This window comes from Vombatus ursinus, unplaced genomic scaffold (assembly GCF_900497805.2).
Source record: "Vombatus ursinus unplaced genomic scaffold, bare-nosed wombat genome assembly UNPS02014818.1, whole genome shotgun sequence".
Taxonomy (NCBI): domain Eukaryota; kingdom Metazoa; phylum Chordata; class Mammalia; order Diprotodontia; family Vombatidae; genus Vombatus; species Vombatus ursinus.
In genome coordinates this window covers 17799563-17871651 of record NW_020954596.1, presented here as the reverse complement: position 1 = coordinate 17871651, position 72089 = coordinate 17799563, and the positions used below count along the sequence as shown (strand labels likewise).

At 42.4% G+C, this 72089-nt stretch overlaps 1 protein-coding gene across 1 annotated transcript; it reads left to right on the top strand.

The window, feature by feature from the left end:
* The first annotated feature begins 51423 nt into the window (after positions 1–51423).
* Positions 51424–55277, top strand: MSX1 (msh homeobox 1). Its single transcript, XM_027836541.1, has 2 exons — positions 51424–52129; positions 54254–55277. Exons 1-2 carry the CDS (start codon positions 51622–51624, stop codon positions 54688–54690), a joined length of 945 nt encoding a protein of 314 aa, XP_027692342.1. The 5' UTR covers positions 51424–51621; the 3' UTR covers positions 54691–55277.
* Positions 55278–72089: the final 16812 nt, after the last annotated feature.

The window sequence follows — 72089 nt, the reverse complement described above, 5'->3', positions numbered from 1 at the left end:
TAGCTTGGGCTTGTAACTTAAGCTTTGGGGTCTCAGTGTCCTTCTCTGAAAAATGAGTAGGTTGAATAAATGATGTCGAAGTCCTCTTCTTTCAACTGTGTCCTTTCAACTCCAGCCCATGTAAGGAGTGTGGAGGGTCCCATGTGTATGGTGAGGCTCCATGTATGGCAAAGGGCTGTCCTTGTATGTATCTCAAAGGGAGACAGAATAGACATCTCTAACCTCTTCTCCCCCAACTCTTTCCTAAGGAGACTCATTTTTGTCAGGAGGTGAATCAGAAGGTTGGGACCAGAAGCCACCACTCTGTTCTCTTCAGAGAGAGGGAATACTAGGCTAGAAGTATATCTATTTGTTCCCTTAAAGATAGTTTGTCTAGGGGATATGATCAGGTTCTATCTAACTTTTGATTACTTCGTTATTTTGGAAGGAGAGAGGGACTGCAAACTCCATATCAAAGGCTTGACCTCTTTCCCATCTAATACTGGTTCCATAATGAATACACAGTGAATAATAAAGAAACCCCATTTATCCAAATTGTAGCAAAACAAATCAGAGAAGGTATATATAGGAGAATATATACTTGACAATACAGAATGAAAGAGCTCTCCCATTGGGAGCAAGGTAACTCAGCTCAACGAAGAGAGAGGTCTTGAATCTCATCCAAGTGGAAACTCCCCAAAGTCTCTAGAGTAGAAAGCTGGGAATAGGGGAATGATAGAGACTGCCCACTCCTCTTATGTCTTCCCAGAGTCTTTTCCTTCAGCAACCTGAAGTAGTGGTGGCCTCCTCCACCATCTCTCTTGAAGCTAGAAACCACTCAAAGAAGACTTTCACTTGGATAGTCCCAAAGGAGAGCTCCTGCTTTTGCTTGAAGAGTCCCAAAAAGGGGAATGGCTGAGAACTGAAGCTCTTGCCTCCACCATTTATGCAGGGCAGGGCCTTAATCTGTACTAATTAGGAGAGTCCCATACCAATGTGCTTTGGGACAGAGGTTATACCCATTATAAAGCTACCTTGGCATAAGGCTAACTTCTGGTATGCTCCATGACACCCAGTTGGGTAGAGGACTAAGGCATTTCTCCAGGTCATTGTCATTTCCCGATGTCACAGAACTTCACAGTTCAGTGTCCTGCCTTACCCTGAGGAAGAACCAAAGAATATCAGTGGCTGAATGGAAGAAGAATAATCCTAAATCAGCTTCTTTTCAACCTTACCCTCCAAGCTGAAGGGAAGGGAAGGTGGCTCTCATTGAACAGAGGTTAAAATAGCACCATGTGATTCCCAGGGGGTCCTAATAACTCTATCTTGGCCCCTTCCTATGCTCAATTTTCCCATCCCACCAAAATGTCAAAGGATCCAAATAGGAATATTGACTCATGGATCATAGAGGGTAGCCTTCAGGTCTCGACATTGGAAGCTCTGATACACCACGTGTACAAAGCCATAGTTATTGAGTTAAATAGGTCCCTGGTGATACCCGCTGGAATTTTATGGATATCTTGTGTGAAAAGATGCCTACTTCATATATTTTGAAGGATTGTTGATAATGTTATGAACCTGGTGGAGGGAACCCATTATACCAAAAAAAAAGCCTATGTCTTTGAATAGGGAAGTACACCAATAGCGCCATCTGTCATGTTGTTATCTTATGGTGCTTCCCCCAGTCCATTTGGGGAGATGCCTCCATGGCAATAGAGAAATGTCTTTGATTTATTTTCATTTGAATGCCAGAGAGAGAATAGAAAGAGATGCTGCTACTGTTATGATCACAGAAAACAAGAGAGAAGGAGCTGACCCTCCTAATTCTATTGCAGAATGTCTTAGGGTTGGAAGGGACCTCAGTGGCCCTCTAGTGCCACCCCTCCCTGAACAAGAATCTCCTCTGCAATATCTCTGTCAAGTTGAAGACCTCCAATATGGGAACCCCACTACCACCCATGGCATCCCACTTCCCCCTTAGGAGAGGGCCAACTGTTAGGAAGCTTGCCTTGACATCATCTAACTTGCCTTCTTTGTAACTTCCATCTCTCATTCCTACTGCTTCCCTATTGGGTGAAGAAAAATAAGTTGTATACTTGTTCTGGTTCTTCACATGCCTGAAGATGGCTAGCTAGTCCATCCTCAGTTGTCTGTTGTCTAGGCTAACCATCCCCAGTTCCTTCACCTGCTCCTCCTATGACTAGCATCCTCTTGAGACTCTTCTTGATGCTCTCCTCTGGACATTTTCTAAGTTATCAATGGCCTTTTTAAGATATGGACTCAGCATGGAACTCAATATCACTGACATCATTGTGGAATGTTGTAGGATTGTCACCTCCCTGGTCCTAGACACATCAACCATTCAACTGAATTCTTGATGTGGGAGTTTTAGCAAACTGTAACTTCAATATGAGTCAATAGTGTACACAAAATGGCAACAACAAAAAAAAAACCACAATGTTTTCTTAGGCTCCATCAAGAGGGGTATAGTGTCTAGGACCAGGGAGGTGACTATCAAGAAAATATTGGAATCCAGATTCCTCACCACAAGTTTGGCTTCCTCCAGGGCAGCATACAGATTCTCAGAGTTCCTGTTCCTGGCCGTCCATCTGCATCACCTCTTAGGGCTTTCCTTACCAAACATTTTTCAACCCAACAACCCAAATGAGTCAGATGCTTTATTCTGACTTTGAATTTACAGTCTCAGGTACCGTATGTCAGAGGACTAGGCTTCATCTAAGCCAGTTCTCTCATTCTTTCTCATTTTACAGAAGATACTGAGGCCTACAGAAAGAAGTTTCTTGCCCAAGGTCATAATGGCAGTCAGAATGTGAGCTCTCCTCCTTGGACTTCAATTTCAATTTTAATTCAATAAATATTTATGAAGTGCCTTCTATGTGTTGGGCACAGTGCTAAGCATTGGGGATACAAATAAGAAAAAGAAAGACAGTCCCTGACCTCAAGGAGTTTCTACTCTAATGGGGGAAGACAACAGATAAAAGGAGGCTGGAAGGGGGTGAGGACAGCAGGGCTCACCCAGGGAGAGTGCATCTTGTTCTGTGGAGTTGAATCCGGGGAGTGCTGCAGGTACAAAGTGGGGTGAGCTGAAAGTTCCAATTTCTGCCCTCTGTGTAGGAAGGCTTTGGGAAGAGTTTGGTACTCCACCCTCCAATCCTTCAATCAGAGGAGAGAGGAAGCTGAGGGAGGTGCCATCTAGGCTTGAGTTAGCAGAATAGTGATAACATTAGAAGTGATAAACTTATCCAGTATATTTTTTTTAATCTAACACTAGCCCTGACTTACCTTATCCTGATATCAGGTTCTTTCTTCCAGACCATTTCACTTAATGTGACCATTCTTTCCCCTTAAATAAGCCATCCCAACAGATTAATGACTAATAAATACTTGTTGATTGATTATGGGTTTTTTTTTAGTTTTGCTTACTTCATTATCTTGTCAAAATTTAAAATATTGTATTTCATCTTTGACCATGGAGACCTTAACACAATCAATGTATGCAGCTGAATTTTGAATGACTTATAATATCATATATGACAATTATAGGGAGTTTTACAAAGTACCTTCCTTACAATAATCTTATGAGATAATAATGCACGTACAAGATCATTTTACAAATGAGGAAAGTAGAGTAAATTACTTGTAAGATTACAAAGTACTTTCCTCCCAACAAGCCTGTGAAGTTAGTGTTATTACTCCCATTTCACAGATTTAGAAATTGAAGGCCAGAAAACTGATGATAGGATTTGCCCAGGGTAACAGCAGTAGAACCAGGACCTCAACCCAAGTTTCTGACTCCAAGACATGTGCTCTTTCCACTTACATCACATTGAAAGACTCTGGATGAGGGCCTGAGAGGCCCCCTTATGAATAAAATACATCAACTTTGGAAATGGATCTTATTGGGTCTGTTTTAGCTACTCAGACCATTTTTTGGGGGTGGGGGCTTAATTTCTAGTTTTAGACTTGGTGATGGGTGAAGCTTCAGTGGTTCTGGTAAGATGATGACTCCAGTTATCCTGAGTAGTTGACTTCATGGGCTGATGGAGTTACCAGATGATGGCTGAACTCCACTTGCCATTAACATTTTCAGGATTCAAGAGAGACAGTTTCATTAAAAAAAAATCACAGGATTTTAGAGCTGAAAGAGATAGTAGAGAACAACTTCAGTCCAACTTTCTAATTTTCCAAATAATTAATAATAGCTTGCATTTACATAGTACTTTATGGTTTACCAGGTATTTTGCAAATATTGTCTCATTTTATTCTCCCAACAACTCTGTGAGGTAGATGTTATCATATTCCCCATTTCACAGATGAGGAAACTGAGGCAGGCAGAGGTTAAGTGGTTTGCCCAGGGTTATACAGTTAAGAAGTATCTGAGGTTACATTCGAACTCATGTCTTCCTGATTCCAGCTCCAAAGTTCTATCTACCATTCCATCTCACTGCCTCAGGTGAGGAAACTGAAAGAAGTGACTTGCCCAAGGTAGTTTGGAGACTTAGGTTCTAGTCCTGGGTCTATCAAGAGTTGCCTGTGAGAATTTTGGGCTTGGTTTTCTGATACAGTGGAAAGAACATTGAATGTGGGGTCAGAGGAGCTGGGTTCAAATGCCAGCCCTGACACAACCTATGTGACCTTGGGCAGGTCACTTAACTTTTTTTTTTTAAGGCAATTGGGGTTAAGTGACTTGCCCAGGGTCACACAGATAGTACGTGTCAAGTGTTTGGTCTGAAGCCGAATTTGAACTCAGGTCCTCCTGACTTCAGGGCCGGTGCTCTATCCACTGCCCCACTTAACTGCCCCAAGTCACTTAACTTCTTGAGACCTCAGTTTCCTCCTGCAAAATGAGGGAGTTAGATTAGATGACCTCTTAAAGTCCCTTCCAGTTCTAAACCTATGATGATATCCCTACGGTGCAGAAGAGGTTGGCTTGCAGAGTCTGAGCTCCCTCTTATAGCTAATATTCTATGTCCTAAGCTCTGGCATGCTGACATTCTGTGTTCTCTGTCCCAAGGTCCCTTGAAACATACATTTTAAAAATCCTTTTGTAAAAATCAAATGAGATCATGTTTACAAAGTAAACTCTACATCACTATATTTTTAACTTTAGTGAGCCTCAGTTGCTCCATCTGTAAACCGGATACAATATAATGGGGTAGGAATGTGCCAGGCAATGATTCCAAAGCATCCTGAGATCTGTGAATGAACAGCTCTCCCACAACTAATTATTGAGCATTCACTCACCCACAAAGCAAGAAATAACCCGGTACCTGAAATCAGAAGAAAGAAAAAGTCCCTTCTCCTCACCTGGGTCCTCCATTCAAACCATGGTGTGTGGAGGAGAGAATTGCCTACTTTGAGCTGGTTTCTGGGAGCTAAATAGAGAGCTGTCCTACTGTATTTGCAAGGGTTGGGGCTGCTTACGATCCTGAGGGGGAGCTATGAATACAAGGGAAGATATCAGTCTTGACTACAGATGTCTCTATATGTCTGTCAAAGTCAAGGATGGGGAGAGGGGAATCTTTGCCCATGCTCTAAGACTTGTGCAGTGGAAAGAGAGCTAAACAAGGCATGAGATTTCTCTGCTCTTCACTGGCTGTGTGTTCTCAGGTGGTAGCTTAACTTCTCTGGGCTTCAGCTTTTCCTCATCTGTAAAATGAAGAAGTTGAAACAGATGATGCCCAAGGTCTCTTTCAGATCTGACATTCCATGGTTGTGTTTTATCACAGGATATGCTGAAACGCTGGCTCACTTGAGTCCCACTGAAGCTTTGTGTTACATGAATAAGGAGTTTGCCCTTGAATGGAATGAGCTTTTTTAAAAGCTTAAATATGTCCTAAAATATCCTCCCCCCTCCCCCCCACTAAAAAAAAAAAGACTGGGGAAGAAGGGAAGAGAAGGAGCTGTCATTGGTTTCTTCATAGTTTTCTTTTCTTAATTCTTGCTGTAGGACAGAACTTAGTTGCAAACTTCTCAGGCAGGAAATTGCAGGCATCTGCAAAATGTCTTTGAATTGGACATTGTGCGAACAACGTGGGAAAGCACATTCTGATTCTAAAATCAAATTTCCCCCTTGCAGCCCTATTTTCCAATATGGCCTGCCTTGCATTCAGACCAATTTTCCCAGGCAATAATCACTCACATTCCTATAGCTCTTTAAGGCTGGCAAAGCATTTCCCTCCCAATAAACCTGTGAAATAGTAGTGGGATATAATTATCCCTGTTTTTCAGATGAGAAAACTGAGGCTCAGTTAAGTGACTCAGTTAAGTGACCATAGATTCTAGATCCAGAACTCAGATCTCCTGCTTCCTAGACCAAAATCTTTTCTATAATGCCACCTGTCCCACAGAAGTTTCAAATGCCTCATTATTTAATTTAATTAAATTTATTTATTTTTAGTTTTCAACACTTGCTTTTATAAGATTTTGAGTTCTAAATTCCACCCACCCCCTCTACATCCCTCTCCTCAAGATGGCATGCAATCTGATGTAGGCTTTTTAGGTACATTCATATTAAATATATTTCCATTCAAATGCCTTCTTGACCACCTTTCTGCGGACTGGACCTCTTCCATTAAAAAAGTATTCACTTCAGGCACTAGAGTATAGAAGGCATAAAAACATGGCCTCTTTCTGGTTGTTGTTCAGTCGTTTTTCGATCATGTCCAACTTTTCATGACCCCATTTGGGGCTGCCATTTTCTTCTCCAGCTCATTTTATAGATGAAGAACTGAGGCAAAGAGGCTTAAGTGACTTGTCCAGGGTCACACAGCTACTAAGTGTTTGAGGCCTGATTTGAACTCAGGTCCTCCTGACTCTAGGCCTGACACTTTATCTACTGTGCTACCCAGTTACCCCCTCCTCCTAGTACAGAGAACTTAAATAAGTATTTCTCTGTAGTAGAGATTTCCTTCCCTGTCTCTCAGCACAGCCAAAGAAACTCCATTTGTAGAGTCTCCCTGGAATACTCATTTGAGCTTGTTCCCAGGATACTTGGGAAGGGTTCCTATGAATCCATGATCCTAGAGGGGATCTTAGGAATAATCTAGTATAGGAGTTCTTAACCTCGGGTCTTTAAACATTTTTTTTTTAATTTTTAACCACTACTTCAATGTCATTCTTTTCCTTCGTAATACTATGTATGTTAGTTTTAGCCTTCAAAAACATGCTTTTGGGGGCAGCTAGGTGGCCCAGTAGATAGAGCTCTGGCCTTGGAGTCAGGAAAACCTGAGTTCAAATACTGCCTCAGACACTTGACACTAGCTGTGAGACCCTAGGCAAGTCACTTAACCCTGATTGCCTCACAAAACAAAAACAACAAGAACAAAACACACACATGCAAACCAAAAAAACATGATTTTGAGAAGAGGGTCCACAGGCTTCACCAGACTGACAAAGGGGTCCAGGACATCCTGATCTTGTGCAGCCAGATCCTTTTATAGAGGAAAAACCTGAGGCCTGGAGAAGCTAAGTAAGTAGTCCATAGTCACACAGATAATAGCTGAACTAGGATTAGAATCCAGAGCCCCGGACACCATATCTGGTGTTCATTCTATTACATGAAGAAGGTACAACTTGAGCTAGACCCTGAGGGATGTGTAGGATTTCTTTAAGCAGAAAGGAGGAAGGGGGATATAGGAAAGACTGGATAAACAGCACGTGACATGGAGGAAGGAATGAAGATGATGTCTGTGGGGGAATAGATTGGGAGGATAATAAGGTGGCTTGAATTATAATTATGTCCATTCTCCTATGTGTGTTTATATAATTAAGTTGTTGTTTGGGGCAAGGGTAAGCTTTACATACACCCATATTGACCTCTCTCGTTTGGCTACATCCTCCTGAAGGATTGCCAAGATGTTTGCTTCTTACAAGATTCCGTAGTATCCGATCCAATGTTCTGCATAGAACAAATATTATTTTGTTGCTGTTCATTCGAATGAGGATGAAGGACTCTAAATGGACCACTTAATTTTTCCCTCTCAAAATAATGTAGAGAAAGGAAGAGGTCAGTAATTACTTCTCACCGTGTCTGGTGACAGAAAAACTGGGATGGGGGCGAAGTTCTAGTGCTGCCCTGACTCAGCCTCAGTTGCTTTATCTGAATTGAGAAAATGGGACCTCATAGATTTATTCTTTTTTATCTTAATTTTTTTTAAATTAATGAGCATTTTTTTCTCTCATCTCTCACTTCAAAGTGAACTTAGAAAAATAATAAAACTCTTATAACAAACATACACAGTAGAGCAAAGCAATTGGCCGTGTCCGTAATGAATGACTCATTCTGTGCCCTGAGTCCATCACCATTCTGGTGTGGAGTTGGGTCATGTACTTCCCCCTCAGTTCTTTGGAATTATGGTTTTTCAATGCATCGTTCAGTTCTCAAGTCTTTCAAAGTTGTCATTCTTACTATTCTCTTTGTTTTGCTCATTTCACTGAGCAGTAGTTCCCCATTTTCTCTGAAACTGTCCCTTTTCTCATTTCTTATGGTACACAACAATATTCCATTATGTTCTTACACCATAATTTGTTCAGCCATTCCCCAATAGAGGGGTACCTCCTAAGTTTCCAGTTCTTTGCCACCACAAAACGACTTGGTATAAATGCTTACCTTCAAGTCATGCCCTTTGGCTTATACTCAGTGGGTAATTTTCAAAGAAAAGCTCACACTGATGGCTTATTATACTTCTTGGTGCCTAGTAAAGCCAGAAGTGGCAAATATCACAATGAAAAGTTTCCAAAATATGTAGGTGGTTGGTGCGTGGCAGGACAGGCTGGGCCTAGAGATGAGGAGCTGGGAGAGCAGGGGAAGCCATGGCAACCACATTAGTAGGACTTTCAGGTAGATGGTGTCAAGGAGGTCCAACTAGGAGCCAAGTGTTGAAGTTACAGAAGGGCAGCTAGTTCAAAACAAGGAAGAAACCTCTTAACAATTAGGGTCATTCGAAAGTCAAAGAATTGTAGAGACATAGACATAGAATTGAGAGATGGAAGGACCCATGGTAGCCATCTGGTCCAATCTATATTTGAAAGGAATCCCCACTAGAACATACCCAGTAAGTGGTCGCCCAGGATCCATCTGAAGGCTTCTCACCACCTCTCGAAGGCTCATTTAACTATTAAACAGTGAAGAATTAGGAAGCATTTTCCTGACGTTAAGTCTGAGTTGCTGACCTGGCAACTTCCATCCTTTCTTCCTATTTCTGGGCTTTGGACCAAATTGGACAAACCTAATACCTCTTGAATTTGACAGTTCTTTAAGTACTTGAGGACAGTCATCTAGGAACCTCCTACCTCGAGTCTTCACCTCTCCAGTCTGTCCATCCTCACTTCCTTCAAGCCATCCTCACGTGACATGGACTTGCAGCCCCGACTATCCTGGACGCTCACCAAAGGGATATCCTCCAGCTTATCAATCATCTTCTTGAACTGTGGTGCCCAGAACCAAACAAAGGGCACTGTGATATGAAGTTTGAATAAGGCAGAGTGCAAGGAGCCCATCACCTCTCTATTTCTGGAAGCTCTGTACCTCTTCATGAAGCCCAAGGTACCATTTGTTTTTTTGGCTGCCACATCACATGGCAATATAAAGTGCAGTGGTTTTTGAAGGCAAAGGATCTGGATTCAAATCCTAGCTTTTCTATTTCCTACCAGTGTGACCTTTGGGAAATTGTGTAACCTCTCTGTTTTCAGTTTCCTTCTCTGTAAAAACAAGCTAGAAGGTCCTTGGAGGCCATCTAGTCTGGCTCCTAATTTTACGAGAGGTTAAGTGACATGCTCTAAATCACCCAGCAGCAGGGCCAAGATGCAATGGCCCCAAACTCAGTGTTCTACCAACTTGAAAAGGAAAGAGCTCAATGACAAGAAAATAAGACCACAACAGGGATTTAATTTCTGCCAGTTGCCCTGGTATCAATATACATTTAGCCCAATCTCCAACATTTTTATCATAACTGTTCTCGTCCTTGATAATGATTGTATTGGATTGGAAGGAGTGGGTAGGGAAGTCAAGTCATAAAATGTCACACTTGAAAAAGACCTCAGAGGCCATCTAGCCCAACTGCTGCTCAAACCCAAACCCTATGTCCAGCACCTCTGTGGTTGTCCAACTTCTTCTTAAGGATTTCCCATTAACAGGGAACTTGCTACCTCACCCACTAGTATGTTTTTTGTTGGTTGGCTCTAAGGCTTAGAAATAAGCTGAGATCTGCCTTCCCACGTACTCCTCTCGCTGATCCTAATACTGCCTTTTGAAGTTACATAACCCACCAACAGTCAATACAGACCCAAATGGGGACGTAGCAATGACATCCTAAATACTGAGTGGGCCAAAGAACAATCATACAAACAATTAATATGTAAAGGAAAATGATAATGATGAAACAATATACCAAAATTTCTGGGATGCGGCTCAAGCAATCTTCAAGGGGAAAATCATATTCTTACAAACATATTTTAACAAAAATGCAATCAGCAAAATTTACAGCATTTTCAGAATTTAAAAGTAGCTTATCTATTATCTAGTGCAATGCCCTCATCTTACAAGATGTGAAAATTGAGGCTCAGGGATGTTTAAGTGACTTGTTCAGAGTCACACAGATAATAAATAGGAGAGCCAGGATTTAAATCCAAGTCTTCTCTCTGCAGATGAAGTGCTCTTTCTACTACTCCCCATGGCCTCTTATAACATGCAGGAAGACACATACTGATGCCAAGGAGTAGCATCCCAGCCAAGAAGATGTCATCCTAACTCCAACACTGTCTCTGAGGATTGCCAGTTCATCTTGAGCAACCTTTGTAATCCCAAGGCCCAAGCCCAAGGTGTAGTTACTTATTACTTGGCAACAGCATAGGATATAAAAAGGCAGTGAACTCCGGAATTCATGTGGGTGTCTGTGATGCATTGTTTCCGAATAAAGGGCAGATCCCAGTCAATTTCTAACCTACATAGACAGATTTTGCTGGCCTGCAAAATCTCAAGCATGCATCATGGAGACAGAATTTGTTAGGTAAGTGTTAAATACTGGTGCTATAGGTCATTGAAAGTACACAAGGATTGACTTTAAAAAGCAACCAGATGTCAAAAAAAATCACCTGTATCATGTCACCCCTCTGCTCAAAAAGCCTTGGTTACTCTCCATTTCCAGAAGGAGCAAGTCCAGTCTCCTCACCCTCCCATTCAAGCCCTCTTTACATTGTGACTCCAGCCTGAATTTCCAGCCTCTTCCTTGCATGTTGTCTCCTCCATCAGAACATTAGCTCTTTGAGCTAACGTTCTTTGGTAGTTTTGTCTCTCCTGCACTTAGAACACATGCCTGGTACATGGCAGTATTTAATCAATGCTTATTGACGATAGTCCTACAGCACTCTGTAATACAAAAGATTCTATTCACCATTTGTCAAATGTGCCTCATGAGTCTCTACCTTCATAACCTTTGCTAGGGCTTGCTTCGCCCAACATCCTTTGGGTGGGTAGCCAGACTTTACCCAATCTTCAAAGTCTAACAAAAGTCCCTTCTCCATGAATCTTCCCTCTAGAGTCACAGCTGGAGGTAATCTCTTCTTTCTCTGAGGTCATAACCCGTTGTCTGTACCAACCACTAAAGGCCTCCCTTATCAATAGGGGGCTGAAATGACCAGTAAGCAACTTGAAGAGAGGAAATACAAGAGATAGTAGCAGGGAAAAGCTCCAGCACCAGTCACTCAGTGGAGACACTTTTCAATTACCGCTAGACCAGCAGAGTAAAACCCAGCAGAGATGATATAGCCAACAGAGAGTTTAGAGAACAACACTGTGATATCATAAGAGGTCATCAGCAGCCTTTCAGAATCAGAGGCATGAGTTGCTCTGCATGTGTTATAGCTACAAATGTTCCCTACATATATGCATTCAACGCATGGTCTTTTGTCACATGTATTCCCTAAATGTGCATTATCTGGGCATGTATTTTGGCCACGTGTTCCTTATATATCTCCCTCCCCCCCATGAACATTCCCTAGGGATATCTACTTTAACTATTGATGGTATTCATATTTGGGGGAGAAGGTGCCCCAGATTTATAGAAGAAAGTATTCTACTGTAACTTTTATTTCTAGGTTCACTAATTAAATGTCTTTACTTTGATAATTGTGTTCTCTGGTTAACTAATAAGAGCAATCACATTGATGGGGACTCACAAGTTATGTTTTTTAAGTAGTTATGAATTCACAGAATACCTTGAATCTAAGATAGCTTTTCTGAGGACCCACGTACACATAGCACTCCAGGTGCTATGTGTAAATAACAGAAACTTACAATTTGATACACACTGTTTTTCTGTTTTCTTGTCAATGTTTGTTGATGGATTGGGAATGTAATTTTTTAAAATATTAGATAAAATATTTGCAAACAGAATACAAAAAGAAAGCTACACAAAGCGTCTCATTTTAATGCCTAAAATGCCTAAACCTGGAAAACACTATGAGTTTAAGCCCCCCTACGCCCCAAACAGAAGTTAGAGATCAGTGTGTGCAGAAGGCGATAATATAGTAGAAAGAATGCCAGAATTACCAGAAAACGTGTATTTTACTCCCAACTTTGCCACTAACTATAAGCTTGGGCAAATTGCTCACCCCCTCTGGGCTTCAACTTCCTCATCTTATAGATGAGGTTGGTCAATTTTTATGGTCCCCTTGAGGCTGACTTTATTCTACGTCAAAAAGGCCCTTCCAGTTCTAACATTCTATGATCTCAGGTTCTGTCTAGCTCTGATGCAGTGTTTAAAGAGCCCTTCCAGTTCTAGAATTCTTTGTTCTATATTCCAAGACCCCTTCCAGCTCTTACAAGCCATTGTAAAAGGTCTTTTCCAGCTAAAACATTCTATATTTTATGTTCTATCACCCCTTTCAGCTCTAATATTCTGTAGCCTATGATCTATTTTTTCTTCCAGTTCAGATATTTTATATGCAAAAAGTCCTTTCCGGCTCTAACATTCTATGAGTCCTCTGGGATAGCTTTATTTCTCTGGCATAGTAGTTTCTTAGCCATCCTGGATCTAGTCTTCATATAGGATTTCCTACTAAAATATATAGCAAATACACATATGTAATTTGGGGACTTAGGTACGTTTGGGGAATATTTTTACCATTACCTCACAAGTTACTACTTAACATTCTTGGGAAGTTAATTATGTTTTGGTTTCTATCTATGAATGGCAATTGCACTGTTTGCACAGTAATTGTTAATTTATTTGAAATAGTACCTGCGAACCAAAGAGTGACTTGGCAGTTTTAAGTTATCCTGCACCTGCTCAATGATGGAGCTTCTCTTATTACCACAATAATTGATTGCTCACTTAAAATAATTAAAAGTGATTCACTTCTTTGGTGGCTGTATTAGCCTAAGAGCATGTGGATTAAATTTATACACACACATATTCTCTCTCTCTCTCTGTCTCTGTCTGTCTGTCTGTCTGTCTCTCTCTCTCTCTCTCACACACACACACACACACACACACACACACACTCACAAGGTCTCCCAAAAGTCTTAGTGGAGTTTCAAGCTATTAAATATTAAACCTCCACTAAGACTTTTGGGACCCCCTGCATATGTGCATGAACATAGACTATGGGAACTGGAACCTTACTAGAAAGTATTTCTCACCTAAATTTTTAATTGGTTCAATTTGTCTGCACACATTAAAGAGCACAGGGGACTGAGAATAAGCAGACGGGTACCAGTTCTGCTTTATGAGCTTGGGCAAACCATTTCTCTCTAAGCCTATTTCAGCATCTTAAGAATGCAAGGTATGGATTTATTAGATGATTTTTAAGTCCCTTTATCTCTTTCTATGTTCTAAGGTTTTTTCTGGCTCTGACATTCCATATTAATAAGTCCCTGGCAGGGCTGACATTCTATGCTCTTCAGTGTTTGAAACATAGCATGTGCCAAAAGTCTTAGTGGTTTTAAACTTAAATAATTTCAGGACTATAAAAGCTATACAATTACCAAAAAATCATTTGAAAGTTTAATTATTTCAAGTTTGTTTATACTTGGTGTTATGAATTTCAAATGATAAAATCTCAATTTTAATTTTAACAAGATGGGCTACCCTGTCATTATGCACTGTGTGTAGGACAGTTTCTGAATGACACTTTTCAGGCTGGTTGATAGGTCAGTCAGTTAATAAACATTTATTAAGCATCTGCTGTGTGCTAGGCACTGTGCTAAGTAAATATTGGGGAAACAAAGATAAGCAAAAGACAGTCCCTGCTCTCAATGAGCTCACGGTCTAACGAAGGAATTCACAGTTCTCTTATTTAGTCATCTTGGTCTCCTGATTTATCCCCATTAGACTTTTTCTTGTAGGGACATGTCAAAACTGTCACAGTACACATCAAAACCTTTTTCTTTGGATGCTTTTATGGCTAGGTTTGCATATGTAATCCAATTACCAAGCAGTCTCAGATAAAAGTTTTAGCCTAGTTCAAAAACCAACCAGAGTGATGTATAGCACAAGACAGTAGTGATGTTGAAAGCATAATAAGAAATACAGAGATGAATTTAACATTTTAATAGTAAGTCTTTCAGGCATTGTTTTTTTGTAAATTTGTAACATTTATGTTTCTGAAATTATTCAAGTTTAACACTGCACTAAGCCATTTGGAACATCTGGTACATTGGTTCAAGCAGAATCTAGGGAATATTTGAAGACAGGAAGATAAAAATGATGAACTTTAGTTCAGTCTTGAAATCACACTTTTTGATGATTCAATCAGAGAAGCATAGTGGCACAGACTAGGCTAGAAACTCCAGGAAGACCTTGGTTTATGACTAACCTTTGATACAAACTGCTTCTGAGACCCTGAAAAAGTCACATAACCTCTCAATGGCCCTAGACAACTCTCCAGGACTATAAACAGCAAAACAGTCAGTCAGCCATCCACTTTGGAGGAGGGAGTTTCCTGGACAGAGAGTTTTCTATAGCAATAAAATCACAGGTCACAACAATAAAAAAAAAAACCAACTAGAATTAGAAGCATACATTAATTTCTAAAGACCAGTAATGCTTGGAGCAAGGATGGAAATGGTAAACCTCTTTCCCTACCTCTTTAATCAAACCTTTTAAAGGAAGCTTATCTTATATCTAGCAAATTCTAATCCTTACAAGCTAAACTTTAGAGCTGAAAGAGGAATGCAGGTAGAAGGTAATTTCTCTTTTTAAAGTGGGAGAGTGATAACAGTTCTCTCTAGCTCCTGGGGAAGAATGAAGACAAGTCCCACTTGATGAAAGAGGCCCAGTTAATCTGCCTCCAGATTGGTGTCTCCATGTAACACCCTAGGGAGAAGGAATCAAAAGAAGCCGTATTGATGGGTGAGCTGCTGGAGGATACGGGCCAGAGGGGACTTAAAGTGCATCAGTCTGTACTGTTTCACATAAGTGAGATTTCTGCCCACCAGCCCCCTCTTATTCCCTCATCCTTCTCTCACTAGTAATGGAGTGTAGTCACCAAAACAGCAGGCCGTGGCTTTAATGAAAGAGAAAACCAGTAGATAAAAACCTGGGCCCTGCTGTCAGAGAATACCTACCTGGTGCGGCATGTTTGTTGATCAACCTTAATCATGTCAGTCATCTGATCCTACAGGCCCAACACATGTAACTTCCACAGGAGGGCCATTCTCCAGCAGGCTTCCAGGCCAGGGGCCTGGGGAGTCAGTACACAGGCGACAGACTGTCTATGAGGAAGCTGCAGGCTGTAGGGTCCACCCAGGACGTGAGGCTGCCAGATGAGAGAGATGAGGACAGGCAGACAGGTGATGGGAACACAGCTAGGTGACACCCAGTGGTTTGCAATTCATCTCCTCCCAAATTTCTTGGCAGTGGGGGCTTCTACAAATTCCAGGCCTTTGGTTTTTCCTCATCCTCCTTGAAATTAATTTGATGTTAGAATTAAAATGAGTTTCTTTGCTGAAGAAAGATTTCTCCTTCCAGAGATAGTAGGGATGGGGGAGAGAGTGGGGTAAGAGAGAGAGAAATCACGTGTGTGTTGGGGAGAGGCAAAGATAGAGACTGAGACAGGGAGAGACAGAGTAAGTAATATGGAGAAAGTCAGATATGAGGAAAAAAAGAGTGAGAAGAGAGAAGAAAGTGAGGAAGGAGAAGGAGAAAGAAAATGACATGGAGGAGAAGGAAATGGAGAAATAAAATACAGGAGAGAGAAATAAGAAGGTTAGAATAGAAAATATAGGGGGAAAGAGAGAAAAGTAAAAGCAGGAAGGAAATAAGAGGAATATGAAAGGAGAAGAAAAAAGAGAAAGAAATAAAGAGAGGTAAATAGATGAAGGAGAAAGAAGAAGGGAGAGGCAAATCCCTATAGAAAAGAGAGGGTGGAAAAGGAGACAAGAAGATTTGAAGGAGAGAAAGAGAAAGGGAGACTAACTGTTTAATAGTTGGTCATGAGTTCTTGACTAATAAAAAGGAATGGTTATTTTTTCAGTCTAAAAAGATGCTCTTAAGGCTTTTGTTTGATCTGGGCTTTTAAAACCCACATAAGAAAATGAAAATAAATCTAATGTAGTGCCTATCAAATGAAAAATTAGTGCCCTTTCAAGCACCTCGGTCTGTTTTCCTGGGACCCACCCTTCTGCTTTCTGCCTAGTCCTTAGGATGCCCCCAAATAAAGCAGGTCCAGCCAAGCCAGCAGCTCAGAGATGAAAGACTAGAAGAAGCAATGCTGAAAGGCCAGTTGGAGGGAGGGCCTTTTGTCAGCATTCATCACTAATCTGTTTAATATCTGCTCATAATTAGTGCTATAGGATTTCACATCAGCTGTCACCAAGAGCATAAGCCAACCTCAGCTAAGACATAATACTGTATAATAAAAATGGAATCCTTTTCAAACCGCATGTAGGTGTAGAAAACACATGGCTTCAGATTAATGACCTGGAAAATGGGCCTGCCAATCAGCATACCATCCACCCAGTGTACTGGGGAGAAAAGGAACAGAAAGATGAGATCCTGAGGGGTTAGACTTGATAGGGACCTTAGGCATCATTTAGCTCAGTCCTCTCATTTGACAGATGACGAAGAGAAGAAGGAAGCCGAGCATTTATTAAGTACCTACTATATTCCAGGCAGTGTGCAAATATGATCTCATCTGATCCTCACAACAACCCTGGTCGGGGTAGAGGCTATTATTTTCCCCATTTTGAAGATGAGGAAACAGAGGCAAATCAAGGTTAAATGGCTTGCCCAGGGTCACATAAGTTAGGAAGTATCTGAGGCAGGATTTGAACTCAAGTCTTCCTGACTCCAAGCTCAGTGTATTATCTACTGTGACACCTGGTTGCCATAAAGGAAAGAGAGAGAGAGAGAGATATGGTGGGACAGAAAGAGGGGAGAGACAGACAGACTTGCCCAATGTCACAGATTATTTATGATGCTAGGACTCAAACCTAGGTTTTATGATTCTAGAATCCAGCACTTTCTCTATGATACAACACCACCTCTCAAGAAAGGTAAAGAGAAGGAGAAGTTAGAAGAGGAAAAGGAGAAAGGGGAAGGAGATAGAGAAGAAAAAGGAGAAAGGAGGGAGAGAAGGAGGAGGCTGAGAAAGAAAAGAAGAGAAAACAAGAACCTATAAAAAGAGAAAAGGAAGAGAAAGATGAAGGAAAAAGAGCATGGTGGGAGGCTGAGGAAGAAGACCAGGAAGATTGTGAGTAGGAGGGGGGAAGAAAGGAAGGAAGAAGCCTCTCCTGGCCATAGAAAGACACCAGCTTAGGAACTGGGAGACCTGGATTGTAGTAGTTTGTGACAGAGACAACTATGTCACTAATAATGTGGGATCTCAGCTGGACAAGGGGTTGGAGGTGAGGAGAGTGGGATAGGCATAGGAGGTGCTCTAGAAAGAGCACTGAGTTGGAAATCAGGAGACCCAGATTACAATCCTGGCTTCTAACCATAAATTCATTCCCTGGGAAATGCAATATGTGCACAAGTAAATAATGCAAAGCACATACAAAGTAATACAAAATTATTTTGAGGAGAGAATTCTACTAATTTGGAAAGGTCACATGGAGAAAGTAGTATCTGAATGATGATGGGTATGAGTCGGAGGTAAGGGCAAGAGCCCCTTCCAGACATGAAAAAACACTTGTCCCAAGACACACCTTCTTGGCATGAAGATGGAAAATGGAAATGTCATCAATGGGGAAACAGCTAGCAGGCCAGTTTGACTGGAATGCAAAATACACAAAAAGAAGTACTAGGAAATAAGACTAAAAGGGTGGGTGAGAGCCAGATTGGTTTAAATACCAGATTGAGGAGCTGACATTTTATCCCAAAGGAAATGGGGATCCATTGAAGATTTTCAAGGATGGATTTTCAAGGAAGACCCCTGTTTTGGGAATATTGATTTGGCATTGGTGTGGAGGATTGGTGGAAGAGAGACTGGAAACAGGGGGATCAATTAAGAGGCAAGAAATGATAATAGGTTGAGCAGAGAGATTGGAGAACAGATGTAGATAATGTGGAAATAGAATCAACAGAGTTGACAACTGAATAGGGAGATGGAAGAGGTAAAGGTGACTACAAAGGTGTGAACTCTGATGACCGGAAGAATAGTGCTATCAGCTTGAATGGGGAGTTTTGGAAGAGACTTGGGTTTGGGAGGAAATATACTAAGTTTGTAACATTTTCCTCTCTACAACTTCCACCTGAGTCTCTGCTATCCTGATTGGTGACTGCCACACCTGGTTCATGATTTCAGGCAGGCCCGAGCCACGTTTCATTTCTTTCCTTTGATTCTGGAACAATTGTCAAATCAACTTTCATTGTTCCTGATTGGGGTTTGTCAATCTACTCCCCTCTGGCTTCACTCACTTACCAGATCTTACTTTCAGGTGCAAAATGCTGCTTAGATGGCCTTCACTCCTTTTGTGTGTTGTTTCCCTCTCTTAGAACATAAATTCCTTGAGAGCAGGGATTGACAAAAGAAAAGAGGGCCCAGGATAGATGATGCCCAACACTCACTAAGGTGGAGAGATGATAGTGCTCCAATAAAGAACTCTGAGAAGTAAGAACTGGTCAGAGAGAAATGAGGAGAACAAAGAGAATAGTGTCACATATGCTAAGGGAAGAGAGTGTCAGAAGGATGATATGGTCCTCTGCAGAGAGCTTAAGAAGCTCGAAAACTGAGGAAAAGCCATTGGATTTAGCAGGTAAGAAATCAGTGGTAAACTTGCTGAAAATTGTTCATTTGAGAGGTGCAATTAGAAGTTGGATTTCAAAGACTGGGTGAGACATGAGTTTGAGGTGAAGTGAAGGGATTCTTTCTAGGAATTTGGCTGTGAATGAGAGAAAAGTTGAGGAAATGTTAGGGTCAAGTGGATGAAGGTGAGCGGAACTAGGACATATTTGTAGGTGACAAAGAAAGAGCTAAGCTAGAAAGAAAGATTGAAGATGAGAGGGACTGAATAAAGGGACGGGGAGCCAAAGGAGATGGTCTGGCAGGTGATGAAGATCACAAGCGGAGGGGTTAGCCTTGGCAAAGAGGGCTGCCTCATCACCAGAGCCCAGTGCCAAGAAGAGGGGTTCAGCATGAATTGTCTCTTATTTTTTCAGCAAGGTATATAAGGCCCTTGGCTAAGAGGCAGTGGGGAAGAGATAGTGCAGAAGGGCTAAGGAAAAGGTTTGGAACAGCCACTGTGGAGAGATGAGTCAAGTCAACAGGCATTAACTAAGCATCTACTATGTTCAGAAGTTGTGCCATGCATCTGTTGGCACCTAGTTTGGACTATAAATTTATAGTTAATCCAATTAGCATGGTTTGGTTGTTTTCTCCAAGAAGAATTCTGGGACTCAGTTATCATCTGTAAAATGAAAGAGTAAACTTGATCATACCTATAAGGTCCCTGTCAGTTTTAGAGTCCTATGAATGGCTTTTAAAAATTTTCTCCAACATAAATGAGAACATCGATTATAAATAAAGGCTTTTATGAGGGGAACTTCATGTTATTGGCCCCTTTTTTTGGACAATTAAATATATCTGGGAAACAAAAGCAGCCCCGTTCCATAAAGTACTGTGGTTTTAGCCAGGTTCTTAATGGATTGGAAATCAGTAATGAAAATGAGTTTGCAACTTCATAGTATCACTTACCTATCCATCGCTGAAGTCTTCTTCTAGTACCTCACTCTTGTGTAGAGATGACCTCAGGTTCTGGAAGCACTTTGAGGACAAGGACTGTTATGTACGCAGCTTTGTATCCCCAGTGCTTCAAGTAGCATTGAGATTTGTTTAATAAATACTTGAAATGCATTGCATTGAGTCATAGAGATAGAACTGGAAGGCACTTAGAGAGGGAAGGTAACAAACATTTAAGTGCCTACAGTGTGCCAGGCACTATGCTAAGTGCTTTAGAAATATGCCTTTTGGGGCAGTTAGGTGGTGCAGTGGATAGAGCACTGGCCCTGAAGTCAGGAATACCTGAGTTCACATCCATCCTGAGACCAAACACTTGACACTTAGTAGCTGTGTGACCCTGGGCAAGTCACTTAACCCCAATTGCCTAAAAAAAAGAAGAAGAAAAAAGAAATATGCTGTTTGATAATATTTGAATTGCATAGCATTAAATCATAGATTTAGAACTGGAAGTGACCTCAAGTGTCGTCTAATTCAACCACTGTAGCAGGTAGGTGGCACAGAGGTAGAGCATTGGGCTTGGAATCAGGAGGACTCATTTTCCTAAGTTCAAATTCAGCCTCAGACATGTACTGGCTGTGTGACCCCCTGGACAAGTCACTTGCCTCTGTTTGCCTCAGTTTCCTCATTTATAAAATGAGCTGGAGAAGGAAATGGCAAACCACTCCAGTACCTTTACCAAGAAAACCTCAAATGGGATCCGGAAGAGTTGGACACAATTGAAATGACTTAACAAAATTAAAACAGACACATGACTTAACAACAACCATTCAACTACCTCACTTTATAAATGAGGAAGCAAGACTCAAAGAGATTAAGTAGTGACTTGCCCAGTCTCAAATGTAATAAATGGAAGAGCTGGAATTTGAACCCAGATCTTCCAACTCAAAATCCTTTACCCTTTGTGCCATACTGTGATGCCTCCTGACCTGCATTGAATTGAATTAAATTGAAGGCTTTCCTAGAGTAGTACAAAGGCTCTGCTGGATAAGCTTAAGAACATGAACATATGGTGCTCCTGCCCGCAGAACATGGACTCTGCTTCCAGCCCAGCCCCAAGCCATGATCAAGGGGAACAATCTGTGTGAATAAGGAGGCCACCATCTCCACCATCAACAACCAACTGTCCATGATGGGCAGGCAAACCCAAGATCCCTGAGATTAACAATGACTACCACACCCTGAGAGCACTAACCTTGCTACCAGCCTGGCCCTTTTAGCTATCATCCAGGGAAACATGCCTTGGGCAAATCACAGTCTGCAAATGATCTCCACAGGTGCTATAGCCCACATCCTAAGAAACCATAGCTTATGGCTGAAGACTTGGAAAAGAAAGTCCTAGGCACCAGAATCCTTGGTGCTGTCAAATGGTTCAACATCACAAACATAGACAGCTTTGTCCACGTAAATGATATTAAAGAAGATACCTTACCATATGCTTCTCAATAAAGGACCATGGGGCTTTTCCATCTGATTTGCTGGTGAAGCTTCCTATGTGTGTTATCTCCCCCATTAGAAGATAAGCTTCCTTGAGAGAAGAGACCATCTTGCTTTTCTATTTGTAGAATAACACAATTTTTGTCGCAAGGAAGCTCTTAAATGCTTTTTAATTTAGTCTACTAAACTGAAAAACTTTGAGTTAGGACCTGGTTGATGGATCATGTTTCTCTAAAGGCCATGGACCAGCCCAATTATGTTTTTCTAGACTCATCACCATTTGTGTTGCAAAGAAATGAATTTTTAGGACATAGGAACTCTAAAAGACTATATACTGAGCCACAAGTAGTTTTTTTTTGGGGGGGGGGTGGTAAGTGACTTGCCCAGAGTCACACAGCTAATGAGTGTTATGTGTCTGAGGCCAGATTGGAACTCAGGTCCTCCTGACTCCAAGGCTGGTACTATTTCCACTGTGCCACCTAGCTGCCCCCACAGAGTAGTTTTTATCTTCATCAGTGCAGGGATGGGGTGTTGAGATCCCACACTAATGAAATTACAGATCTTTGAAAAAGATTTGAAAAAGTGTTTACCTCCATTTCTAGTGACCATCATTACTTTGTGTGGATATTTTCTGCAATAGCATGTTGGCAAAACGTTTTTTCCAAGCTTTTTAAACTTAAAAAGGAAAGAATTTTCAAGTATGTGAAAATCTATCAAGGAAAAGAGGGATTCAATTTATTCTGCTGGGCCTGAGAGGGCAAAATTAGGAGTAGTGGGAAGAAGTTATTAGATAGAGGCGGTTCTGGTAGATATTGCAGCTCAGTTGAAGGAAGAACTTTCTAACAAGGAGCTATCCAAAAGTTGAAGGAGCTGCTCAGGAGGTAATGAGTTGATCATCCCTGACAGTCTTCCAGTGGATGACAGGGATAATTGCTTGTTAGTGTTTCAGTGAAAGCTTGGCTTGTGTGACCTCTGGGGACCTTTTCAACTCAGGAATTCTATGATTCAATAAAAGGGTGCAAAGAGGATAGTTTAGGAAGTCAAAGATAAACTTGGTGATCTTGACCAGAGCTGGTCCTCCTTAAAGACAGATGCTTAATGTCAGAGGCAACATAGTATATTGGGAATAATTCTTTAGTTACAATTCAAGACGCTTGGAATCTAATCCTGTCTCTGTGATTAGCTATCTATGTATCCTTGGGCAAGTCACTAAACCTCTCTGCCTCAGTTTCCTTATTTGCAACATGGACATTTCAAAATCTGCTCCTACCTAATAGCATCTAGTAATAATAATATATGCTTCTCATGGCACTTCATACTTTTTTCCAATCATTTTCATATGCATTTTTCCCTCATTTAATTCTCAGAGAGGTTAGATGAGAACTTACCTGAGGTCACATTCTAAGTTCAAGGTAGAATCAACATTAAAACCCTATTCTCAGGGGCAGCTAGGTAGTGCAGTGGATAGAGCAACAGCCCTGGAGTCGGGAGGACCTGAGTTCAAATTTGACCTCAGACACATAACACTCATTATCTGTGTGACTTGGGGCAACCCCAAATGCTTCACCAATAAAAATAAAACCATGCTCTTAGGTCAGTGTTCTTTTCACTACGCTACATTTAATAAGTAGGTATGGAAAACTTTTTAGAAGTGTTTAAAAAACAAAAGAAGAGAGTTAGCCTGATTTTTTTCTTTATATAAATTAGCCTTTCAGTTCAATTCAATTACATCCCACGCAATTTAATTTGTAGGGTTGAACATAGATCTCACAGATTTAGAACCAAAAGAGACCTTTGAAGTCACCTTGCTCAACCTCTTAATTTTACAGATGAGAAAAAAGAGGCCTAAGATTTAAAACCAGAAAGTCAGGGGTGGGGGGAATCTTGGAGACCATGGAATCAAATTGCCCTATTTTTACATCTGAGGAAACTGAGACCCAGAAAAGTTATATGAGTTGTCCAAAGTCACAATAGAGCCAAAAATTTAAACCCAGAGTTTCTAAGTCCAAATCTAACGTTCTTTCAAATATACCATGAATTCAATTCAACAAAAGTTTATTGAGTATTTGCTGAAGTGCCTTAAGCTGGGCACCATTTCCAGCCCTGCCATGAGAATGATGTTGTGTCCACATGGGATCATCCTGAGAATGACTACCATTCTCCCCTTCTCTTCTCCCATGATTTCCCCAGTCCACTTAGAGGCAAAGGCAGAGACTGCCAGAACACTCTAATAAGGCTGGGTTTCATTACATGACATTCTGGTATGCCTTGTGAGGAGAACCTCAGAGATCTGTCAACTTTTATTATTGCTTACTTGTTTGGGGAATGTGACTGGCCCACGACTCTTGCCGCAGACCTGTTTCTGGCCAATATCTTCTGTGCCATAACTGTACAGAAGACATCAACAAAACTTGTTGTTAGAAAGGACATGTTAGTGTCTTGGGATGTACTCCAGGCTCCTAGGGTACCAAATGCTATGTGTAACATGTTGCAGAAGGCTACTGTTGCATCTGGGCCATGGGATGTCACTCCAAAAATTCAGTGAATGCCTCTCGCCTTTCCCACAAGTAATAACAACTCACATTCCTGGTACTTTCCTCATAACAACTCTATGAGGTAAGCAGTACTGAATTGAGTATCACAGAATTGAAGATTTGGAGCTAGAAGAGACCTTAGGCATCAGCTAGTCCAAATCCTTGCTTTACAGATGAGGAAACTGAGGCTTAGCTCTGAGGTTAAGTAACTTGACCAAAATCAAATAGCTGGAAAGTAGCAGAGCTGGGATCCACACTTAGGTTTCCTGATGCCCAGACCAAAGTTATTTTCAAGGAAGCACTTTTCAAGTTGGGTCTTAGAACTTTTTGGAGAGGATTGTCTGTGATTGCTTATATGTTTCCCCACTAAATCAGCACGGAATACAAAACAATGTGCTAGAAAACAAATCAGAGACCAATTCTGCCATAATTCCCTTCTCTGAAGCCTCAGTTTCTTCATCTGAGTTTGTTGGACTAGAGATAATTTATAGGTCCCTTTTGACTCTAACATCCCGTAAGGCCTGTGAAATGAGAGTGCAAAGTACAGATGAGCAGGCTCAGAGAACAGGGATACAGAATAGCTATAGGGTCCAGCTCTGTCCAGCTTAGGGGACAAATTTGATCAAAGCTTTTTGGTCTGTATACCTCTGTCTAGCTACCAGAGCCCAGCTCATTTCCAGTCCTTCCTTGTTAAGTACCCTTATTTTTTCGTTAATTCTAATTTGCTTCTGTTTTCATGCCAGACCAAGTTCCTCTTGCCATTAGAATATACTTTCTCTTATAGTCATTAGCAGCTACTGAATGATTTTTCTTCCTCTCTCTTTTCTCCTGACAACTTGCTTGACCTTAAATCTGAAGCTAGCATATATCTCCAAAAGAAACAGAAGCATCTTTCATTTTACATTAACCATCAACTTCTACATTCATTGGAATAACAATAATAATAATAACTAACATTTATATAACACTTTAAGGTTTGCAAAGCACTTTACAAATATCATTTTCACTTAATTCTCACAACAACCCTGGGATATAGGTGCTATTATTATCCCCACTTTAAAGATGAGGAAACTCAGGCAGATGAAGGTTAAATGACTTGCACAGGGTCACACAGCTACTAAGGGTCTGAAGTCACATTTGAACTCATGTCTTCCCGACTCCAAGTCCAGGGCTCTAGCCACTAGCTACATTCATTTGAAATGTAGAAGATAAGCCATATTCTCACGATAGAACCTTTAAAAGAGGCAGTACGGTACAGGAGAAAGAACAAAGGACCAGACAGCAGCAAGCCTAGGTTCTACTTCAAGTTAGACATTGTGGCTTGCGGCAAGTTCATTCTCCCTCTCTGAGACTCAGTTTCCTCCTCTGTAAAATAACTGGACTGGATGACCTCTCTAAGGTCCATCCTGAACCTAACATCCTGTGATTCTATCTATGGTATTTCTCTAATCCAACTTTCCACAACTTGACAATCTAATTTTTCTAGTCTTATTATAGTAATCAGCTCTGTTGATTACACAGAAATCAATTCCAATAAAAGTTAGCTATTCTCTGCTCTCCTATCTTCTTCTTCCTCTTGTTCCTATGTTGAATTCCTCTCTTCCTTCAGGGACCCGCTCAGGCGCTGCCTCTTTCATAGACTGTTCCCTGGTCTGTCTTGCTAAGAATTTGAAAACAACAACAACAAACAGCTATGACAACATAAGATCACACGCTTTAGAGATGGAAGAAACCTGAGAGATCACCTACTAACGTCCCCTCACTGTAAATAGAGGGAAACTGAGGCACAGAGAAAGTCCATGTGACCAAGGAAGGTCTCCTTCCTCAAATTTTCTAAGACCATTTCATCTTGCTCCCTTCTTTATGCTCCTATCATACCCTACCTTATAATGATATAATATTAACATTTATAGTGCTTTAAGGTTTACAAAATGCTTTTTCAAATATGACTTCATTTGAGCCTGCCAACACAGCCTTGTGAGGTAGGTGTTATTATATTCCTCATTTTATAGAAGAGGAGAGTGAAGCTAAGATTGGGTAAGTCACTCGCCTAGGATCACAGTTAGAAAGTATTTGGGGGAAGATTTGAACTCAGGTTTTCTGGACTCCATATCCAGCACTTTATCATACTTATTTATTCACTTATCATATCCACCTCTCCCCTATTCCTTGGAGGGAAGGGACTAGGTTGGTTTTCCTTCTTTGTATCATCTCCAACCCATAGCACAATTAAACATAGTAGTCACTTAATGAATGTTTATTCAATTGAATTGACACGGCATCCCATTTCCAAGAAATATAGAAGAATAATTCACCTTCATCATAGAGATAATGCATCTAGCATGAAAAATACTGTGCTGTATACTAGTATGCCACTGTGCAATGTTTTTCTGATTCTCCGTGTGATTCTACGGGGGCCCTGGGCTTGCAGACTGGTACTAATTTGCATGGCTAGTAGTGGTTAAATCATAACACCCACTGGGGAAGGAGGCCAAAGTTGGCAAACCATTCTTCAAATTCCAATAAAAGCCCTTGAAGTGGGAATTATGGTCCATAAATTTGGGCAGCTCAGACATGGTTCTATTCCACAGCAGGGTAATCTTTTCAATTATCTTTTGTGAACCTTATCCCTTAAAACGATCACAGCCCTGCTTTGGATAACGTTGGCTTTTTAGAAGGTTGATATTCAGTCTAAATCTGGGCTGGAGAATAACTAGAGACAGGATAACGAAGAGAGGGAGGTAGGGATGTGTGTGTTTGGTGAAGGGTCAGGAGAGGCTAAAATGATGTCTGGGATGCTGTGAGCCTGGTGGGAAGGTCTTATGATCTTCAGCAGGAACTATGGCCTACAAGAGGAAGTTTGTCCTGATGGCAACCAGAACTTTCTCAGTCATGGGAGTAGAAACTAGTTAGAATTAATAACTAGCATTTATCTGGTACTGTAAGGTTTTCAAAACACTTATCTCATTTGAACCTTACTACTACCCCTTGAGGTAGGTGCTATTATTATTATCCCTATTTTACAGAAGAAGAAACTGAGGATGAGAATGGTTAAGTGACTTGCCTAGGGTCATACAGTCAGTAAGCATCTGGGGCAGGATTTGAACTCGGGCCTTCCTGACTCAGGATCTGGCATTCTAGCCACTGTGCCACCTAGTCTCTAGGAAACCAACATTGACTTCTCAAGAGGCTAGATAGTGAAGGATTTGGAATGAGCTAGATTCTGGTAGTTAGACGGAGGTATCCAGATCCAAGAACTATAATACACCTTTACTCCTAAAGCCAACTTTATAGCTATTCAGCTGTATACCTGTAGTTATTGTTGTTTAGTCATTTCAATCGTGTCCGATTGTTTATGACCTGATTCAGGATTTTCTTTGCCAAGAAACTGGAGTAGTTTGCCATTTCCTTCTTTAGCTCACTTTTTTTTTTTTTTTACTGATGAAGAAACTGAGGCAAACAAGGTTAAATGACTTGCCCAGCTACTAAGTAGCTGAGGCTAGATTTGAACTCAGATCTTCCAACTCCAGGCCCAGTGCTCTATTCACTGCACCACCTAGCTGTCTTTATACCTGTAGTTGACTATTCATTAATAATTGTTATCTTCATATTATAGGCATTACAATGGAGACTTAGATGAGGAGTCACCTCACCGTATACCCAGAAAGTGGGAGCTGCTTTTCAAGATTTTCCATTCCACCTTGGACAGTTCTTTTTAAAAAAATTATCTTGCATTAAGCCAAAAAAGCAACTCCTTGTCAGCAAAGCCTAAATGCAGTATTTGAGTGCCTTGGACAAGGCACAAGTGTGTTACTATCCACTGGAGGCTTTGAACCTTCCATATTAATACGTGAGAGCTGACATTTCAAAATGAATTTCTAGGTGTCAGGGAGAGCAGGGTATAAAATAAGTGGATTCATAACACATTAATGGGTCTGAAAAGAGATGTCCCTTGTACTAGTCCAGCAGCTATACCTTACCATGCTACTTACATACTGCACCTTATAATGGCACTAGCCTCCCTTTCTTCCTTTCCCACTATATACTCTTACTCTTAGCTCTGCAGTTAAGACATCGAAGATACCAAGGTCATCCACTACATCCCAGTCATTTTTATTTCTTTTGTCTTGTCGCTGGACTTAGATGACTCTGGAAGAGAGAGTAAGGATGATGATGTCTCATAATTCTGCCTCACTTAAATCCAATTCACAAGCAAGTTAGGACATCACCCTGTGATGTCATTGGTTACCTTTGAAAACAAAGGACAGACAACAACATGATTGTCCCTAAAACATTTTAAGGACAAACAACTATGAAGGGCTTGGGAACTCTTTGATTAACACAATGGCCAACCAAAATTCCAGAATATTAATGATGATAAATTCTGCCCATCTCCTGATAACAGAGAAGTGATGGGCTCAGAGTTCAAATTGAGACTTTTTTGATACAGCCAATTTGGGGATTTATTTTGCTTGACTACACATGTTTATAACAGGTGTTTTCTTACTTTCTTAATGAAAGACAGGAAGTAGAAGAAAAAGAAGGCAAATCTTCATTTGAAAAAAAATTCATTTTTTAGAAAGATACTATAATTGTCCCTATCTTACAGAAGCAATTGAGACCTAGAAAATGTACTTTCCCAAAATTTCCATTCCCATCACAAGTGCAAATAAATAGTCACTGCAGAGTCCATATCAATGTTATAAGGGTATCTTGGGGAATTGAGCAATTATTACAGTTCAAAAGCATTCTCTACATCTATCAGTTGGTAAAGCTTGAAATTTCACCATTAGAGATTAATTCTTTTGAGTTGGGGTGCCTTCCCCAAGTTAATGTGCTACTCCTCCTCTAAGGAGGAGTGTACCTGTAGTAGTTGTTCAGTCATTTCATTTTTGCATTTCAGTCATTATCCTTGACTTGAATTCAAGCTTTCAAATCCTTTCCAGCTCAGCAACTACCTGAGGGAAGCAGGTTTAAATAATGTGAAGAGTTGAAGACCAGCAAAGGTTAACCTTTTTGTATGTGTCATGGATCCCTCTGGCAGTCAGTTTCATGAAGCCTATGGACCCGTTTTTGGAAATACATAAAATAAAATACAAGGATTGCAAGGAGAAGCCCTGAGTGACAGGCCTTGTCAAATACAGAAGCATGACTATGTATATGGGGATGGGGGGAAGGAGACCAGGTAGAGAAAGAAATGGCAGTGTGGTTCTTAGCTCTGCCTAGCTATTGGATGAGTCATTTGACCTCTCAGGGTAATCAAAACAATAAAACTTGTGCTGTTTCTCTCTCTCTCCCTCTCTCCTTCCCTCTTTCTTCAGCATATTAACAATGAGAAATTGTTCATCAGAAGTAGTATAAAGCAGTGGTTTCCAATCCAAATATTAACAGGGGCCACTAAACTGTACATAAGGATGCCTTGCTAAGCATTTCCATTAGAAAATCACACATTCACATTATCTATGTTCTACTGTATTTTTATCTATTTTGTTCAATCTTTTCCAGTTACATTTTAATGTGGTTCAAGCCTCACTCCAAATATAGTAGGTCCATGTGTTTGATACCTCTGGAATAAAGAAGATACATGAACTTCAGAAAAGGTGATGGGCTGGGCTGGTTGTATGACAAGACAGGAGAGAGGTAGACAGTACAAGTCCATCCACAAAATAAAACCTAGAGGAAAGCTTCTAATGCCCTGGGAGCCATGACACCCTGGCCAAACACATACTTCCCCTCTCCCCACTCCAATCCTGACTCCCCCAATTATATTCTTATCTTAGATTGATACAGTATATTGCACAGTTAATGGAAAGACATAGATAAAGAATCACAGAGCAAGAGGGGTCATAGGGACAACTAGGTGGCACAGTGGATAGAGTACCAGCCCTGGAGTCAGGAGGACCTGAGTTCAAATCCGGCCTCAGACACTTGACACTTAGCTGTGTAACCCTGGGCAAGTCACTTAACCCCAATTGCCTCACCAAAAAACAAAAAGGAAAAAGAAAAAAAGAGGGGACATGAATGGGATGTCATTTGCATGTAAGCAGAGGACTCACCCTGATGATCCCAGATCTCTTGAAGTGTTATTACTATTACTTTATAGTTGACCCCCGATTTCTTCAAGGTTCAGTTCATTGGCAACCACCTACAGCAGGAAGTCTTAACCTTTCTTTTCTTTCCTTTTTTTTTTATTTTTTTGGTGTTATGGGCCCATTTGGCAGTCTGATAAAACTATGAACCCTTTCTCAGAATAAAATTTCTTAAGTGCATAAAATAAAATACAAAGAATTACAAAGGAAATCAAAGGCTAGTAAAAATAAAGATGTCATTTTTGCTGTATCCACCTTTATGGATCCCCTGAAATAAGAGGTGTGTAGGCTCAAGTCAGGAGGCCTTGACCTACAGGAAGTCTTTCCTGATCTCCTCAGCTGTCAGTTCTCTTTCTCCTCAGGCTATCTCATTTATACTTATTTGTTTACACATTGAAGTCCCTTTGAAGTAGAACGTGGGCTCCTTGAGAGCAGGGACCATCTTCCATTTTGTCTTTGCATCCCCAGCACCTAGCACACTTCGTTGCCCATAGGAGGCACTTAATAAATTCTTATTAGTTTGGATTGGTGGGATTGGGCAAGGCCTGCTCTGCAGCACAATATGCTTCATTTAGAGAGCAAATTTGAGCCCTAGGATTGTGGTCCTCACCAGGGCAGTGAGGAAAAGTAGTCAGGGGGACATGATGAAATGGAGGGGCATGTGTTGTGAACCTTTCCTTCAAAAGAAGCCAGTTGAGGTTGGCAGGAGTCTGAATCCAAGCGTAATCACTTGGCAACAACTTTCTCATCAGTCTTTAAAACAGCTGCCAAAGCCCCTCTGGCTCCAGAGAAAAGCTGCAGTTACCTCCCAGAGATTCTTAGTAAAAATGATTTGCAAGTACATCAGGGCTCGGTTACTAGGCACTCCTCCACCCTCGTACTGTGGCTTCAGCACCTGACATCATAATCCTTTATGACATCTTAATCATCTCCCCAGCAACACCCCACGATAAAGCCAAAAGGATTATGACTTCAGGTGAACCAAGAACAGCAGGAAGAAAACTATGATTCAGCCAGCAACCTGGAATTTGAGGATCAGTGTTAGGTCTGTTTTCAACCTGAGCCTTGGACTTACTATAGAATTCCAACATTGGAAAGGACCTTTAGAGGTCATTCAGCTCAATCCCTACAGGAATAGGAATCCCCTTTACAACTTCTCAAGTCACATATAGTCTCTACTTGAGGACCTCCTGTGATGGGAAAGCCAGCCCACTACTTCCCAAGGCAACTCTCTCATTTTTGAACAGTTCTGATTGTTACGAAGCTTTTCCCTGAAGCAAACTTAAATCTATCTCTCTCTAACTTCTATCTATTGCCCTTAATTCTGCCCTCTAGGGCCAAATAGAATAAATCAAATCCCTCTTTCATATGACAGCCCTTCCTGTACTTAGAGATAGCTATTAACAGCCCTCTAAACTTTAGGATTTCCTCATTCATTCTACAAATATTTACAAAGTACCTATTTTGTGCAAAGTACACATTGCAGAAGATGCAAAGTTTAGATATGAAATATTCTTTTTGCTTTCATGGACCTCATCAAGAAAAAGATATGAATGTACCTTTGGTGTACAATAATATATATTAAGTGCATTCGATAAGAGCCTGCAATGAGCTTTGAGAAGGCTGTGGGGTTGGAATGGGGTGGATGAACAGTCATTTCCAAGGGGGAGATCACAGGAGGTTTCGTGGAAGAAGTAGCTTGAATTAGACTTTAAAAGATGAATAGGGATTCATCTAATGTGTTTGAAGACACATAGCAAATAGGGAGCTTGTCTTATATTTTTTGTATCTCCCAAGAGCATCACATACTTCTGGGCTTAATATTGAATGTTAATTGAATGGATGTTGAGTCTGGATATGTCAATATGGTTCAGTTAAATCTAATGCTATTTACTTCATGTGACCCCAAAATACATGCCCAGCTATTTGAAATCAGACTTTCAGTCAAGAAGTATTTATCAGTCCCTTCCTATGAGTCCAAAACTGTACTAGGCCTATGTTAAAACATGGTACCCATCCTAATGGACCTCTGAATCTAGAATCATAAAATGTCACAGTTGTCATAGGAAGGAAACACAGGTAATTTTTGTCCAATACCCATCTCAACAGGAATCCTCCCTATGGTGTCTCCAAAAAGTAAGTCATCCAGCCTCTTGATTTGAAGGCCCTCAGTCATGGAAGACTCATTTATCTCCCTAAGCAGATCATTTCTTTTTGGAAAAATCATTCTGAATGTTAAGAAGGTGTGGCTTTGCATGGAGCCAGAAATCCTCCCTCTTTCCCCTTTGTTTTCATCCATTGATCCTAGCTCTGCCCTCTGGGACCAAGCAGAACAATTGGAATCCTTCTAAATGCTGGATAGCTGCCATATTCCCACTCCCAACTCTTTTCTCTGTCAAAACATCCTCTGCTCCTTTAGTCAGTCCTCATACGTACAAGAGTTTAGATGGAAACAAGATCAATGGGGACATGGATGATGTAGGAATGAATCTTGAACTGGTCCTTGAAGGACTGGTAGAATTGGAGGCACAGATGGATAGAAGTGCATTTTAGGTAAAAGAAAGGACAAAGATGCAAAATTGGGAATGAGTTTATTGAATTTGTGATATAATAAGGAGAAAGACCAGACTAGAGGTAAGGGCATGTGTTAAGCAGTGAAGGAAAAACATGGCAGACAAGCATTATGTACTCCTGGCCCTTCCTTCATTTTGGTGAGGCCCAGAGAAGTTCACTAACTTGTCCAAGGTCACTCAGGTCATAAATAATAGAACCAAGATTTGAACACATGTCTTCTGGCTTCAAATCCAACAGTATCCCCTTTTTGACAGATACAGAAACAATCTTGAAGTATCAGGACATTGCAAATAGTGAGTAGGAGAGCTGGGACTCAAATGTAAGTTGTTTTCTTATTCCAACAAATGTCTATTACTTATTACGTGCTTGCTACATAGCCGATATTGTATGTGAGTCAAGAGGTTGTTGCAAAAGTATAAAGCACTGTGTTGTCCTCAAAAAGCTTGCAACAAGGGGCAGCTAGGTGGATAGAGCACCAGTCCTGGAGTCAAGAGTACCACAGTTCAAATCCAGCCTCAGATACTTGACATCTACTAGCTATGTGACCCTGGGCAAGTCAATTAATCCAGAGAGAGAGAGAGAGTGTTTGCAACATAGTTGAGAAGACAAAGTTAACACACATGAAATGATTAGAATTGTAAACAAAGCCTGGAGCTGCAATGAATCTTAGAAGTCATCTAGAGACCAACCATTTGATTTTACAGAAAGGAAAATTGAGGCTCCCAAAGGTAAACTGACTAGGCCAAGTTTATATAGCTGTATATTGCTACACAGTTTGTAGGAGACCTGGGACTAGAAATTGGGTGTCCTGATTCCTAGTCCAATTAAGGATGCTCTCAGTAGTATTGAATACAATGCGAGTGAGAAGGGAGGGATCACAGTGGGCTGGATATGTAACTGAAGAAAACTCTGTGAAGTACAAAAGACTTGACTGAACTAGGCTATGAATCTTCCATCTTTTCCAGACTATGATGATCATTCCTTTACTCTAACTGGCTCTAACTCATTGTACTATAAAAGACAGTGAACTACTCTTAAAGAAAATGAAATGCTATACAGTATTTTAGTAAGAAGAAGAACATAAACATTCCAATTGGTCATAGAAGGGAAATGGATACATCTAGATAGACAGACAGACAGACAGATAGATGGGTGGATGGAGAGAGAGAGAGAGAGAGAGAGAGAGAGAGAGAGACAGGGAAAAGTTTAGTAGATTGGGGTAGCAGATGGCGGGGCATAGTTAGAATAGAGGAGGCAATTGAGGGCAGTATAGGCAGCTATAGGATATCTGTACACAGAATAAAAATAGCACTGAGTAGGAGAGTCATAGGATCTGATACAATAAATAATTATTAAGCACCTACTAATTGCCAGGCAATTAGTAGCACTGTAGTAAGCACTGGGGATATAAGAAATAAAAGACAGTTCTTACCCTCAAGTAGCTTACCATCTAAAGTAACAGGAGGGGGACAGAAGGGACACCAAGGGGTACCTGACTGGGAGGCATCTTGTTTTGTGGAGTTGAAACCAGACAGGACCACAGAGGCAAAGTGGAGTGAGCTGAGTCCTGGTTCTTCTCTCTCCAAAGGAAGACATTGGGACAAGTTTGTTGCTCGGCTTTCTAGTCAGAGGGGAGAGGAGGCTGAGGGAGGTAGTGTCAATCAAGGCTTGAGTTAGCAGCCTGGTGAGTTTAGATGTGATGAGCTTATCTTGGGAGGGGCACCTTGTTCCTTAGAGTTGAAACCAGGCTGGGCAGCAGATGCAGCTTTTGAGCTGGAAGAGAGCTTAAGAGATCATCTATCTAGTTAATCTTCATTATAAAGATGAGGAAGCACATATTGTCAGATAGGTACAGGTGGTAGAAGCTGTATTGGAACTCCAAGGGTTGTCTTTCTACACTATGGTGTTATCAGCACGGTATGCTGGAAAGAACCCAGGATTTTGTCATCAGAAGACAATCAAGTCCCCACCCTGCTATAATATATCTGGGTGAACTTTGCTAAGCCCATTCCCCTCTTTGGGCCTCAGTTTTTTGCATTTGAAAAATATTGGACCAGAGAACTGCTAAATTCCCTTCCAATCTCTGCTCTAATTAAACTGTCTGGAAGTAGGGGTAGACTGGGGCAACAAAAGAAATCAGATAATTTACCCTGGAAGAAAAGAGAATGAATTACTCTAGCTAATTCACTCCCCAAATTTAGAAAGTACCACTGAGGCTCAGATTCTTATAATCTAGCCAATAGCTCACTAACATTCAGACTCCTTAAGAGTCTGCCCAATATGATGGATGTTCTAATAAACCTTGTCTTGGGCTGAAAAAAAAGTACCACTGAATATGCCTGTAGCACTTTTCCCAGATGCAATTCTGTCAAAAGTAATAATGATAAAATTTGATAAACAGAAACTCTTTCTGCTCCATCCATCCTGGGCAGTCTATGCCATGGAATTATTCTTTAAAGTATGATTCTGAGCAATCATTTTAAAAAATAAGCACCTAATCTGAAAATATAGACTTATTCACTATTCAAATGTGTTTTGCTTGTTTTGTGAAACCAAATTTAGTGAAAAAAGGGCATAAGATTTAGCTTTCAAAATCTTTGAACAAAATTATACACCCACATAGCCAGTTTCTAGAATCATGGAATCTTGACATGAAGGAAATGTGGTATAGAACAGAGGTGTCAAATGCCCACCTGGCTTTCAATACTCTGGAATTAGATCAAAATGTAATTGCGGGGGAGTGGGGTAGCTAGGTGGCACAGTGGATAGAGCACTGGCCCTAGAGTCAGGAGGACCTGAGTTCAAATCCAGCCTCAGGCACCTACCACCTGTGTGACCCTGGGCAAGTCATCCAACCCCTATTACCTCCCGAAAAGTGTAATTGGGAAGGTTTTAAGAAAATAAGTAAAACTATAATAAAACCTGGTTTCAACTCCACAGAATAAGATGCCCCTGAGCTGGATACCCTCTGTTGGCCCCTACCTCTTTCCTGAATCCTTTTCTGTGTACTCTCCTGCTCCCCCCATTATATTATAAGCTCCTTGAGGTCAAGGCCTGCAATTTTTATTAAGTGTATACCCACTACTTAGCACAGTGCCTGGCACATAGTGGCACATGTTTATTGAATTGGGTCCATTGCTGGAGAAAATGAGGACTAGAGTCAACTACATAATTATGTTACTTAATCTCATTTGAGCCCTCACTGCTGCCTGGCAATTGTTTTATTTTTCCCTGACTAACTCTCAATAGTATCCACCATAGTGACTGTCCCACAATTTCTCTCCCTAAGCATCTTATATAACACTTTCCTTTCCTATCATCAAAAGACCTTGCCTCCTACTTCAATGAGAAAATTCATCTTCTGCCCTTTCACTCCTTAAAGTCCCCTTCAGCATCTCCTATACTATCTTTCCTTTTCCCCTCTAATTACTGATGAAGTGGAACTTCTAGTTGAAGAGACCAATCCCTCTACTTGTAACTTTGATCCCTCCCCATCCTATCTCCTGGGGGAGGGTGGAGGAGTTGTATCCTTGATGATAACCACCACCCCAAACATTCTTTATTTACTAATTCTTTCTCAATTGACTCCAAACATTTTCAAGTCTCCTCTGTGTTCAAACAAATTTTCATTTACTCTATCACTCAAGCTTTTGCCCTATAGAGATAATACACTAATAAATTCCTAAAAAAATAAATAAAATCTATCTACACTTCTTGCCTCTACTTCCTCATCTACTATTAACTTCTCAGCCCCTTGAAAGCTGTCCTGACTACACCATTGACTGAAATCACCCCAAAAGGAGCAACTAGGTGGCTCAGTAGATAGAATGTTGGGCTTAGAGTCAGGAAGACCCATCTTCCTCACTTCAAATCCAGCCTCAGACACTTACCAGCTCTGTGATCCTGGGCAAGTCACTTCACTGTGTTTGCCTCAGTTTCCTCATCTGTAAAATGAGCTGGAGAAGGAAATGACAAACCACTGCGGTATCTTTGATGAGAAAACCCCAAATGGTGTAGGTAACACAGATTTGGACACAACTGAAGAACAACAACAGTAAATTAAACTCTAAGAAGATCCAAGAAAGATCTTATAATGAGTAAATCCTATCAGATTATTCACACAAATCACAGATCACAGATTTAGAGCCATAGACCATCGTGTCCAACCCCCTTAATTTATATATGAGGAAAGTGAGCTCTGGAGAGGTGGGATCTTGCCCAAATTTAGACAGGTAGCAACCTGAACCCAGGTCCTCTGATCCAAAATCCAGTGCTCATTCCACTGCATCTTCTGAAGCTTTTTATACTTTGGACACTGCTGACCACTTTCACCCCTCCTCCTAACTCCCTCCACTGAAGTGATTCTCATTCTCTTCCTACCTATTTAGACAGCCCCCTTCAATCCAAATCTGCCATCCTGTGTTACTTGCTATAGGAAGGCTGTCCTGGTCTCCCTGTCCCCCTGCCCCCCAGCCCCACCCCAGCTGTCAGTGACTCCTTTTCAATTATCTTATATTTATTTATCTGTGTAAATAATGTATTTTCCAAATAGAACGAAAGCTCCTAGGGGGCAGGAACAATTTTTCATTATGCCTTTTTATCCTCAACTTGGAGGACAAGAACTGAATTGAAGGTCCCTTCTAGCTGTGCCCTCTGATTCTAGGAGAGTAGGAAGGGACTTTAGAAACCATCTAGTCCAATTCTGACTGAATATGTCTACTAAAAAATCATTTACAATTCTCATGAGGCAATGGAGGGAAAAGCTCAGGGGTCATCTATTCTGCCTTCTCTCAGGAGTCCTGACAATCCAGGAAAACATAGACATGGATCTATTTTCATAGAGCTGCTCAAACCCTTGGGTCAAAAGAAATTTTTGGACTTTGAGTTTCTTGTGCAATGAGACCTGGTTAAAAATATCCCATCCACCCCTTTGAGTAGAGTTCTGCTGGTCTTTGTTTTTCTTCTGAGCTGTCTGTAGCTCCTCTAGGCAGTAAACACAGGGAAGGATAATGAGCCCTTGAGGCCTAAAGGCTTTAATAACTATTATTGCTGGGAAAATATGGTTTGTGGGGTAGCTCCAAGTGCCCTGGGGATGGTGCCTCCTTAGGCACCAGTCCTTAGATTGGGAGCTCCAAAATGTCTGTGTGAAAAATGTAATGCAACCAACCATCTTTATCTAATGCCAACTCTGAGCTCCAGAAGAGATGCAAATTTCTAAGAAAAAGAGAGGGCAAAGAAGCCAAGGACAAAGGAGTCTTGATAATGTGACTTCCTCATTCTCTTCCCAATGCTGCCTGAAGTTTTTCCTTTCACCTTGTGACGGTGCCTAAAATGACAGCAATAGGAGCCTTACTTGAGTTAACAGATTCCCCTGTTAAGGTACAAACAATTCTAGAGGAGTAAGGTTGGAGTTATCAGTCATTCAAGCCGTAATTGGAATTAATCTGCTCAAGGATTTAGAACCAGAAAATGACCTTAGAAGTCATCTAGTCCAATTCCCTCATTTTTTAAGATGAAGAAACTCAGGCCCACAGAGGTTAAGTGATCTGCCAAGGTCACTAAGTGACATAAGATCCATTGCCCCCTCCTATTGGTCACCATTCAGGGTGCTTATGTTCACTTGGTTTTCTTAGTAACAAAGAAAGGCTCAATTCCCAAGAGCTGGGACAGTGTAGTCAAGGGTGACTGATGCAAAAATGAAAGGCATCAATAAAACTTATTTTTTAAAAATGCTAAATATTGGGGCAGCTAGGTGGTGCAGTGGATAGAGCTCCAGCAAATCTGGTCTCAGGCCAGACACTTGACACTTACTAGCTATGTGACCCTAGGCCAGTCACTTAACCCCAATTGCCTCACCAAAAAAAAATGCTAAATATTAAAAGGAAAAGAAAAATCGAAAATGCTTCCCCCCACCCATTAACCTCAGTCTGTTTCAGCCAAGCTTGCAGTAGACCTTCAATAAATACTCGATGAATTAGCTCCTACCAGAACATTATATGGTACCACTGATGTCTAAGGGAAAAGGCTAGGCTGGGAAACAGGTGTTGAAGGAAACACTCTGAAAAAAATGGAGGAATAAAAGATATTCAAGGGGCAGCTAGGTGGTGCAGTGGAGAGAGTACCCATCCTAGAGTCAGGAAGACCTGAGTTCAAATCTGGCCTCAGACACTTGACATTTACTAGCTGTGTGACCTTGGGCAAGTCATTTTGCCCCATTGTCTAGCAAAAAAAAACAAAAACAAAAACAAACAACAAACAACAAAAAAGAAGATATTCAAGGAGAAGGAAGGGGAAGAAGAGAAAAAAGAGTAGCATCAAAGAGAATAACCAAGGAGACATCATCTTTTTTCATTTGGCATTTAGCTATGAAATTGTTGTAAGAGCACTGTCCAAGGACTTAGGAGATCTGTTTTCTACTTTTACCAAGAACTATTTATGTGATCTTAGACAAGGTATCAGCGCCAATTTGAGCTATAGTTTCATTTTAGCAAAATGAAATCAATCAAATCAATGAAATGTATTAGAGTAATTAAATATATTTAAATGATTGAATTGATTTAATCAATCAAATAATCTCTAAAATCCTTTCTTTTGTAGTGGGTGATGGTGATAACAAAAAAATAACTTTCAATTGTATAATACTTTATGGCTGTTGTTGTTTAGTTGTTTTTTCAGCCCTAGACAACCTTTTGCAAGCTCATTTGGAGTTTTCTTGGCAAAGATACTGTAGCGGTTTGCCATTTCCTTCTTCAGCTCCTTTTACAGATTAAGAAACTGAGGCAGACAGAGTTAAGTGACTTGCCCAGGGTCACACAGCTGCTAAGTATCTGAGGCTGGATTTGAAGATGAGCCTTCCTCACTTCAGGCCTGATGCTTTATCCACTTCACCACCTAGCTGCTCCTGGTTTATAGTTACAAAGGGCTAAAATTCTATACTCCCATAATTCAAAAATGGGCAGCAGGGACAGAAGAAAAAAAGGGCATGTTTTCTTTTCATAACAGTAATCTATGGGCTGGAAACTCTCAGTTTAAGCTATCTGAACAAGAGAAGATTGGTCAGGATGGTGAATTCTCTTAGCTTGACAATGCTGAGTGAACATGATTTACTCAGCTCAGGGTTCTTGTTAGCTTTCATTACCCATCCCTGCCTTAGCCCCTCTCCCCTCCCCCTTCTCTCTTCTCTGTTCCCATTCTCCCCACAGAACATCTGAATGTCAGCCTGCCCACCTGGTGAGCCCACAGCTCAGGGGTTTTCAAGGTGATTGCTTTCTGAACCTGGTGAGGGTAAGGTTACCCAAAGCCTTGTGGGGTCTGTTTAAACAAGTGTGTCTGAACAGGAAAAGCAAACCGACAGGGAGCTCCTTCCATTTCTCCTCCAGCAAAGGCAGTGGCCAATGTATCTAGGATACACTTTCACTTAATTGGGCTACTCCAAGTGGCCGGTGCTTTTGATCAGATAGGCTCAGGGTAGGTACAGAGCCATCGGAGCTGAGTTAAACTAGATTCAAAGGGCCTGATTTGGATTTGAGCAGCTGAGATAGCCAGGGACTGGTCCAGGATGGAGGGGACAGCCAGAAGTGTGGCAGCAGCAACAGCAGCAGCAGAAGGGACAGGGCCTCAGAAGCCACTGCCCAGGAATACATTCCTGTGGGGAGAGAAAGGTCAGTGAAAGGGCTGGGGTCAGAGGGATTCCTAGCTGTATGGCTCTTGACCTTGAATTTCCAACCTATGAATTTTCCCTAACTTTTTACCCCCTGGAACAGGATATCTCCTCTGTTGTGCCTCTCGGAGAAGGGAAGAGTAGAGCTAGGAGAAATCTTCAGATCATAGGAGATTCAAAAGTTCTAATCATGGAATCTTGAGGTTAGAAGACCTGAGTTGGAGACTTGGATTCCTCACTTGTTAGCTGTGTGACTTTGGGGAGGGCCCTTGACCTCTCTGAACTAATTTCCTCTTGGTGAAATTGAGTTAATGGTATTTGCACTGCCTTCCTTACAGGGCCAGCTATGTGAGGCTTTAAGGGGATATAAAGTACTCTATAACTAGGCAGCCCGTATAAATGTGAGTCCTGTTCCCTGGACCCTTTACACCTTGCTTTGAGGCCAAGCCATTAAATTCCCACCTTTTTCTTTCTGGAAGCTAAGGGTTTTCTGTCCCACGATCTTTCTACCTAACCTCCCTAGCTGCTTCCGCCAGACACACTCCATCCCATAGCTGGGATGGTGGGGTTAGTTTACAAAATCATAAAATTTTAGAGCTGGAAGGGACCAGAGAACTCACCTAGGCCAACTCCCTAAATGTTCAGAGGAGGAAATTGAAGACTGGAGGAGGGAAGACACTTGTTCAAGCTAGTAAGTTAGCTAGTAAATAGTATAGCCAAGACTCCAGCCCATAACTCTGGACTCAAAGGGAAATTTGGCTCTTTTATTAATACTGAACCTCTTTTCCTAGAGACAGAAACTATGGCTAGGGAATAGGAGGATCAAGGCTTACTCTGGAGGGATTTAAGTGAAAATTTTTTTTTTTGGCTTGCACTTAAGATATGGAGTCCTCCAATATCTGGGCCTGGTTCCCAGATGCATTCTGACTCTCTGGCAAGAAGGCCCTGACCCAGGAATCGAAATCTCTCTCTTTTCTCTCCTCTTATACTATTTTCTCTCTCTCTCACTTTCTTTCTTTCTTTCTTTCTTTCCTTCCTTCCTTTCTCTCTCTCTCTCCTTTCTCTCTCTCTCTTTCTTTCTCTCTCTCTGGCTCTCTGTCATTCTCTCTCTCTTCATCTCAGCTGATGAAGGCAACCTCAGCCAGAGACCTAGCTCTTTCCAACCCATTAATAGGAGAAAAGCAGATCAAAGATAATCCTTTACTTTAACAAAGTACTCTGTGTATGTCATTTGATCTTCAAAATAATATTGTGAGATTAGTGAAGCAGTTATTATTACCCTCCTTTTACAGAGGAAGAAACTGCTTTTCAGACAGGACGAGTGACTTGTCCAAAGTCAAGTGGGAACCAGTTCTCCAGCTGAAGTCTTCAGACTCCAAGTCTGAAGTCCAAGGTTTTAAAAAAGAGTGACCTGAAATGCCTACTTAGCTTGAACAAATAATTTCACTACTGAATCTGGCCTCTTTCTTCATCTGTCAAATGATAGAGTTGGACTGTATTATCTGAGTTCCTTATAGCTCTAGACATCTTTGATTTGCTATATCTTCTGTTTGGCTTAAGCCTTGGGGTTGGTAAGTGTCTTTGGGTTCTATCAAGATTCATGACTACCTCCCTGTGCCTCTTTACACACCAAAGATAATGTTGTATCTAGATAAGTGTGGAAGTAAGTCCCCTTGCTGTATTTATAATGTATGACCCAGGGTGAGCAACAAAGTTGTTTCTAGGCTTTTCCAGTTACTGTGTGACCTTGGACAAATCATATCCCCTCTTGGGCCTGGGTTTCCTCATCTATCAAATGCAGGGGTTGGACCAGATGATTTAAATCCTGTGCCTCTTAAACAATAACCCCTTCCCAACTCTTTCCATGAAAGCAACTAGGACATTTTTTTCATGATCTCTGGGAGGGTGTGATGGCCTCTGGGCCAGGAATCTACATTTTCCAACTGGAAGATTGTACCCAACAGTAGGGTAGGAAAGTGACATCAGGAAGGGAGGAACAGTCTTGTCACTCCTTCCCTTCCCTAGGCCCACCCTATACACACCCAAGTTGCCAATGCCAAAGACCTGGGGAAGCCAAAGAGTAGTTTGAATTATGTCTGGGCTTGTACTTCTTGGAAAGTCTGTGAGTGAACCACAGAATCAGACTGTTAGAACCTGAGATCTCATGTACTCCAATTCCCTCAAACCTATGAGAAAATGAGTGGCCAAGGTGGACGAAAGGTATTAGTCACTTGTCCAGGGTCACAGATTTCATCTGTGGCTGACCTACAACTTTAAGAGACCCCAATCTCCTAAATCTTTACCAAAATATCTCTTTTGGGGAAAAATGAAACGAGATTAAAACACATATGCAAAGAGAAAATTCCAACAATGAGCAATTCCTCGGTCCACATCCTAAGAGCCTTGCTTTGGTATATCTAAGCTCAAATCCCATCACCTCTAGGTCATTCCCTCTGTCCTTCCCTCTGGGGGAACTGGTGGACTCTAACCGAGGAAGAGCAATCAACTCAGCTTAAACCCTACCAGCAGTTTCTAAGGAAGTCGGGAAAGCCTGGTAGACACTGAATGGAGTCTGCAACTGGCCATGACTGATTTCATTTTTAGAAGAGTAAATCAAAAATTCCTTTTAGGATATGGGTCCCGACTACTCCTAGGTATTACACCATAGTAGAAAGAGAACTGCATTGATAAGATTGGGGTGTCAATCTGGTTCTCCCTATTACTACATCTATGACCTAGAGCAAGTCATTTTCAAACCTATTCCAGTCTCAACTTCATGTTCTGTGAAAGGAAGGTTTTGAACAGCTGATCTCTAGGGTCCCATCCAACTTTTGTCTCTAAAATACTAGAGTTCTCTCTAAACACAGGGAAGCAGGAGATTCCCTCATGCAGAATGATGAAGCTTTGTCTTGTTTTGGGGACAAACACAAGATCTGGCGCTGTGTCCCTTTCCTTCTTTCCCTCCCCTCTTCATCTACTTCGGGGTAACAGTCATTGAAACTGAAATGATTCCTGGCTATGTTACATGGAAATCTTCCTCTGAATTCTGACTTCGTGAAAGAGCCAACTTTTTTTCGGCCAGGAGAACGCAAAGGACTTTTGGAGGGTCAGGGCCAACAGGATCGGACCAGAAGCTCCGAAGGTGCCACTTTCAGCAGAAGTGGGTTCGAATCTTTGCTCTGCTTCTCGAGCACCCCTCCGCGACTTAGTTTCCTCGTTTATCAAACGATGATACTAATTCTTGCCCTCCTTATCCAGTAAAATCTCTATAGAAAGGTAAACTATTGGTATTCTTTCTCAAATTAGCTACCCGTAATGTGTTTCCCTTGTCCCCAAAGTTCTTTGGAGGAACCTGCCCCTCCTCCTCACCGATGCTCCCCCAGCCTCCTCCCTCCACCGTTGCCAACGAACTCTGGAGCCAGAGGATGGAGATTACAGGAGCGAGGGATTGTTTTAATATTCATCTGAGCCATTTGGGGTATTTCACCGTCTTCAAAAGGGGGGGAGAAAAAAAAAAACAAACCTCGTGTCCTTGAAAGCAAATGATTAGCAGAACACTGGGAATACAATAATTACGCCAAATGGAAATCAGCTCAGAAGCAAACAATACAGCCCTTGTGAACCGCTGTGCTTATAAAATGTAGGAAATCTTATAACTCAGGGAGGGATCTGGTGAAATATCCCGACTTGGGCAAAGACAGGCAAACTGTTTCGAAGTGAGGGTAGGAAATAGGAGAGGAATTAAAACCTTAGAGCCTAGAATGTGAGAGCGGGAGTGATTTATGGTTAACCGATAGAGCAAGAAGTTCGAATTGTGAGCCTGACGGAGACCTTAGAACATAGAAAACAGAATATAAGAGCTGGAGGTCACTTTTGAGATCATCTGATCATTTTGCAGATGAGGAAACTGAGGCACAGCTAAGTTCGACGGCTTCCCTAAGGCTACGCAGCTGGTAAAGCCTGACTAGTATCCTGACCTCCTGACTCATGGTCCCCTGCTCTTTCCACGACTGTAGGGGAGGGGGAAAAAGGGGGTTAAAAATAGTATCAGTGAGTCTGTGATATTTACTGACAATAATAACAAGAGTTCCTAAAACCACAGGCTGGAAATTGATATTTTCATGTTGCAGAGCTGGGGACAAATTGCATTTCATTACAGTCCGGAATCAACAAACACTGACGAGTCAGTCCTTGCTTCAGCTCTACCTGCACTGCTGTCTATTCCAAAACCCTTGGCAAAAGGTTTCGGGGAAAGGAGTTTGACTTAATGGGTTTTTGGGGGGGAGGTGGGGTGAGGTGGATGGTTAAAACGAAAGCCCCGGCTGTAAACTGGGATTGGGGGAATTAAGGGGGGCAATCTCTGTGAGAGCACCCAAAGGCATACAATTCATCTCTGGATTTTTATAACTTTGCCTCTAGAAAGAGACTAGTTGGGGCCCCATTTACTCATAATGATCACATTCAAGTCCGTGATTCAGAGTGAATCATGCTTTAAGGCTTCCATTTAAATTGGGCTGGAGGAGGGGACAGACGACGGGAAGAGAAGAGACGAGAACAAGAGGGAGGAGGAGGACTGTGGACTGTCTTGGAAGATGAGAATGCTGGCTGCTTTGAATTGCCTCACCTCCAAGCACCCAAGGGGCGCGGGGTGCGGGGGGGTGGGGGTTGTAAGGAGAGTAAACTTCCTCCACGCGCGTTTTTGAGCTCACTTTCCCTGGTTGTGGAAAGCCCTGCAGGTCATGGAAGGGGCGCTGACAGCTTAATAGCACAGTCATACATCCATTTTCTTTCATTAACGTTTTGTGGAACCAAGCTCTGGGGGTGCTAAATCCCATTTTAAAGTATTTCCAAGGATGGTCATAGTGTATAAAGAAACTTGAAAAAGACTGGGAGCAGAGTAGATAAGAAGTTCCATCCTTTCCATATGAATTTTTTCAATGCCCAGCCCGCTCCCCCTTCCTCTCCAAAGGATTGGTTTAATCTTAGAACTGCGTCCGACTCTGCTTGGCCATTGACAAACCCAGCCCTCTAGGTGGGAAGAACTGAAATCTGTGAATATGCATTTCAAAGGAAACAAATTTGTTCCCCTTTCTCTATCTCTTCTCCCAATGCCTGTCTCTCTACGTGTCTCTGGCTATGTCTCTCCCTGTTGATTTGCCTTTTCCCTTCCACCTCTTCCTGGATGAAGACAGTGTTCATGCTCAGATACCGGGAGGAAGGCGGTGATTTCAAAGACTTTTTTCTCTTCTAGAATCCCCTTAGAGAATGTCCTGGTGCAAAGGTTTTGAAATCTGGACAGCCAACCCTTCAGTATCTAGTTTGATGTATTACAAATACAACGTGCTGCAAAGTGTTGGAAAATTAAGGCTCCAATCCCACCAGCGCTGAGGAGCAAATAACACCTTCAGGGTTGACCCGCTGTCTTTAGTGCCCAGAAGTTCGCCTTGAAAATAATGTTTATTTAGTTTTGAATCGTTACCAGTCATTCAACGAATACCCCTAATTGAACGGCCCAGGTTTTTACCCGACCTTCTAAAGTTTCCGCTCTCTGACCCTCACTCCTCCCCTCTTCCCCGCCCCCCACCCCACTCCCGCCCCGGCCCAGGTCTTCGAACTGTTCTGGGCCTGGGGAGATTTTGGAGTTGGAAAGTCTTGTAGTGTGTATTGAAAGGAGACATAGACAAGAGATAACCCTAAACTTCATAGTCAATTTCATGTTGGTGAGACACTGGACATGGCGGAGAGCACAGGACACGGAGTTACAGAACAGTACGGTTAAAATACCCTGTCTTCTACTGAAGTAGAAGCTGTGTGACCTTGGAATAGTCACCTCTCCTCTCTGGGTCTCATTTTCCTTCTCTACAAAATGAGAGTTGGACTAGAATTTTTCTCCCTTCTAGCTTTAAGCTCTATGTTGGTTGGCAGAAAAGAGGGAATAGTTTCTTCCTATGTGTTTTTTAAGTATACCGAATAAAATCGGAAAACCACTGGATGGAATCTAAAGGTAGTTGAGGATGGGAGGGAAATGAAGAAATTTCCCGAAGAAAGCAGAGAAGCCCCTTGAATGGAAGGTGAGGATCCCCGATCGTCACCAAACTCGCGGCATCCAGCTTAGTAATAATAGTACCCTTCTATTTTTCCACACCCCTTACTCCCACAATCTCTCACAAGTTAAACCCTTTGGGTTTGGTTCCTAAAGACGGAGAGGAGAGGTGCTGATTTAGAGAGTTAGCCCTGGCCCTGATCATTTATCGGGCACTTTAGCCACAGAAGTTACTTTAGCAGGGAGCCCCGCAGCCCCAGGGTCTGCTTGACATCTTGAAGCTTAAATAACCGTAAGGCATTGTTACTGGTTGGCAGCAAAGTGGTTCGTTACGCCTGATTGGGCTAATTGCTTTGAAATAGGATATATTATCTATAATTATAGAGATCTAGGAGGAGACGGCCAGCCTCCGCTTTCATCTTTTCCAAGTGCATCGTAATGTCGCGATCAAATTAATTTGGGCTATTTGAAATAGTGCCTCCCTTCTTCCCCTCCCCTCCCCACTCTACCTCTAGATTCTACTCCTTTCCCGCAATCCTCTACCCTCCCGGCTCCCCTAACTTTAAAGAGACGAGGCGCCTAGGCCACAGAAGGGAAGGGAATGGGGCGGGAGGGGTGGGAGTGGGGATGGTGGCGATGGAGGTGACGTGAGAAGGAAAGGAGGTAAGGGAGGGTGGAGGGTGGAGGGTGGAGGTCAATTTCTGCGACCCGGCCTTTTAAAATCCTGGAGTCCCAAGTGACTTGGTGGATTTCACTGTGGAGTATCCTGCTTCGGTCCCACTAGATAATAGGAACTAGAGAGCAATGAGTTTCAAACTTTGAGATCTCTACGATATAGAAGGCACAGAAGCCCAGACTTCAGGTCTGTTCAAGGTACCAGGGGAGGGGAAGGGATTTGTCCCTTTAATGCCCAACAGTTCTGGGGCAAATTTTCATAGTGCGGAGCTGAGGAAGCAGGAAAACTTCTGCTCTGAACTCCCATTTGACTGAGAGCTTACGCACTGTGCTTTCGAAGGACTTGCAAAGCTCCAATAATTTCTATTCCAGTTCCTAAATTGCATACCTCCTCCACCCAGCATTTTAGAGGAGCGCAAGCTGCCCCTAAAGCCGAAAGCAAAGCTGCGGTCTATGCAATCTTTCCTCAGGTCCCGACCCGAATTCCAAAGTAGCTCCTCCAAAGCGCGAGGATCATAGCACTCCTGCTGCCTCCCCAATTCCTCATCCCCTAGACTCCTTTGCTGCATTTGCACCAAAATAAAATGCTATGGGTAATCGGTTTTCACAGCACATTCATTATATTAAACGGTTACTGTTTGAGACACTAATTGCGCAATATCGTTATCTAGCGCCAGTGCCCCACTGAGCAGCTCGTTTCAAATAAACACAGAGTCACTTCAACAACTGCAACAAAGCAAATTAAGAACAAAACAGAGTGGGGAGGGGGAGAGAAAAACTAAAAATGGAGGGAGTAAGGAACCGCGTCTAACTCTCCTACTTCCAGGAAGGAATTTCCTTGCTATGGATTTATTAAAGGAACCGAACCTAGAGAAAGGATGGCAAGAGTTTTGTGAGGTTATATCCGAAAAACAGTCCCTTTGCAAAGTCCATACAGACATATAAGTATGCTTTCAAAGAGACAAGGGGGAAAGGAAAGGGAAGAAGGGAGGAGGGAGGGAGAGAGAGACAGAGAGAGAGAGAGACAGAGACAGAGACAGAGACACAGAAGAGAGAGACAGAGAGACATTCAGACAGAGACAGACAGACAGAGAGACAAAGACAGACATGGATAGACACAGACACAAAGGTACAAAGACAGACAGACGGATGGAGATAGAGAGGCAGACAGACAGAGTTAGATGTTCATGAAAGAAAATCTGACAATGCTTAGGTATTCAAAGAGTGCGAAAGCAGCTGGGTTAGCCAACAGAAGTCTTCTTTAAAATGCCCCCAACACAGCGGGGCTTGAGGAAGTTAAAGGGGGATGCAATAGGGGAAAGGAAAGGAGAAACCCCAAATTTGTACATTATCTGTCTCTGGGTAGACAAACCTTTGCCAGGATATGAATTACAATCAAGTCGGTTCTCCGATGATGCTATGATTAAAATACCACCGAGTATGAAAAAAATGTAAACACTGAAGTTCATTACTGCGAGATAAATATGGCATAATCATCTCATCCTGTCATCCACTCTGGGCTCCCCAGTCAAAGCTCAGTCCCAAGAAGTGGAGCTAGGCTAACTTCGACAGAACCATTTCAACACCCTCTTAAAACTAAAACTGTATACATACATACATACATACATACATAATTACATGAATCTAGATACATCTTTTCCCTTCCTCTCCTCCCCACTCCACCTCCTCCCCATTCATATTTCCTCCAGAAACAATGAGATCTAAACCCTGAGGGATTGTTGCAATCAGCGACTCCAACAGCACATTATTCTTCTCTCCAGTAACTCTTTTCTGAGAGCCGGCAGCAGGCGGGCAGCGCCATTCAGAGAGGGTGCAGCCCAAGATCAATAGGCGGAAGGGGTTCTATTATTACAATGATTATGATGGGTACTTGGAATTTATTCCTATCTCTAGATTTCTCTCTCACACTGATACACACGCCTTCATTCCTACTTGAAACAAAAGCAGAAAGCCGGGAAAAATCCTGCCCGTTCTCCAGCCTCGACAGAAAAATAAAATAAAAATAAAATAAAACCAGAATTTGGGGAAAATATCCTGAGGCGGGGTAGAGTAAACTGAAGCTGTCAGGCTGAACGGGCTGGGGTCTCAAGGCTAAGGCGGTTTACTCCCTGGAGGCGGGTTAAAATCTTCCACAGTCCCACTCCAGTTGAAGCCTTTGATCAGGCCGCTGCTGGCGCCTAAAAACAACATCACTTGTCTGCCTATTAGAGGCACTGACTAATCGGGACAGATTGTTTATTCTCGCAATTAGCAATGCTGCTGCTTCTAGGAAAGAGCAGAGGCTGCTCTTTGCTCCTCAGACCAGCCCAACCCCGCAGCCTCGGGGCAGAGAGCCGGCCAACCTGGAGCAAAAGGGCTTTTCACCTCGCCCATGAAACTTGAGGGTTCCTAGGAGAACGGATGGCCTCTTGGTGGGGTTGGATTCCCCTACATCCTGCGAGATCGCTTAGACTCCCAAATCTCCCGGATTGGGTCCCTATCCCCCAAACCACGTTTAAATTTAAAAGAGAAGGTGAAAGCTTCTACCTTCCCTCCCGTTTGCTCTCCGTAAGCACGCAAAGAAGACCCAACCTTTCTTCCTCTTATGTTTCAGGTCTGTAACGAATCTGAAGACATGATGTAAACTTCCAGTTAGGGTAACAGGAGAATTTTACACACAGAGGCGCCAGGGCCTTTTAAAAATATCTCACAGGATTTGTACCCCCTCCTTAAAAAAAAAAAAAAAACAAAGCAAAAAAACAAAAACAAAATAGGAATGATGGCTATTCACACCCCCTGCACAGTGCACAAAATTATACCTTTCTCCCAGAACTGATTCCTTTTGTGTTTCTAAAGTTTCTGCTCTCATCCATCCGTTTTCTTAATCTCTATGAGCATAATCTACAGCCTTTATTGGGCCCAGTTAAAAGGAGAGGGAATTCTCTGTCCCACAGCCTTAGAGATAATTACCCCTAAATGGCTGCTAGAGCCTCTTGTGTTTCTAGGAGATTAGAGGCCTGTAGCCATCAATAAACTTTTCGCAGCGAGTGGCCAATCACGTTATTAGAGAACCGTTCCGTTTTAGTGCCAGTCCATCCTGGTCACAGGGATAAGAGATCATAAAAATGGGAGGGGGGGGAAGCCACAGAATAAAATAGCCAGGTCTCTAGTGCTTTCCGAGCAAAGTCTGGAAGAGTCCTAATTCTGATGGTGATGGTTATATATACATACACACACACATATATATTCATGTTATCTCTGTATGCATTCATATATTCATATTCATATATATAAAATACATAAACTAACATTTCCTTCCAAATGGAGAAATAAAACCATTTCACACCAAACATAAGGGATAACCAACGTTATGTGGAGATAAGTAATTCGCTATTTTCCTATCCTGAACTTTTCTCGACCCCTCTTGAGGTGCTTTAAAAAATCTAAATATGTATGTATATGCAGAAAACTGATCGGATCAAGTTGTTTTCAAAAGACTTGCAGTTTGAGGCCACCCTGAAAACAGCCCTGAATTTTGTTGACATAGATGCTGATTTTATTTCTTTAAGTTTTAAATCAGAAATGAGGCACCCCCAACATCCCCCCCCCACATCCCCTCAATACTTTGTAATGCAACCTAATTCCAAAAGAGGAGGAAAAAAATGAATATGAATCACTCCTTTGTGGTAAAGTTTTGCTTAGAAAAAAGTGCATCTCTATCCAGCAATCTTTTGACTTTAGTGACTGTTGGTCTCACTTTGCTTCTATAAACCCGAGCAAAGGCATAGACCGCTGTGTCAGAAGAGAGAATAAATCTCACCATCTGGATAAAAAGGTAAATCAAATCCAAGAAAGAGAGGAAACCTGAATACGTTGGAAGAAAAGAGATAGAAAAGGGCAGGCATTGGAGAAGAGGGAAGGGAAAGGAAGGGAAGGGAAGAAACAGCAAAAATTTAGTTGGGAGCTAACTTTCCCATTCACAACACCTTCCCCCTCTTCTTTTTCTGTTATTCCTGTACCCCCACCCCTATTCCTATCCCACCCCCACTCCTACAGCTCTAGTGCATCCCGAACAAGAAGACTGGAGAAGGTTGTGGGTAGGTAAGTCCCGGAGCCCGGGGCCCAATGGAGAGCTCCTGTTCCTCCCCCTCTACCCTGATTGGCCGCGAGCGCTCTTGGCTTTGCCTTATTAACAAGTCCCTACTGGGAGCCGCGACTGGACAGTACCCAAACCCCTGAGAGCGAGAGACGGAGAGCTGTGAGTTGCTCGCCTCTGAAGTCTGGCATTTTGGGAAGAGAGCAGAAGAAAGGGTGGGGGACTAGAGAGCCAGTACGTTTCTAAGTAAAAACCCACCCACGCAAACTTCCCCAACCCCATGGTCGGTGGCGGCTGCCGCTGCGTCCTGAGGCTGGAAGGGATATCGGCTCTGTATGGCCCCGGCTGTTGATATGACTTCTTTACAAATCGGTGTCAAAATCGAGGAGTCTCCTGTGTCTGCCTTCAGCAAGCCCGGCGGTGGGGGAGGCGGCGGCAGCAGTTCGGGAGGCGGTGGGGGAGGCCAGACTCCCAGCGCTTCGGCGGCCGCTATGGGGGGAGAGGAGGAAAGCGAAAAGCCGAAAGTGCCCACTTCCCTCCTGCCTTTCAGCGTGGAGGCGCTCATGGCTGACCACAGGAAGCCAGGGCTCAAAGACGCCCTCCCCGGGCCCGACGGCCCCCAGGCAGCAGGAACTTCGGCTCAGTCCCTGGCCACCAGGGTCGGATCCTTAAGCGCCGGGGCTGCTCCAGAAACGCCCGCTTCCCCACTGTCTCTCAACAGCCATTTTTCGGTGGGAGGACTCATAAAACTGCCGGAAGATGCACTTGTCAAATCCGAAAGCCCGGAGAAGCAGGAGAGGACCCCGTGGATGCAGAATTCCAGATTTTCCCCACCTCCCCCTAGTAAGTAGGAAACTTGGGGTGGCGGTCCTTGAATTATTTTTAGTTTTGTAAGTGTAGGGAGGGAGGGGAGATCAGGAAAAAGACATGCCTTATGCGTGTGCATTCATGTCTGTGTGCATTTGATGCAGGCACATACGGGTGTGCATATTACAATCAGTTTCAGGGCTTGAAGCCTGGGAGTCCTGCCCCTTCATTTTACAAATGGGGAAACTAAGTCCCAGAGAGAAGTAACTTGCCCCACGTCCACAGTTAGTAAGTGGAGAAAGTCCAGGTCTCCGGATTTCCAATTGTAGTCCGCCACACAACATCATCTCTCCATTTATAACGGACCTTTGCGTTTTCTTAAAATGCGAGAGGGGGAAGCGTCAGAGTCCGAGGTATGGGGGGAGGCCAGACTCTTTAGTTAATGTAGCCTCCGCCCAGGAACTCTATGGTTGCTGTTGGATCCCACTTGTGGGCAAATCATTTCCGAACACCCTACTCTTCCTACCTCTACCTCTTTCCCCTCCCAGACCCAAAACAACCGGAATGGGGGGCGGGGCGGGAAGGGGGAATCTCTGTTATCACATACTTTATCTGGAGTTGCTCGTGTCACTTTCTACATTGATTGCTGCCTTGGACAGCAACAGCGCTAACCACTCCACGCCCCTAATTCCCCCCCCCCCTCCACCAGTTAAAAGAACCCCTTCCTCTGGATCTAGTTGGGCTGAAGTGTTTGCAAGTTTCCTAACTGAAGGTCAGAAAGCTATTTAGGGCACTCACTTTAGTTCAAAGGGTACTTTAGAGACGGTCTACACTCCCTTTAATTTCCTGCTGCCAAAATGCTTTTTGGTTCGGGAAGCTGAGTCCATTGAGCACCCAAATTTGACTTGAACTGTCTTCCAGCACTCCGCTAATCTGCTTTCAATTAAGTGGAGCTCAAGGGATTGGGAGATGGGGGCGGGGAGGGGGGGGTCATTCTTGTACACACGCCCTGAATTTATAAAGATGGTTAAGTGTTCAGAAGGATTTAAATAGCACGGGAAATTCCCAAGTTTTCCTCATTTCCTTCGATTATTATTTTGTGTGTGTGTGTGTGTGAAATAATAGAAGGAATTCAATGCCATGATCTTTAAGAACGATTTTATCTGGGGATTAAAATTCTTTGAAATAAAAGCCCCTCCCTTCATTTAATGACTAAAGAAGGCCGACAAAAATGTTATGACTTCACTGCAGGGTAATTATGTTTCATCTACTAAGTAGACTCCGCTGGCCTCTGCTTTTAGCTAAAACTCAGGGAAATTTTTCTTTGAATTAAAACGCTTAAATATCCTCTTCGCCCATTTCCCCCCTCTAGGGTATCTTCTTTCTTTTGAGTTGGGAGAAGAGAGGGTGGTATTAAATGATAGTTTGATGCTGCTCAATATCCCTACCCACACAGACAATCCAAAGGACATTTTAGAACCTATAACACCAAAAATTAGAATTTCATTTTCTGGAATTCATAAAGTTGCCCGATTTTTTTTCAGAATTGTAACCTTTCCTAGAGAAGCCTGCAGGCAACTCGGCTAGGGTGCAGCGCCCCAACCAGAACAACAAGAGTTTTTAACTTAGAACTCTTAATTACTTGTTTAATTTCTTTTTCTTGGGCCAGAAGAACGGGCTCTGTGTGTGCGCTGTGCTAAAGTTGTACAATTTATGTTCCGGGTTAGCTCTGCTTAGAATCTAGGATTTTCTCAGCAGCACAATTTCCTGAACTTTCTCCTTATGGCTTTTCTGATCCAATCCTGCAGACTCCCTGACTCTCCTTAAATCTATTTGGTTTTACACGGCAGGGAAAGGACAAAGTTTCACTCCCTTAGGGTTCTCTCCTGTCTTCCTTATACGGGCCAAAGAAGGTCCGGTTAGGTCTCTTTTCGGGGCAGAGGGGATAAGTGGAAAGGCAAGGGTTGACACTTGGCGTGCCAGGCCTGGAGGACACTAGAGACATTGAGGAGGGGAATGCTTCCGTGGGAATCGGTGGGAATATCCTCTCCCCTTTGAGTTACTAATCAGTGCTCTCTCTCTCTCTCTCTCTCTCTCTCTCTCTCTCTCTCTCTCTCTCTGTCATCTTCTCCCTCTCTCCCGCCTCTTCCCCTCTTTCAGGGCGACTCAGTCCTCCGGCCTGCACTCTTCGCAAGCACAAGACCAACAGAAAACCTCGGACTCCCTTCACCACGGCGCAGCTGCTGGCTCTGGAGAGGAAATTCCGCCAGAAGCAGTATCTGTCCATCGCAGAGCGGGCCGAATTCTCCAGCTCTCTGAGCCTCACCGAGACCCAGGTGAAGATTTGGTTTCAGAACCGACGTGCCAAGGCCAAGAGACTGCAAGAGGCGGAGCTGGAGAAGCTGAAGATGGCAGCCAAGCCCATGCTGCCCCCCGCTGCTTTCGGCATCTCCTTCCCCTTGGGAGGCCCGGCAGCTGTGGCCGCGGGCGCTTCACTCTACGGCGCTTCCAGTCCCTTCCAGAGGGCCGGGCTCCCGGTGGCGCCAGTGGGACTATACACGGCGCACGTGGGATACAGCATGTATCATCTGACATAAGAGAGGGGAGGAGGAAGAGGGACCTGACGCCACCGGACCTCGAGCGGCCCTCAGCCAGGCAGCAGCGAGAGCCCTTGGAGCACCCACAGAAGGTGCCTGTTTCCAGGTTTCCCCTCTCTCCCCCAACTCGATTATCCTCTCCCCCCCCCCCCCCTCTCCTTTACCACAAGTGGCAGGAACAATCCATCCATACCCATTATCTCTTTGATCCTTTTGAAACTCCCACGACCTTGACATTCTCTTTCCCACTCTTCCCTTCTCTAGAATGCTAAAGCTCTGGGAGGGAACTTAAGAGAGCTTCTAGTTCAACGCCTTCATTTTACAGATGAGGAGGGGAGGAAAAAGGTTAATTTCATCCATAGAAGAGGGGTTAAGAGATCGGGTGGCTGCAAGAGAGATGTTTCCTAAGTTAGAGACTTTGGTAGAGGAGTTAAGAAAAGTCTGGAATCCTGGGCGATAATTGCTTTGAGGGTAAAATAATTCATAATAGATAAATGATAAAGGCCGGATGAAAGGGATCTCTTTCCTACCAACATATGAATCATTTCCACTTTCTATTAAGCAACACCACTTGTTTCTTTCCCAAATAGTCCCTTTGGAAGGGACTCTATGTACTATGTAATATAATGTATATTTGAAATTTTATTATCATTTATATTATAGCTATATTTGTTAAATAAATTAATTTTAAGCTACAGTGATTTGCTCTCTTTTCATTGTTTTCTCTGTAGTGTTTGGTTTCTAACAATATTTTAATCTCTAATTCCCCACACTATGTTGATGTCATGCTAGTGGTGACATCCACTTCTGCAGAAGAAAAGCTGTGTGTGTGTGTGTATTTTTAAAAACACATTGGGACAGGTTCCCCATTTGTAAAGTGGAATATTAAACCAATTTCCTGGGATAATTCATTTTGGCCTTGTAGAGTAATCTAGCTTAAGTTTTCATTGGTAATTTTCAGTAGATTTATTTGTTCTTAGGATTAGAAGTCACATTTTATTTTTCTTAACTTGCCTACAGAAAGCTAAAAAAGGATAATACATTGTGTGTGTGTGTTTTTTTTAATTGGTAAAACAAGTCAAAAATAGTGAAGCAACTTGCCCAAGGTCTCATGTATAGCAGAGCCAGGGATTCTCTGACACCAAATCCTTGGGATATAAAGAACCTATTCAGATATTTTAAAACCTCTTATTCTTACTTAATGGTAGACTGTTCAGACCTTTTTTTTTTTGAGGGGAAAGGGAAATAGGAATTCTGATAGTTACCTTGCCTTTCCAGTTCACCTGTGTAGATGCAACTTTGTAGAATTAGACTGAATTGAGAGTTTTATTCCTTCCTCCCAACCCACCCCGCAAATCCAAAATTTAGGACAATGATACTGATTCTGCCTGTGAATTAATTGCTTTTCCAGTAAAATCCTGGCATCAGGATATCTGTCATTTAAAAGTAGGCCTACTGAAGCACTGAGAGAGCCTAAGTTTTTAGCCTTTAATTCTTAAGGAAATATCCTTTGTAAATTGTACTCTGTGAAGGTTACTTGAATACCTGTCTGACCTGGCCCTACCTTTTTATCTTCCACGGGAGGTGGTGAAGAGTAGATTAAGTTTGGCAGCCAAAGGAAATTCATGCTCTTCCTTTTCCAGATCAGGAGACTGATGCCTGGAGATACCCCACCAACGCCACAGTAGGGGTGGGAAAGAGGAGAACCAGTTTTATCATCAGATCTTCCCAGGGCTCCACAGCATGGGGAGGATCTTGAGCCGTTTCGTGACTGTTAGGTACCTACAAACCCAACTCAAATCCAGAGAGTGGATGACAGAGGGCAGCCAGGCTTTGTATAGATACTGACATGAAGAGAGAACCATCTTTAAATCTAAGAGATCTTGGAAAATCTTTTCCCTTCTCTGGAGGTATAGTTCTCTAGGGCCAAAAGGAGCTATTTGACTGTCCACGGGAGTTGGGTGAAATATAGGCAGTGGCTCAGATAGGGAGATAAGGTGTGGAAGAGGGGGAATTCAATTGTGGTATTGCTTCCCACCCGCTCAGTAATTCTGCTCCTGCCTTCTCCAGGAATGAGCTTCAGCTAAAGCCAGCGGAGTTTTGTGCTGACTTCCGGAGAGCTTAGGACACGACGCTAAGCGCTAGTTTTTCTGGACTTTTAGAGGTACAGAGGTCATTATCCCATCGATTTTGACTGAAGTCTGAACTTGTTAGAATTCCCCAGCAGAAAATATTAAAAGGCATAACAGGGGATTCAATTTCCCGGGGGGGGGAGGGGGGGAACACGGACACGTAAAAGACGTTGACGGAGAGTACGGGTTTATTCGTTCTCCTCTTACCCGTCGCCCCTTCCCATTCTCTCTCGGAAGGCCAAGACTATTCCAGGAGCAGCCGGGTTCCAGGGAAAGAAACATGTATACGTTTAGATTTCATACGCAAGCACATTCGTATAGCACATTCGTATATACTGGACAGTCAGCCAGAAAAGTTCATTTGAAGTGAGGGGGAGGGCGCTAATCGGAGAACCAATTTCCTCTGCCCTTATGAAGTGTTCTTGTTTTCTCCCACTTTCTAAATCTGCTAGCAGGTAAAGTTTTTTAAAAAAAAGTGGTTTGTTTCGACGTTCGTCACCCCCTCCTCCCTTTCCTCCTCTGCCCCCCCCTCCCCCAATTCCCTCGGAAACGACAGTTTGCCAAGACTCTGGAGGGGGCTGGAGGAGGATTGGGTGTCTCACTCTGGCTGTGCCAATGGGCGCATTTAACTGGCTCCGAACCCTGGCAATTTAGGGTCGGGGAGAGTAATTGCTGTAATGAACAACTGCAAAACCTTCAGCAGACACTCCGAGGCTCCAGCGAGACTGTAGCTGGAGGCGAGGCGGAACCCTTATCATCCTCTAAAGATCAACCTGGCTTTCAATAAATCAGCCCAGCCTACCTGCAGCCCCCCTTTGCGGCTCCCCATCCTCTTGTCTCTCCTTTCACATACTGGGCGCACAGACACTGGCAGATTTTATGCGGCTTGTAGCGTGCGCAACTTTTAATCTCATGCGTTTCCTTTACTTGGGCAGTGTGTTATCTCTCACCCTGTCCCTTCTATTCTTATTTTTTTCCTCCCCAGATCTCATCCTTTCCTCCCCAAGAACAAGTCTATCTTTTTCTACCTCCCCTCTGCCCTGCCCCTCTTTTCTCTGACACCGATCGAGAATCAGCTAGAGTTCTGTCATCTCTAGATTGCTGTATGACCTTAGACCAGTCACTTCCCCTCCCTAGGCCTCTGTCTTTTCTGTAATGTAAGAAGGGTGGAATTAGGGTCACTTAGAGCTCCAGCTGGCTAAAATCCGGTCTATATGCGTCCCGTACCACAACAAACTCCTCTGGGGAGGGGAGAAGTAGTCTCCCTTTTTACTCCACTCCACCCTCCTCCCGGTCTGGTTTGGGAGAGGCTAGGCTGGAGACTAATGCTATGGTGGGGAGGGGGAGGGGAGATTAGATTCTCTCACCAAATTTACCTTGGCGAAACTTTAGAAAGATCAAACGCCAGGAGTCATCCCGGGGTCTTCGGCTAGCAATCTATTTACCGTTTGGGGCTCGGTTTTCAGGGCTGTTAAGGCCCGAGACGGCTATTAAGGGCACACAATGCTTGCGCTCTAGCTAGCGAATCTAGGCGGCGGCGCTGCTCAGCGCTCGCAGCTGGAGGGGCAGAACTTCTTACATTCCGGTCAACTGGGAGGACCCGGGGCTGGAGGAATGGTCCCCACTAAATGCACCTTTGTTTTAAGTTTCTTTTCTCTCCTCCCTGACCCTTGGGCTAAAGTCCCTAGTTGCTCAATTAAACCCAGATGAGAACAATTAATAACTAAGTAATGACAATAGGTTGAGAATCACACGGATGAACGGTCCATGTGAATAGTAAAAGTTCACACAATAGAGAGAAAAAGGATTTGGCGGCTCTTTTAAAGCGGGAGGGTTGGCTTTTCTTTTTCTGGCCTCGGGCACACCAGCAAATAAAACTCACTTTTGTGTCTTTGTCGCCTGGAGGATCTCAGTGGGTAGTTAGAAGTGAGAATCGGTGTTTGCCTTTCAACTGGAGGGTGCTGGCGCCACCGAGCCCCAGTGTGGAGAATCCGCAAGCAGAGTCCTAATCAGCTCCACATCCCTCCCCTCCTAACCTCTACTGTCCCTCAGCTCTCTGTTCCAGTGCACACACACAAAACACACATCCTCCCTCTTCCCAGCACAATAAGCGGACCAGGAACACAAATACACGCAGCCCTACAGGCAAGCACAAAATCAGGACACACCTACCCGAAGCGCCTGCCCGACCTCCTATCTTCATGCACAACCTCCATGGGCATAACCTTACAAGCTCCGAGCTCTGAGAGATGCTTGGGGAGGAGAGTGAGTGTGCAGGGGGCGGTGGGAGTGGGAGATAGGTGCAGACAGGCAGGCAGAGACAAATGCTGCAAGGAAGAAGAAAGTCAGAGGAGACAGAAGGAACAGAGAGAGATCTATAGATAAAGAACAGAGAAACACAGAGAAGAAAGACGGGAACAGTAAGAAATGAGCCCGGGAGTGGAAAAAAGACATACTGAGGCAAAGAGAAACACAGAGAGGGACACCTCGTAGATAACTTGAAAATTTATCAAGAGATTTGAAAGTTGGGCCAAAGGTATTTCATAACGCCCCATGTAATAAAGTGCTTTATGGTTGACATCTATTTGGGTGAAAGAAATGTCTAACAAAAGACATGTGTTAACATTTTTTTAAATTTAATTTAATTTTTTTTTTTACAAAAGATGATTTCCTTACTCCTCTCTGTCTACTCTTTTCCTCCCTTCTCTCCCTTTCTCATATCCCCAGCCTCCCTCCCACTTTCTCCTCAATCTCTTCTCTACTTTTTTCTCCCGTCTCTCCCCACCCTCGCTCCCTCCCTTTTGTATGCAAAGCGCGTAGAGTGTTGTGTAGGAAAGTGTTTTGTAAATGATAACTGTTGTTATCACTTAACACTTCTACAAAGTGTTTTCCTCCTGCCCAGTAAAGCTGGCATCGCACCCGCATTTAACGCACGTCCAGGTATATTAAAGAAACGTTTATGAAATAACTGCGGAGGGGAGATGGGAAGGCACCTCCTCCTTATTTTGTCAAATCATTAAGCACTTTCTTCCTCACCTGGACATTGAAAACTTCGGGGAGACTGATCTATTGTAGCAGGTCACAGTGTCTCCTAAACTACAAGCTTGGATGGAGTAAGTTAGCTATCTTTTCCAATCAGCTCTTGCTCTCGGAGAAGTCTCGGGCTAACTGTGAGGGAAAGGAGTAAGTCATATTTGTAAGGCAGATCGCAGATCTCTGGATAATTCTTGCAGGATCGTTTGGGGCTGCGTTCCAGAGACAACCAGAGAAAAAGCGAAAGGAGGTTGGATGATATTATTTTGGGACGCTCAAAAGGATCAGAGAGAAATAAGCAAATGCCTTGGGAAACTGTACCCCTCCAGAAAAGGAAGAACTTCCAGCGCGCTTTTTCGGGAAGTCAGTCGAGAATTTGAGGAATTCTTCCGAAGCATCATCACTTTCCGGACATCAGTTGTAGGGATCCAACAGAGTATAAAATTTTAGACCCGAAGGCGAATATTAGGTGGGGCTGGGAAGTTTTTTCTTTGCTTGCCTGAAGCCGAGGTGGGTGGGGTGTTTGAGTATTCAGGAAAGACCAGGGTAAGACTGAAGTCTTAGGTGGCATAACGTAAGCCAAAGGATATTTACAACATAGAAAATAACGTCAGAGCTCCAAGGGACCTGAGAACATAGAACTGGAGGGCTGGAAGAGACTTTAGAAAACACCTAGTCCACTCCTACTTTTCTCTCACAGATGGGAAACTGAAGGCTTTAGGTCCGCACTCTCTATCTAGAATGAAGTTGGAGCTCACTTTTCTTGGAGCTATTTCAAGCTGTCTTCTTGCTCCTAATGTCTTTTAAAACATTCCGGACTGAATTTCAGACTTTTCCAAACCCCATGATTTTTTAACTTAGTTCTAACGGACTGATTTTTAAAATGCATACCAAGGTTCATCTGATGAATACTTCAAATTCCCTATTTTATTATCCTTGTCTTTCTCTTCTAGCCATAACATGTAAGCAGAGGCAGATCTAGTCCAATTCCTTGATTTTTAACAGATATGGAAACTGAGACCCAGAGAGAGGAAGTGATTTGCCTGAGGCCACATGAAGAATTAGTAGAAGAACCCGCACTCGAATCGGATTCTCTCGCTCCACTTTTCTTTCAGTAATCACTGCGGAAGAGAAATCTTAACCCCCTTCCCTTCTCCCCCCCACCCAAATCACTGGCTTGCTTCTTCTCTGCTCAGTTGCCGGGTGAGAGCGGCGGTGGAGGTACCCTCCCACCCACCCCTTTATTTGCAAAGCGACACGAATTCCAGCAGTGAGAAGCTTCAAAACATTTCAGAAAACCGTAGCTGCCCTCTCCCACTACTGAGTCCTTAATGCAAAACAGGGCCAAGATTATCAGGTCGGTGCAATTGGATCTTTCCTGTGCTGAGAAGCAGCTTTTGGGCCTTTGATCTTCTCCAAATTCCCAGGGCAGAGAATTTAGTCGGAAGAACTCTGGCCTGGGAGTTAGCTGGCCTGGGGTTGAAACTATGTCATTAGCTTGAAGTCACTTCCTTTCATTGAGTCTATGTCTTATCATTCCTAAAATGAGGTGATTTGGCTAAATGATCCCACCCAACTATAGCATTGTGTGTTCCAAGGTCCCTTCAGGTTCTGACATTCTGAGTTCTGACGTTCTCTCTAGTTGGACCATTGCATAAATCAAGGGCTGCTTTTAAAATGGTACCTAGAGGTATGCAATCCATTCACTAAACCTTTACCAAGGGTCCACAAATTTCAGAAGAGTTCTTAGAGTTATGGCTACAGGGGTGCTCTGAGGCAAATGAGATCAGGGACCATTGGCGCTTGACTTTATACCTAGACCTTTTTTCAAAGAATCCACCCTGGAGTCAAGGCCCTAACATTGTTCTGGGGCCCTCAGGGAGGGACTGGCCAAGAGTCTCAGTAGACAGAGTTGGGGCATTCTTTTTCCTGACCTTAAGGACCAATATGAGTTAAATTTTAAGCATGGGAAATAGGTGTCTAAATGCAAAGATTCTAAGGCCAGAGTACTGAGCAATTCTAAAAGCATTTGTGTTGGGTTCTTTTGGCTGACAATGTCTACAGGCAGTCGAATGTAGGGAAAAGAGCATAGATTTGGAATCAGAAGAACCTGGCTCTATCACTTCCTAGCTGTGTGACCCCCAAGGAGGTCATTTTGCCTCTAGGCCTTGGTGATCAAAGTTCTTTGTAAGCCCTTAAAGTGCTACAGAAATGTCGACACTTACACATTTACACATTATCTCATATCCCCACAACATCTCCGGGAAGTAGGCGGTATAGTTAACTCCATTTTACAAATGGGGAGACAGTATCAGAAAGGTTAAGTGACCTATCCAGCATCACGCAGATAAGTGAGAAAGGCAAGTCCCCCTAGAAGTTTTGCATGTTATCATTTAAAGCCCACCCACTCAATGTGCATTAATCTGCCTCCTGCATTCTACATTCCAGCCATACCCTATCTCCTCTCTCCATACTTTTGCACTGGTTTTCTGACATGCCTGTAATTCACTCCTTCCACATCTTTGCCTCATAGAATCCTTTTTTTTTCTAGATGCTGCTCAAAGACCACCTTCTATATGAAGTCCATCTTCATCCCAACCACAGTGTCCTCCCTCTCAAATGATCATATATTTAATTATGTTGTGTTACTTTGCATTTACTTTCTTTATATTTATTCTCCATATACTTCTACATGTACTTGGGGTCCCCTATTAGAATGTAAACTCATTTAGGTCAGCCATTGCTTTATTCTTTGTATTTGCATCCCTACGTATCTGGTATAGTCCTTGATACATAATAGGTGATTAATAAATGTTTGATGTTTGATTATTTTATTGGGTGAATTATTGAACTTCTTTGGGCCTCAATTTCCTCATCTGTAAAAGGAGACGACTGGGTTGGATGGTCTCTGACATCCTTTCCAGCTCTAAATCTATGATACTAGGATTAGGGAATCTAAAATGAGAGTCTGAATAGGACAGGAGAAAGAATACCTGATTCTATAGGAACACCTAGGTAGTCCAGGTTCAAATCCTAATTCTCATGCAACCTGTCACCCAGGGGTAAAGTCTCAAGTGTTAGTTGTTGCTTTTTGTTTTATTTTGTTTTGTTTTGTCAGTAACTGGGGATAATAAATTCCTACCCTCTGTTGCTCTTAGGAAGCTCTGCTGGGACGCTCAAGTGAAACACCATATAAACTTGCTATACAAAAGTATAGAAGGGAGGTGCCTGTGATGAGGGCAGTCTCAAAGCAGTCCAATGAACTCCTACATAAATTCAATGAATTTATAATTCTGAGTTTGTATTCAATGAGTCATCCCACCTTGGGAAAAGCCCCTGGTCTGTCCTAAGCACAGACAAATTCACTCTCCTTTCATTTCAAGGTGCAGAGAAAGTCCGTACATGAAGATACAAGCCTTCCCAGGGGGCAACATTATTATTCACACTTTGGATAAATCAGTCCTCAGCAAGGCAAAAGAATTGGTTGTGTGAGGCATAAGCTCACCAAAAGAGATCCCCAACTCCTCAGAGTTTCAGGGATTTCTCCCTGGGTGTCCTATGATGCCAAAATACCATTTATCAACAGAGTTGGCAGACTTTTTTAGATGTCAGATATTCTGCTAGCAAATGCTTCCAGGAAGAAGACCCAACATGCCTTGAGACAGTACTCAGCTGTGGCTATTCTGTAGGGAGGAGAAAGTTTCCCAAGGGGCAGAAACATTTTGATTGGCACTATAGCTTTCTGGATTCCTGGAAGGCAGAGATGGGTTCTTAGATGCTGCAACACTTCCCAGATCACAAGCTATTCTGCACCTTTTAGGGACCTACTACTAGTAAGAATACTTTAATATATAAAAATAACTTCTTCACTTGCAAAACTGTGATCATAACAAGTATACCACCTAATTCACCCCATGTCTGTGAAGCTCAAATGAGATAATATATGTTGGTAAATCATGAAGTTTACATACATATGTAAGTATGTATACACATATATATGTGTGTCTACATAGATGTCAGCTGTTATTGTGATTATTATTTATGAAGCATCTTTATAGTTTACAAAACTAATTTCTTTCCAAGGTCCTTGTGAGCTTAGCAAACCAAATTATTATTACCCCCACTTTATAGTCATGAAAACTGAGACTTAGAGAGATGAAGTGACTTTTCCACAGGCTTATAGCTACTGCCTCCAGCAGGGAATAGAGCTCAGGTCACCTAATGTTTAGCAAATGACTCTTTCCACTATGCCAGGTAGCTTATTATATGCATATTGTCTGATTGAAAAATAATTAAATGGGACATTTTAATTCTTTTTTTTCTTCTAATGAAAGTGTGACCAGAGAAATTTAGAGAATTATAGCTAGGGAGTTGGATGGGGCAGGAAAGAGCTTTAGGGTTGCTTCTGTCAAAATTACTTTGTTCTTTCCAGTTAGGAAACCTGACAAATAAAAACAATCTGGTTTCATGGAGTTGCACCAATACCATCATTGCACACAACAGGTGTTCCAATAAATTTTGATGAGGGAGATCCCTCATTGAGGAGCACACATCCCTTCCCTTTTTTGGACCTCAGTTTCCTCATTCTTAAAATGGGAGTTAAAGGGGTAAGAGGAGAGGAGAGAAGATCACTTCTAGCTTTAACATTAAATGTTCTTAGGTCACTTGGACAGTTTTATGTTCAAAGCTTCTTTTTTAGTGGTAATATTCTGAGTTGCAAAGTCTTTTTCAGCTCTAGTATTTTTCATTCTTTTCTTAAAGTCCCTTTTAGATTCTAACCTTCTATGCTCTAAAGTCACTCCAAGCTCTGATCTTTTATGATTCTATCATGAGGATAAAACAGATCTGTAAGACAAGATTTTCCAATGGATGCATATTTTGGAAGATTTAGGTAGGGTATGTGTGGGGTAGGGGAGGGAGGTCAAGGACAATCAAACTTCAAGGAGAAGTTCAGTTCTTTTCTCACCCAGGAGACCAGTAGGTTCATAAAATCTCAAGAAATGCTCTCAGGAATAAGTGTAGTATGAAAACGGTGATAAATACCTACTAGATCTTGTTGGTATGGGAGTAGTAGGGAATGATGTGTAGCCAAGGATTTTGGGAGAGATGGTGGTTCCATGATAAGACCAGAAAGTTAGAAACAAGAAGGTACCTGGAAAGTTACTTAATTCACCTTCCTCATTTTATAGGTAAGTATCCTTCCATTTACAGATTCAAAGGGACATGGCCGAGGTTACTTGGCCAGAAAGCGGTAGGGCTAGACTGGAATCCAGGTTGCTTGGTGGAAAGACCCTCTGTTGAGGTCTCTTTCCTATACACCCCATCATTTTCTTAGTTTAAGTTAATTAAAGGTATTTTTTTTTCTTTTTGGTCACATAATTACTGCCCAGACTCCCTGTTTAGGATGAACATATGAAATGCTGAGAGAGTTGAAGGAATTCTCTCTCTCCCCAAGCATCCCATTTCACTCTTTTAAATCTCCAAGATGAGGGGGTACTGGACAGATTCAAATTCCAGCTCAATCGCTTACTTATTCCTTGCAGTGAGGTTGAACAACCTTCCTGGGCCTCATTTTCCTCTTCTATAGAAACGAGAAGGTTAGATCAGACTGTCTCATTAACAAGCATTTATCCTAGCTGCGGGGGGGGGGGGGGTAGGGGAGAACCCCCCAAAAAATCCGAACTGTCCTTGCCCTTGCAATTAGCTTGCATCCTTTGGGGAGGAACTTGACATCCTATTAGACATGATCTCTAACATCTTTTCCAGTCCTAGAATTATGATCTGTGAAGTGAGGCTGAATTCCCCCCACTCCCTCCCAACAAAGTGTCCGGAGCGAGCAATGCTCAATCCGAAAAGAGGGTTTGACTCTCTTCCTTCGATCTCAAGCTTACTCTCAGTACTGAGTCCCCAGCTTCATTTTAATTCTAGATCAGGCAAAGGCTCCAGGCTCTGCCTCTATTCTCCCCGACCCTAGGTCCTTGAGCGTCCCTAGCGCGCTCTCGGCGCTTTCTAGCTCAGCTCAACATCCCAGGCACATCTTCATCACCAGCCCCAAAGCCATCGGGCGCAATCGGCTGAAGAAACAGCTAGGGAGGAGCCCGGCCCCAGACAATCTCCCGGCCCTGCTACCGCAAACCCAAGCTTCCAAATTCAGCATTCAGTCTGTCACCTCCCTCTCCATCGACACCCAGCACAGCTCCCGGACGGGGCTCCATATGTGGGCCAGCTGTGAACTCCCAGAACCGCGGACAACTGCGTAGCCTGCAAAAGCTGTCTGGTCCACATTTATCCCGTTTCTTCCTCACAACTACCCTAGGAGGTTCATCCCCATTTTAGAGATGAGGATACTGAGGCTCAGGGGAGCCAGATCTTTCCCAAGGTCACACGGTTAAATGGAAGTTTGGAAAGAACACCAGAATGAAAAACAACCAGAAGACCAGTTCTCTCCCAGACTTTGCTATCAACTAGTCCATGTGGCCTCAGTCAAGTCACTTCCTTCTCCTCGGGCTCAGTTTTCCCGCCAGTAAAATGTATGGGAGGATTGGAGTAGTCACGCGTGAACGTCTCTTTCCATCCCTAATGACAACTTTCTTTTCCTGAAAACAAACCTGTGGGGTAAATAGTATTTTCCTTGTATTTCAGATGAGCGAACGAAGGTGGAAAGAGGGTTAAGTAACTTGTACAATTCACACCACTGACAAGTAGCAGAATCCGAATTTGAATCCAGTCCTTTGACCCTCTTCTCCACTTCTGCGCTCTCCACTTCTACATTGCCTCTGAGTGGCTTGGACACATCCCCCAGCCACTTCCTTTCTCGTTTCTGGACACCCAAGCTGGGGTGTCTCAATCCGAGCAGGAGCATCTTGGAAGATAGGGTCTATTAGGGCAGTTGGTACCTCTTCCCCCTCTAAGCGCTGCGGGACGAGATGGTAGGGGCTGCTAAGGCAGAGAGAGACACTTGATCTCGGGAGAACTTTACTACCCCATAAATCAGGCTGAAAATGTAACCAGAAGCCCGTCCGCTCTCTGTTTCTCTTAGCACATCCGTTTCTTGTAAAATACAGATTAGAAGGACTGGTCTCTCTACGGAGCTCGGTTCCCTGAGCCTCCTTGAGAGTACCCACTACCACCTCCCCCCAACCCCGCAGTACAATAAATCAGGTCTCAGCGAGTCCGGGCTACGGCCCAGGGTAGCTACTTCTTTCTTGACGTGAAAGGACTTTGAAATGTTCGGGAAAGTGATTCCCGAATGCCGACTGAGTCCTGAAGGCTCGTTTACAGTTTATGGGTGGTGGTAATGGAGTAAAGGATTGCCCATCTACTGCCCATTGACTCCAGCGGTTTATCCACCCCAACTCTGATTGTCCATCGAAGGCCTTGACGCTCTAGTTGGGGAGTTGGAAGGGGGATTGGTCTCATCCAGGAACTCTCATCTCAGTAAATTGCTTGGGCAGGGGAAAGGAAGTCCAGAGGAGAAACGCAACTTTGCTGACGTCTGTGGGTGCATCTTGGACATCCAACCGGAAAGATTCACGTGCAGGAGAGTGCAAGTCTGGAGTCAGAAAACGTAGCTTCAGTGCTTGGGACCTCGGCCAAATCACTGAGTCTTGCAGAGATCCAATTGCTTCCTCTATGAAATGGGAGGGGGGAGTAGGGGTGGGGGCGTGGCACTAGATAGCCTCAAGGTTCCTTCTAGATCTGAATCTATGACAATCTTTGGTGCTCACTTAGTTCCTCATTTCATAGATTGGAAAACTGAGGCCCAGAGAGGACTAGTCACTTGCCCGAAGGGTATACAATTAGTAATGGTGGATCCAGGACCAGACCCAGATCTCCTGATGCCTAGTTAGGTTCTTTTCCCAAACCACTCCCACTACTTTTTCCTGTCTTCCTTTGCTTCCTTTCCCTACAGTTTCCTGGTATGACATGCAAAACTCATTCATGCCTTCCCTTTCTGTGTGCCTTTGGGTTCTCGAAGCTATGATCTATCTTTCAGAAGCAGCTGCATGATGCAGTGATTAGGGAGCTGGGCCTGGAGTCAGGAAAACCCCAGCACAATTTTAGGCCTCAAATACTAGTTGCTTGACTCTGGGCAAATTAATCCACTGCTAAATGTCTCAGTTTCCTCATCTGTAAAATGGGGATAATAATAGCACCTAATCTCAAGGTGAAGATCAAAAGAGATATTTGTAAAGAAATTAGTACAGTGCCTGGCACTTAGTGGGTGCTTAAAATGCTTGGTCCTTCCTTCTTACCTTGATGAGGGCATTTTATTATCAATTAACCAAATACTGGGGGTGGGGGGGTGGGGCAAGCATTCTTAGAATATTTCCCAAAGAAATCCCCCTAGAAATAAGAAAAAAAAAACATTTATAAACTCTAAGGTATACAGAGAAATAAAAATTTGTCATGATTCAGTAGAAAGAGCATTGGACCGAGAATCTGCTACTTGAGTTACAGCCTGAGCTCTAGCTCTATCTGATTTTGGGCAAATTGTTTGACTTTTCTGGATTTCATTTTCCTTGTGTATAAAATAAAACATATCTCCATGTTCTCTTCCAGCTCTAAAAAGTTTTTCTTGGTGGCCAGGAACTAAGTCTCCTGGACTGTTTTTGTTTTTGTTTTTATTAATGTTCAGAAGTCAGCTGTAATTGGTGTTAATTTGGTAGATTGTTCTCCTAGGAAAAGTCAGAAAGGCTAACTAAAGTCAAGTCAAATCATATCAACAAATATCATTGAGGTCGTTCATTGTACAACTCTGAAAACAACAGTAAAAACCACTTTTGTGAAATAGAAATAAAATGTTACTGACTCAATAAAACTGTAGAATTTCCGAGCTGGAAGGGACCATGGGAATTGTCTAGTCCAGAAAAAGGTACCCCTCCATTTGTTTTGAAGAATTGTTTTTTGAGTAATTTCTAATTCAAATAAAACAATGGCTTTGTGTTATTAACACAAAAGAATCACACATATTAAACAGATCTTTATGTGAAAATATGTCACCTAGATTCAATAGATATTAGATATTTAAAGGGGCTGTAGAAATTGGTCAGTTCCACTCTTTCATTTTACAAACAAGAAACAGACCCAGAAAAGAAAAATGTTTTCATTTTCTACTGTTGCATTCTGGTACCTTGGAGGAGGCTGTATGGTATGGTAGAAAGATCCCTGACCCTGGAATCAGAAGACCTGGATTCAGATTCACCTCCAGTATCTTATACCTGTGTTACCTTGGGCAAATCATTTAGCCTCCATTGACCTCAATGATCTTACCTCTAAAATGGAGGATTGGACTAGATTCCTCTGAGGTCCCTTCCAGGTCTGATCCTATGATAATAATGGTGGACATTTATGTAACTATTAATTTATTTTAAAATAGTGTTTTATTCTTTCCCAATTATATGTAAAGATAATTTTTAAGATTCATTTAAAAAAATTTGAGTTCCCAAATTTCTCACTCCCTTCCTCACCTCCCCCCTTTGTAAGATGGTAAGCAATTTGATATAGGTTATATATGTTCAATCAAATAAAGCATATTTCTCTATTAGTCATGCTGTGAAAGAAGAAACATCAAAAGAAAAAAACACGAAAAAGTAAAGAGAAAAATAGTATGCATCAATCTTCATTCAGACTCCATCAGTTTTTCTCTGGATGTGGATAGCATTTTTCCTCATGAGTCCTTTGGAATTGTCTTGTATACTTGTATTGCTGAGAACAGCTAACTCATTCACAATTGGTCATCATAAAATATTGCTGTTACTCTATGCAATGTTGTCTTGGTTCTGGCAACTTCACTTAGCATCAGTTCACTAAGTCTTCCTAGGTTTTTCTGAAATCATTCTGCTTGTCATTTCTTGTAACAACAATAGTATTATATCACAATCATGTACCACAACTTGTTCAGCCATTCTATAATTGATGGGCTATATAACACTTTAAAGCTTGTAAGGCATTTTACATATATTACTTCATTTGAAACTTATAATAACTCAGTGAAGTAAGCATTGCAGGTCTAATTCTTCTTCTTTTCTATAGATGAAGAAACTGAGGCTCACAGAAATGAAATAATATGGCCATGATTAAACATCTTGTGTCAGAGCCAGGATTTGTTCTTAGGTTTTCCTGACTTCAAGGCCAGCCCTAAACCCACTATGCTATGGTGCTACTGTATTACTATTTTTGTCTTTATTTCATATTCAATAGAGTTCAGATAGAAATGATTCTAGGACAAGTCACTGTCTCACTGCTGTTCTTTTAAGTTTAAAGTGAGGTGCACTATTGCATAGATGGAAACAAAATTTGCTTTTTGGTAATTGAATCAAAATTGCATCAAAATGTGGCAGTGTAAACTCATCCTTGGTAGGCTCACCAAAAAAAGTCTTCAGACCAACTCCAGCAGCAGTCAGGAGGATAGGGAGGATATATACTTCATCTTAGTTTCACATGGTTTTGATTTCTTCTGCTAGGTCTCTATATTTTGAAAGCTTTTCGTTCTGTGTAATTTAGAAGTTACAAACATCTAATATGGCAACATTTATAGAAAATGTTATTCTTAAACTTTTATGCATAAATGTCTAACCAGGTGATTGAAGGCAACATTGTTGTCTGTGATGATGCTTGAATTCCAATAATCTGTTTTTTGAATTCTCTAGGATATTTTAGATTTGATGTTTGTGGTATGGGAGTCTGTCATTTGTTAATTTATAAAGGATAGTTTTAGCCACTAGGTTGTGTCCTTGTAGGTATTCAGTAAATGTGAAAATTTTTGCAATCTCTGGTGTTGCACAATTTCCATCATTTACTTGCAAATTCTGCATTGGCCAGTAAATATGAGCTCCTTAAGGATGACCTTTCTATAACTTCTGGTAGCAATGACAGCTTTGTATTATGATCATAAAACCCTCTGTCCCTTTAACGTGGCTCAATGACACAGCCATTTATTCAGCACTTTCTGGCCAACATTTTGTTTGTTGAGTTCATGTGAATGTTGCCCATGTCTTTTGGTTCTGTCCTTAGATGTACATTAAGCCCTTTCGTAAGCTATTGGTATGTCAACAATTATTAGTGACATTTGATAAGTCCAGAGTGTGCACCTATTGTCAGACTTTGCTGTGTTGCTCTATAGAGGAATGTCTGGGTCAGAAGTATTTATATAGGTTTTTAATCTTTTCATCATGGGATCTGAATATATCAATCCATCCTCTTCTTTCTCTTCCTCATTTTTCTTATTAATATAGTAGTCTAGAGTTTACAGAATGCATTGTTTATAGTAAGCCTCTGAGGTAGGTAGGTAAGTAAATTGATTTCTGCAACATTCAATGGTGGGGTCATGGGCCAGTATTACTAGAACACCCCAAATGCCAACAATTTTTTTTAGTGTTTTTTCCATCCAACCTCAGGACGGGGGTAGAGATTTAAGAACTAGTTGGAGAAAATGGGCCCTTCACTTAGCTTAATGTCTAATATACAAGAATGGACAACAGTTTAGTTACAAACTACATTCATCATGTTCTTATTTACATTGAGCACACATTTTACAAATGAAAATAGAATTTAAAGAGAATGGCTGTTTCTGGATAGATGTATGTATGTATGCATCAGTGTCTCACAACAATAATGATAATAATTACATTTACATTGTGCTTTAAAATTTACAGAACTTTTTTCTTCACAAAACCCCAAAGTGAGTAGTACAAATCTGATTATTCCCATTTTACAGATGAGGAAATGAGTCAGTGAAGCTGGAATTGCAAAAGGTCAAACAGCTGGCTAGTGTTAGTGCCTGAATTAAAACAATGATATTGCAAAGATGTATTGACTAAGGATGTTGGGAAATTAAATACAAGTGTCCAGAAATGCTAAGTGGGAAATACAAGATGCTAAAGTTTTGCTATGTCCCTCTGAGAACTGCCCATGTGGTTTCTGTTTTCCTTGTTAAGAGACTAAGGTACTGAGCTCACTGTGGAGGATATGAGGGGATCCAAAAACAAACAGTTTAATTTTATTTGCTGATCTGGGGATTATTCATTTTCATTGTTTAATGAGTTTAAACACAAATGGGAACAGCTCCGAAATTCCTCAAACCTTCTCCCTCTCTCTCTCTCTCCCTCTCTCTCTCTCCCCCCCTCCCCCCCTCCACATCTGGGACCCATGGTTAGAATTATGGAATGACACCATCTGCTGTCCAACTGGAGTCCAGCTGCCATGTCCTACCAAACATATCGTTGTAGTCTG

Excerpts from the sequence above, each read along its gene's own strand:
- MSX1 (XM_027836541.1), top strand. The coding sequence starts at position 51,622 with ATGGCCCCGGCTGTTGATATGACTTCTTTACAAATCGGTGTCAAAATC. Across the intron at positions 52,130-54,253 it reads ATTTTCCCCACCTCCCCCTA|GGCGACTCAGTCCTCCGGCC; the intron begins GTAAGTAGGAAA and ends CCCCTCTTTCAG.